A 72,089-nucleotide genomic window follows, 5' to 3' on the forward strand; every position below is an offset into this window, starting at 1 on the left:
AGTATGATATATCCTATCGACAGATTTTGATGAACTAAACCAAGCCACGAGATACGCTCAGCATGGCGTTGTGCATAGGTCAAAGAATTTCCATTTATATTATGACTCTTTGTTTGGTTTGGCATTGTATTGGGGTTCACTGTCAATTATGCAGTATAGAAATGATTAATTCTGTGTGTTTGGATCCAATTAACCCAACCATTTGCTTTTGCATTGAAAATTTCATGTGCATTAATTTGATGTAAATGCATGGGAGTGCAAATAGACAGTGTAATTCTAATTTACTTTTGCTATCAATTTGGTTTTTTATCTTATTTGTTTGTAAGAATTAAGATAGAAAGCAAGAAGAATACATGATCTCCACAAGGTAGTGCAGAATTTGCACTGCTAATGAGCATAAATGAAACAATAACTACAAATTATGTATCAGATAAGAGTACATATTATAATTATAACAAACAGAGCCTTGACGAATTTGGATGAGCTCGAGACAAAATCATACACACCTAGCTGAACTATCGATCACAATTGAACACACCAGTGCTTACTATAGGCCCCATGTGGGACTCAGTTGTACTGAACACTGGCGTGTTCAACCATGATAAGGAATTCAGCTGAGTGTGCATGTTTTTGTCTCCAGCTAATCCGCTCCCTTGTGTCCTCTCTCACATGAGAACTATGCGTGGATCCCTTACCAAGTAAGAAACGCGGGGCTAAATTTTGATTCAGACAACCGATTTGTCATGGAGACCGACGGGTGCATCACAGCTGACCCAGCAATTACGGTTCAATCAGAGTCCAAATTGACCATGACCCGAGTCTGGTCTAGCCCTACTTACACAGGCACGGAAAGCATTTGGACAAGTTTCTTCCTCGCAAGGTATATATTTTGGTTTATGCAATTGGATTGGGTCAAGGGCCTCCACCGTAATTAACACGCATTGATTTTATATGGATGATCATGATCAAAGGACTTTAACAAAACCCCAGTTGATTTTTTATCTGCAAGACAGGGAGATGTTCGGAAAACTATTACTTCTTACGTGCAAAGAATCCTCCTTCCACTGTTGGAGACCCAAACCCAAATTGATTGCATTATGGACGCGTTTTTGCCTTCCTGGGCAAGAAAAAAGGAAAAAAAAAAAACGTGTAGATGACTTTGTCTCCGGCAGCTTAATCAGGGCTCGGTCCATTGAACGTCGGACAAGGCCCCACCATACCACTTTAATGGCTGGCATCTCCATGAGTAAGAGCCAAGAAGCGCGCGTGTCTCAGAATAATCAGCCCATAGAAAAACTTCTTTATCTTGTGTCTCTGTTCCTGCAAGTTAAGTCCACATTTTACCCAGCAGTGTAGAATGTAGATGCATTCACCTTTGAGAAGTTGCTTCAAGCAACATTTAAAATTTTTCTTTAAACAACTCCGAATTTTGTTATGGAGAGATTATTGCTTGGAAGTGTAACTCACCCCAAATTATACACGAAAGCGGCAGAAACCCTTGCCTGCTTGCCACTTGGCAAATGCCTTCGGGGAGTAGCACGATATTTATGTGAAGCAATCGAAAACAAATTTACTTGGCTTTCTCCCTTCTACGCTTGATTTAATTTGGACTTTGCAGGCTATCACCATGCATGTAGATAGTTACAAAGAAGGCCTACAAAATCAAAGCAAGAGATCTCTCTTTCGATAGCTGTTGGTCAATTTTTTCATCATCGCGCGTCCATGCTTTATCCCAACCCAATTAATGATATGGATCGTCGGCTATAGAAATGATGAATCAGCTGCTCAATGTTTTATATTTTATATTTTTTTACAATTGTTTCTATTTTAAATATTTTATTATTTAACTATGATATATGGATTAATTCATTTAATCCAGATTGTTGAATTGACTACCTTCCATCTGGACAGAAGAGTGATTTTATTTTTGAGTTGGTTTTAATTTTTTAAAAATATAGGCTTTATATTCTTAAAACTTAAAAGTATTGGATATAATTATATATCTAATTAATAGAATTTATTGTTAAGAAGAAAAAAACTTTAGATATAGGATTTAACGAGAGAGGAAATGGGATTAATACCTTAAATATAAGTTTTATTGAGAAAAAAAATTAATTTATATAAAAAATAGTTTAAATTCTAATTACTTTAGTCAAAATAAATTTTCATCACATTTTTAATAGTAGTGGCAGAAATGCAAATTCTCTCATGAGTTAATAGAAATGAGAAAAAGTATATTGAGATGATTTGACCATGTGCATATATAAAAGTCACGATAACTCCTATTAGAGAGGGAGTGATCTGTTACAAATTGAAGGGGTTAGAACTTTAGAAGAGTTGAGGTATAAATTGAAAAGGACCTGAAAATAGAAATAAATGATTTAAACACTAATAATGGACAAAAGCAGAGTTCATGTAAGCAACCTAAGGCTTAATTGATGATGATAATGATGATACATAGTTGTATACCGGTTGAGTGTAATGAGTATTGTATGTGCGGAGGTGCAAATGGAAAGAGAGAGAGAAGATAAAAAAAAAAAAATATTGACAAAATTAAAATTCTGATATGGTAGTTAAATTGACGTGAAGCCAATGTAAGTATATAGGCATTGTATACCAAAGCCCTGGATGGCTTCTCATTTAAAGTTTAAAGTTTAAACATGTGAATAGGCCTCCTTACCAGAAGAAAACAAAGGGACGAAGTAATATAGGCCTAAGATATGGAGTAATGTGGGTCCCATATCGATCTAATAATATGTTTCCTTTTGTTCTTAGTTTAATTAGGAAATTAGCTCAGATCTTTTAATGGCAAGCCAAACGTAATTTAATTTTTCATGTCATGGTGAAAAGAAAAAAAAAAAAAAGAAGAAAATAAATAAATCAGCCCAAAGGCTTTCAAGACTTCAACAAGTAGATAGTAGGTCTAAATCACAAAAAACACTGGCAATAATGTGGGTCTTAGAGTTAAAGCATGTCATTTAATTATAAATATATATAGTGTAATACTAATAAAATACAAAATCAACTGAAATGCTTAACCTAATTTAATTTCCCAAATAAACTAAAAAAACCCAGCTCCTGAGAGCGGGTGTTTAGCTACTGATAATGTCAAGAGTCAAGAGAATGGTTCTTCTTCCTCCTCATCCATGCATGTGAAAGGCATCTTGTCAAATGATGAATTGAGAGCCTGTTTTGTTTTAACACCCATGAATTTTCTAATAAAACAAACGAAACCTAACCACATAGATAGATCCTGCGTGCCGTAACAGCAGAAGTATTCAGTTCAGCCACTAAAAGATAAAGCAATAAGTGATTAAATTAAGTTACATCTCTAGCTTCCAAAACCTCCAGAGTGAGAACTCATTGACACACAACACAAGAGAAGACAAAACATCAGGCATCAGCTACAAAAAAATAAATAAATAAATAAAAGAAAAGAAAATTGGACAGGGTTGCATTGCATTTGCATACATAGATTGAAAACACACGTCAGATAAAAAATGACCAACAACTCATCTGTCTCTGCCTCACTCTCTCTACAGGGAGAGGGAGTCCTGTCTTGCGTTGTAAGAAAGAAAGAAAAGGGGACCACAACTACTCACCACACAATACATAAATGAGGAAATACTGAAGTCTCCTTCTCATTATCTGACGGTCAGTCTTTATCCAGAACCGATGCTGCGTTTTCCATCAAAATTAAAAATTTACCAAACCGCGTAATCACACCGACCGCTGATTCCGCTACATATACAAATATTTATTTATTAGTACTAGTGGAATTGACAATTATATCTCGGGACATAGATAAAAAGTTCACATCCTGTTCAATTCTTGAGACAATTATATAATATATAAAAAAGACTTTTCACCAAATATTGTTAGATTGAAACATTAATGTATCAAATCAATGATAAAATTATATTCAATAACATTGTATAAGATACGGTCCATTCTAACAAAATTTATGGAGAATAGGAGATGCCACTCTTATCTGATTTTCTTAAAAACTATGAAAATAATTACTATTAATGGTTAGAAGTAAACAAAACTATTATGTTAATTTACACAAATAACCATTGAATAGCAGAAGTCATTATCTAAGATAACTATTAAATCACTTACATTTAAGCCTAAAAACATTTTCTTCTTACTTTTAAACTAAGAGGAGATAAAGAAATTAGTTGGAAGCAAAATTTATCAACCAACTACTAAAGTAACATGTATGCAAACACCTTTTAGGCATGTTGAGCACCTCTGCACATTTATCCAAGAATAAAACAATTGAGCAATTCATAATGTGTCACAGTGTTGCATACCACTAAGGACATGGGTTTTATGCCCTACTTAACAACCACACACATGATAACATATAGTCCTAGTAGCAAATATCCTTATAAGACCTAGGCCTAATTGACAAACATGTACAGGGCCCATGGAATGAAATTTCTATATTTTCATTTTTCAATAATTTATAGTTTGCTTTGTTTTTTGTTATTTTTCAACAATTTTTATGATTTTTTACATTTTTTTGTAAATTTTTCATGTATTTCTATGTTTTTTGTAATTTATATTATTTTCTTCATTTTTTGTGTTTTTTATAATTATTTTGTAATTTTTATTTTTTTCTTTAATTTTATTTTCTACATTTTATATCTTTATTTATATATCATGTATTTTTTATAGTTATATTTTTCTAGAATTTATGTATTATGTGAGAAATTAATGGGTTGGGCTGAACCCAAAATGGGTCACTAACGGGTTGATGGGTTAGGTGGGTTGGGTTAAAGCTCAAACCAAACCAAAGTAACTCACCTACCCAATTTCTTTTTAGAAAAGGCAATGGTTTTTTTTTTTTTGTCAACAACTATAATGCACCCTCATATAGACTTGTGTCAGAATAACCAAAAAACTAAGGGGTAAAATTAGTATGAAAAATCAGGGTCTTTTGACCACACTAACTGAATCATTTTGTAATTTATGTTTTTTCTTCAATTTTTATGATTTTCTATATTTTTGTAAATTTTCTATCTATTTCTTTGTTTTTTGTAATTTATATTATTTTCTTCATTTTATGTGTTTTTTCATAATGATTTTGCAATGACATATATACAATGGGAAAAAATAGAAAGTTAAGGGTAAAGTTGGAAGGTAAAATCAGGGTGTTTTGACCAAACCAATTGCAACATTCTCATTTTTTAGTATGATATATAGAAATTTTTATGATTATCTATATTTTTGTATATTTCTTTGTTTTTTTTAATTTATATTGTTTTCTCTATTTTGAGGAAAAAAGGTGCATAGGATGAGAGAGATGCCATTTTTGCTTCCTCCTTCCTATTATAAAGTAGGGGTTTTAGAATTTATGTCTTCCTTCATGTGTGAATGATGACATTTGGCCTTTTGCCTCCTGTAGTTCTACTTATCAATGGTGGGGCCGTTATTTTCATATCTAATGGCTAGCATCAGGATATAGGTTGATCCTGATTCGTTTATATTCAAATTTGAATCAAACATTCATCTGATTTAGATAGAAGAGTCTGGACTTTCCTGCCAATAAAAATGCATTCCAAACCCCTACGGCCCTGCCAAGTACAACCCCTACGATGTTACGTTGGTAGGGTGTTAGATTATTGGATCGGCCCAATGATTGTCAAGAAAAAACACTCTAAAATGAATCAATATAATGAACCTAAGAGCATTTCCTGATCCAATACAACTTATTATGTTAACGGAGATAATTGAAAAAAAAAACAAGGAGAAAAAAAAAGCTTCATTTAATCATCTAATTGATTGTTCAATAATGAAAAGAAAGAGGTTGAAAAAATCCATTCCTCCCTTCAATTCAAATTCGTGGTTTGGGTAAACCATCCGATACTTGACACATGTTGTCCCTAATCAATGAAGAGGTTCGTCAAATAGGTGCTTTGGGAGAAGATCGGATAAGGTGGGGAGTAGGTTCCACAGTAGTATTATTTTATTTGTTTTATCCAATTACAAGTGTTAACTGTTAATTAAATAAAATTGAAAAAATAAAAAAAATAATAAAGGGTAAAAATGAAAAGTGAAAATCAAGTTTCAAAATAAAAAATATGATAAAGGGCAAAAATGAAAAATAAAAATTATATTTTTTGACAAAATATTGCCACCATCCTTGTTTATAAATGAGATACAAAGATTATCCAATTACAATTACAAGTGTTAACCGTTAATTAAATAAAATTAGAAAAATAAAATAGATAATAAAAAGTAAAAATGAAAAATAAAAATCAAGCTTTAAAATAAAAAACATGATAAAGGATAAAAATGAAAAGTGAATGACGAAACACTATCACTATGATATAGTATAGATAATAAAAATATAAAATCACCTACTCCTACTCCTAAGTCTTCTCTTCAGAGTCCAGACTCCAGTTACAGCTTAGCTTGCAGCTTGGTTTTGTGTTTAGACTGCTATATATATAGTACAGATAATAAAAATATAAAATCAAATAAAACTGACGAAGACCAAACCCTTTCCTACTCCTGCTCCTACTCCTAAGTCTTCTCTTCAGAGTCCCGACTCCAGTTACAGCTTACCTTGCAGCTTGGTTTTGTGTTTGCTATGTTTGGTTTAAAGGAAAAAGTAGAAAAAGGAAGGGAAATGTAAGAAAATCATTACAAATTTTGTATAAATTTTTCTATATTTTTTTTTCTTTTCCTACCTTTTCCTTTGTGTCCGGTTTGTAGTTGTTCAAACTTCAAACTTCAAAGGCTTCAACGCCCGGTTACCAAAACCGTCATCCGGTCCCACACCTACTAATATGCATCCTAATCAATTGCCCCACCTAGACTGGACCCACCTCAATTATCCTCAACTCAATCATCCACTACACAATTACCGGGTTCTACTATTTCAATTATTGTCCCACTAATTGACGGTCCAGATTTGTGCGAAACCCTAATAGCATACAACAGGTCGGGTTAGGTATGCGTTCGCTTAACTCCAAGTTACTGACCCGACTAAACGGAGAGAAATTATTGAACCTGACAGTCCTGACCTGACCTGGCCCGGCCCGTCCCATTCCATTACACACGGCGCAGAAGCGAGCAGCAGATCCAGGCTCAATGCCATCAGGGTTGTGGGGTTATGGGAATGGGATGGGCGTTTATCATGGTTTCCCTCAACACGAACCCTACTCAAATATTGATTAAGGGCCTAAGGCAGTCGGGTAAGTGCGGGTTGTCACTTAACCCGACCCACTGACATCCCTGTACAATTAAAAGAGTGGATTTTTATTTAACTGTAAAAACTAAAAACGACCATCTCTCTCTCTCTGATGAACTAGTCTCTACTACCCTTTAGAAGAAAAAAAAAACTCTTCTTTTCTTTACAGCCTTGAGCGCTTTTAGCGCTGTCCTCCAATTCAGAATATTCTGAAGCCAACTGTATTCTCTTGTTTTTACATAATTTTTCGTCGTTCCGAGAATCTCGGTTTCCTCTCTCTCTCTCTCTCTCTCTCTCTCTCCTGTAATCTTATATCTTAATACACTGATGAATCCTTGCCCATTATGACAATCGACATTCTCCATATTCTTATGGTTGCTGTTATTTATAATTTCACGGGCTTATCACCATTACTTTCTCTGCCTGTATATACAAGCAACACACAGGGAAAGAGACAGAGGCACAAGTAGGAAGATTGTCGTCGATCTGGCCATGGCCGGGGTAGACGTCCCTCGCTTCGGTCAGGCTCTACTCGACCTCGTTCAGGACATTGGAAGGATCGGTGCCTTTGGAGATGTTTACAAGAAAGAATGCTCGGATCTTTGCCGGAGAATTGCACTCCTCTCCTACTTGTTTGAGGAGATCAGGGACTTCAAGGGAATTCATGGCCATTTCTCGGCTTCCACATCCACCTCATCCTCCTCTTGCTTCAACGATCTGCTCGTGGCCCTCAAGGCGGCTAAACTGCTGCTTTCGATTGCTGCTAATTATGATTCCGGGACCTCTCATGTAAGTCTGTTTTACCGGTTGTTTCATCGGTTGAATTTCAGTAAATTTGTTCGGAACCGTTGTGTACTCTTATCCAATTTTAGATTGTCTGCCGTATTAGTCCATATTTGGTTGATATTAAAGCGATACCTCTTTATATCCCTCTTGTTGTGCATTGGTTTCGTGAAGTAACTTGAATAAGTATCTGCAGAACGTAAGCTTCCTGATTTTCCTGAAATATCTAATTTCATCGGTGAATTTGCAAACCTAACTTGTGTTACTTAGTGAAATTTTCAGATGTGCTGCCCTCTCCTTTCCAATTTCCTTTCAAAAGATGTCCTATCTCCTTGTGCAGGAGACCTGTTAGACATATTGTTGTGCAGAACTCATTGTGAAGGCGGGATCAATCCCAAGTCTCCATTACAACCAGCTAGAGACCTCCCCAACTGAGCCAGTTGGTACCTTCACAATGGTTCAACTAATTTGAATTTCTTAATTATATTCTTATCTTTGAATATGCTCTTGTTTGCGCTATTCTCATTGTCAGGATTGAATTGTGAGGTAATGGATAATAGAACTTTTGGATGAGAAAGAACTCATGGTTTTCTCCTTTAGGGTTGTTCTGATGAAAAATTATAAATTGCCTGAAGTTTTCTTTGTAATTGCTGTTATTAGCAATGACACATGTAAATTTGAGGTCAATCCTCCATAATCATCTGGCCCTGGTTCTGTTGCCAATGAATAGTTCATTTTTGACTGGTGGTTACATCTCAGCAACTGTCTTTGCTATCAATTATGAAACTTGGAAAGATAGTCATTATGATCTTACTGATTTTGTGCTTATAACCTCAAAATCTTTTTGGTTGTCGTCTAAACCTTGTTATTGCTTTATTTAGGACTTATGTGCCAAGGAAATCTCCCTTAGATTCCAATGTATAACGTGGCAGTTGGACAAAGCATTAGGGAACATACCATATGATCATTTCAACGTATCAGAGGAGGTTTGGGAACAGGTAGAAGTTGAGAAATATATGGTTTTCTTGAAGCTTGACTTCTCTTATCTCTCCCCTAACTTATTTTTTTCTTGTTAGGTTGAATTGGTAAGATCACAATTGAGAAGAGCAACAGAAAGAAATGGGTCTCCAGATTCAAGAACATTGTGCTCTGTCTTATCTGAGCCAGTTGATCAAGAACCTGATATACTAGAAACAGGTGAAGGGGCATTTGAAAACATAGCTAATGTTGATCATGAATGTCAAGAAATGGGGGATATTGTTACAAAAGGTAATGGTAAGATTGGGCATAACATTGAACAGATGATACATGAATGTGAAAGACCCAAGAGGTTCTTGACATCATCACAGGTGTGCAAATTAAACGAAGATGACAATAAAAAGCCAGACAACTTAGACAGCAGTAATTCAATGGAAACTAAGAAGACAGAACCTGTCACAATTCCTGATGATTTCCGTTGCCCTATATCACTTGAGCTGATGAGAGATCCTGTCATTGTGGCCACGGGACAGGTATCTTTTAGTGTTTCAGATGTTATTAGTGTTTGTCTTTGACTTTATTTCTCAGTAACCTTAGAAACTCGGTTGAATTTATCCTGCATTCTTTCTAATTTCAAACCCCTCTTGATGCTGCAGACTTATGAAAGGTCTTATATACAAAGATGGATAGACAGCGGCCATAAAACATGTCCTAAAACTCAGCAGAACCTCCAAAATTTGACATTGACTCCAAATTATGTTTTGAGAAGTCTAATTGCACAATGGTGTAAAAAGAACAATATTGAGCATCCAATGGGATCCAGAAGTGGGAGAATTAGAAAAAGTGATGGATCATTTCAAGATGTTAATGAGGAAAAAGAAGTCATTGACACTCTGGTCCATAAGCTCTCAAGCCGGTCTGTTGAGGATCAGAGAAGTGCTGCCACTGAAATCCGTTCCCTTTCAAAGAGAAGCACTAACAATAGGATACTGATAGCAGAAGCTGGTGCTATTCCTCTTCTGGTTAACCTGTTAACCACGGAAGATGTGAGGACACAAGAGAATGTTGTCACTTGCATTCTCAACCTTTCTATATATGAAAACAACAAGGAACTCATAATGCTTGCTGGGGCTGTTCCTTCAATTGTCCAAGTCCTCAGGATGGGAAGCATGGAAGCTAGGGAGAATGCAGCAGCAACACTTTTTAGCTTATCACTTGCAGATGAGAACAAGATAATTATTGGGGCATCTGGGGCAATACCAGCCTTGATAGAGTTGCTTTCAAATGGAAGCTTGAGAGGGAAGAAAGACGCTGCAACAGCATTATTCAACTTGTGCATTTATCAAGGGAACAGAGGTCGTGCAGTGAGGGCAGGGATTCTCATACCACTGATGAAGATGCTCACAAATTCTAGCAGTTGCGTGGTTGATGAAGTTCTGGCTATCCTATCAGTTCTTGCTAGTCATCAAGAAGGTAAGATTGCCATAGCAAAGGCCAGCACCATTCCTGTTTTGATAGACTTGATAAGAACAGGTATGCCACGCAACAAGGAGAATGCAGCAGCCATTTTGCTTTCCTTGTGCAAGAAAAATGATGAGAATCTTGCCTGTATAGGAAGGCTTGGTGCTGTCATACCACTTACTGAGCTAGCTAAGAGTGGCACAGAGAGGGCTAAGCGCAAGGCTGGTTCATTATTGGAGCTTCTTTGTAAGTTGAAGCGGCTTTGAGAGTGTAGTATTGCCTTAAAGGATTTCATTCTTTTCCTTTCTTCCCATCCTGACAATGAATAATAACATTCTATTCTTTTTCAAGTGTGAAAAATGAAGATAAAAACATGAGAGGTGAAACCTTTCTCATGGTTTTCTGTGTAATTTTTTTTTTTTTTGCTGTGCAAGCATAAAAGAAATTCATTTATGTTTGTAGTTGTCCATTCCAATATATAGGCACCCTTTCTTTTTTTTTCCCAATCAGATCCATTGTGGAAGAAATTTTGGTACATATTGATATTGTTGAATATTAAATTCTGACACAGAAAGAAAGCTTCCTTGTTGTTAATTATTAACCCATTTTTGTATCAAGTATTTCTATTTGTTTTGGATACAGTCCAACTCTCCATGTTAATTGACTTGCCTTGAATCATGTTGCCACTGTCTTCTGCCAGTAGTCAAGTCAAACATAGTAAGTTGTAGCTCATAAACCACACCTTGGACATACTAATTAAAATTATTGTCTAAAATTCATAACCTACATGTTGAATTTGAATGCAGTGGAAGTATGTTATTTTCCAAAGCAATGACAAATTTTACGCTTAGGTCCAGAAAATCTACTCCACCACAAAAGTGAAGGACATTTTTGACAACCTGTCCATGCAATAAAAAACATGTAACCCTAGTTCTGGAAATGTGTCAGAGTTCATAAGGGGACCTTCTGTAAAAAGAAGTCTGCCTGCAAAGTTTGTTCCCAAATTATTAATTTCATTGCCGGCATTGACCCTAAGAATGATGTGTTTCTAACCCCTCGCATCCTCAAATGACTGCTATAGTATATAAAGCTCTGAGCATATCCAAATCTAAAACAAGAGTCCTGAGTCTGTAGTCATGGGTATGAGTCCCATCATAGGTGATTAATTTTTTTATTCTGATATACTCGACGTTATTTAACAAAAATAGAAAATCTGTGATCAGATTATTGACACACTACTTCAATATTAGTTTATGTTTCCTAGGTAGAAATGTTTTTTTTTCATTCAACAGGTATTTTTGACATTCACGAGTTAGTATATATTTTATGCGAATTCTGTTGCCACCAAGGGAATTTTAGTAGCTTATTTATTTATTTTTATCTTGCTTTAAGTTTGTCAGTTTGAATCAATTGATAATGAGAACAATAAGTTTAAAAGAATGTTCTCAGCTTAAATCAATTGCATTGGCATTTGTAATATGCTATTTAAATAGAAAATTAATGGGAGAAGAAGTAGGTTCAATAGTCACGATGTAAAATAGACAACCTTATATAGATGTGAGAAAAGAGATAGCCAACCTTATATGGTATCTCAATGCTTCAAAAACTCAAAAACATAGAAAGTCAACCTTGGTATATGGAAGTCCACTACTTGATGTAGGACTGGAGAGGGTGTCCTATAAAATTAGCAATGGTGAAATGAGAGAGGACTAATTTCGGATCTATACGATTCAATAAGAGGAGAAATAATGGAAAAAAAATCTTATATCCTTGAGTAAAACTAGAAAGAAAGAGATAGAGCAGAAGAGCTGATACATTTAGAAGAAGGGAAAAAGAGAAGAGAAAAGATATGGCTCCCAGTAGGACAAATTAAAATTTATATTCCATATCCAAATTAACTTAAAACAAACTTACAAAATCATGTACTTGTGGACTCTGGGAAGAAAGATTTGCCAACCCATTTTCCTACTTCAAATAACTTTATCAATTCAAATCAAATTCAAAACATCTTGGTCTCATTAGTACACTTAAATCAAGAAAAAACAGACAAATTTTGACCTATGACAAGTAAGTTTGAAGATAAATGATTTGGTTTTAATTTTACGTCTAAGAAAAACCTTTTAAATCCTAAAAGGCAGCCACTAGACAGTTCCTCAATTTTCTAGGCACCATAAATATCAGCACCTAATAAAAATTGAAATTCAAAATCTTTTCAAATCTGAAAATTATGAAAATACTCTTCTAGAAGCAAGGGGGGGTTAGAAGCAATGGCTGGGATGCAGAAACCTCCATTCTGCTGCTGGTGAGGTTTGAAGGGGAATCTAAAAAATTTCACTCGTTTTTGTAAAGGTTTGGGTTACAAGTTGGGAGATGGAAGGAGGCTGCGTTTCTGGCTTGATCCTTGGTGTGGTGACAGAAGTCTAAAAGACCTGTTTCCAGCCCTTTTTAGTTTGGCAGAAAAATAAAGAGGCCACAGTAGCCGAGTCTTTTGTGGTATGGCAATAGATATTTCTGGTATCCTTCTTTTAGAAGGAATTTTAATGACTGGGAGCTAGGAATGATTTCAGATCTGTTGGCCTTGCTCCAGAATCATCATCAAAATCTGGAGTCCCAGGATTCAAGAGTTTGAAGCTGGAACCTTTCAGGTGTTTTCACTGTTAAATCCTTCTATCTGGGCCTAGTGGGTGAACCCGGGGAGTCTTTTCCTAGCCAAGCAATCTGGAGGTCTGCAGCTCCATCAAAAGTAAAGTTTTTTGCTTGGGTTACTTCTTTATAGAAGTCTCACTAAAGATATGCTGTGGAAGAATAGTTTCAACATTACAGACCTGCTGTGGTCCCTTTGCAACCAAGAGGTCGAGTCCTGAAATCATCTTTTCTTGCACCGTAAATTCAGTGGAATCATGTGGAACCATTTTCTCAAGGCAGTAGATCTGAAGTGGTGTTTCCTGAATTCAGTGAAGGCATTGTTAAATGGCAGGTTGTCGGTATGACTAAAGAAGGGAAAGTTTGTTGGTTAGCCATTTCCTTGGCAATTTTATAGGCAATCTGGTTTGAGAGAAACTGCAAAATTTTGAGCAAAAAATCTCTTCATAAGCAGAAGTGGTCAACAGGGCTGTTGGACACTTTGGATGTTTCTTTTTTGAGGGTGAATTTCTTTTGAGGTCCTTTTTTTAACTTATATTTGCACTTTGTACAGTGGACCTTAAAAAAAATTCTTCTAGATCCCAAAACTCTGTAACTAAATAACTTTATACTACATATGATATTTTCCCAAAAACATTTGTATTCTTCAGAGTCTGCTTTTTCTTTAACTAAATAACTTTGCCTATGTTGGTGAGGCACTTAGAAACCTCATATACCAACATGTGAAAAACCAATTTTTTCCCAAGAAAGATCTAAACTCTGTGTCAGTCTTTTTTCTTCTCTTCCTTTTCTTGGTCTGCATCTTTCTCCCCTAGTTGTGAAAAATTGAATGTTGAGTCTTATAGTGTCAGAGAAGAAGTTGATGCCTCTTCAAGACATAATCAGGAAATCATCAAAAGGAAAGAATTCTAGCTAATGATATTTTTATTTTTCATTGCCAAAATAAATAGGAACTGTCAATTGACCATAATAAAATATTGTCATTTTTGGCAACTTGCATGTCCATCTTGATGTAAGAAATTTTCTCTAATTATGCAACAAATTACTGACTGGGCCATGAGATTGGCTTTGGCTTTTCATTACATTCCATACCTACTTTTATTATTGGCTCATACCCTAAAGCTTTCCTGGCTTACTCATGCATGCCATGTTCAGGAATAGGAGGATTTTATGCTTGATGGTGAGCAACTGCTTCTTGGCACACTGCTGTTATTTTTAAAAGCATAGCTTAGATATCAAAATTTGTACCTTGAATCTTGTCTATGTAATGTATTGAAAAGGAATAGATCATTGCCCATGACAATTGGATACCTCCAGACTTTAATCCAAGATGGATTTTAGATCTAGAAAAATGGGAGAAAATGGACTAATTGCATATCTAAATTTTACTTTAAACCCCCAATAAAAGGTGTAAGACAGAGTGAAGGAAATAAGTTTTACAATAAACCAAATGTAAGATTTTATTCTGTATTCTGGTTTGCTCACTATCCAATTTAAAAAATTGCACATCTATAGGCTTCAGGTAAAAGGATTGGATAGTTCACTTCCCTACTTCAAATAAGACTCAAAAAGAAAGTGTGTACTCTAAACTCAATCTTGTCAGCCACTGATACCTTGTCAATAAAATAAGTGCAACTTTTCTGAGTCACTTCTGATTCAAAAGATCTCAATCTCGATTGAACATAAAGTAAAATAGACAAGTTTTGATGAATTAAAATATCCCTAAATAAAAGTAACATGATTCCAATCTGTGCTCCAAGGAGATTCCACAAGACAACCAATGTATACTTCCTAAAACTTTAGACACCCAAAAAGACATCTTTCAACTGATTGACAGACACTAAAAGTAATAAAATAAAAGATATCTCCGAGTTTGAACTTTTTTTTGAAAAAAAAATAAAAAATTATAGAAATGCTTTCCAGATCTGATAACTATTTAATGAAATAACTTTAAACTGCTGACCTTATTTTCACCCAAAGACCACTAATTTTCTTCTTTAAGATCCCTCTAGAGATGTCCTGGGTTGGTGGAGCTTGTTGGAGCCTTGCCAACCCGATGTGAAAAGGTCTAATTTGCCCCCAAAAGCTCTAAGGTTGTGTTTTGTACCGTTGCTGTTTCTACCTGAAATGTTTTGAGTCAATCAAAACAAATTGGCATAGAACTGTCATTTGAGGCTATTTATAATTGAAACAGCATACCTTAAAAGTGCATTGAAGGAGCACCAAGATGTTGGGTTTGATACTAGAGTAACTGAAAGTGAAGGGAAGTCTGCTATGGTGGCAAGTAGGGATGGAGTGATACAAGGGGATAAAACCAAAGGCAAAATTCCATTGAATCCAAAAAGTTTAAAGGGACCGAGTCAATTGGTTCATGTAATGGAGGTTTTCTCTCGGTTGAAAGAAGGTCTCTTTGGAGCAGATCCTTGCAACAAGAGTATGTATAAAAGGAAGAGGATGAAAGTCAAAACTAGAAATAATGAAGGGGAGGATGAAGGTTTAACATCTAAGCAGGATCAATCATCAAACACTTTTGGAGATGGGGGCTTCTCCTAATGAAATACTACCTAAGGAAACGGAGCTAGATCATAATAAGACTGGTTCAGATCAGGGGGAGGAATGTTTGGAGTTGCAAGAGAGTGATGGCGAACAGATTGTGGATCAAGTAAGAGCAGTCAAGAAGAAGATTAGGATGGAAGAAGTGGTTGATGCATAAGTTCGAGCAAGTAATTATTGGTCTTTTCTTCTTTGGTGGGGAAGAGTTTGCAAGGAAAATATTCATGGAATTGAAGAAGTGATGATAAGGCCAGTGAACATAGAGGTTGAAGAGAAGGGGAGGGGAAATAGGGCTGTTTTTTTGTTAAATGAGATGGGGATTGATGTTTGGATAAGGTTTCAAGGAATTGGCAGATTGGGTTGATATGGTATTTAAATTTATTCTGGGGTTCAATTAGTGGGCAACTTTAAGGATATGATGGAGGATCCTGAGTTGTATTTGTTTAGTTTCATCTTTCCTTTTTAGTTTTGGGTGATCTCTCATCACCTTCTGATGTAATGTCTGTGAGGCTGTTTGTAGACCTGTCAAATTGACGTTTCAGGCAGAAACTACAATGGCACTAATTATTCTACCTGAAATGACTCATATGTTATGTGATAATACATATCTTTTACCAATTTGTATTGATCAATCCAAAATGTTTCAGGCAAGGATCAAAATTTCGCAACGTATCAGCCGATACGTATCATATCAGCAGGGTACTGACACCTTGCTTTTAAGGTTTTTATTTAAAAAACCTATTTTAAATGTTAATAAACATCATTTCCAATAGAGGTATCAATTGGACGGGATTTGGTCCAACTCGATCCAGTCCAATGTGAACCCACTTACAAGTGGACTGGACCCAATCCAGTCCAAATCCAATACAAAACCAAATCCAATCCAATTCAATCCATTAAAATGTAAATGGACTGGATTGAATCCGATCCAAACCCAGTGAAATATCAAAAATTATATAAAAAAAGAAAACATATAAAAAATTACAAAAATATATTAAAATTAAGAAAATCTGAAAATTACAAAAATATACCCTTTTGGCATTGAAAAAGCACTTTTGTAAAAGTACTTTCATAAAAGTTCTTTTGTAAAAGTGCTTTCATAAAAGTGATTTCATGTAAAAATACTTTTATAAAAATGCTTTTTGTAAAATACTTTTGTAAAAGTGATTTCGTAAAATTACTTTTGTAAAAGTGATTTCGTAAGAGCACTTTCATAAAGTGATTTTATGCTAGCTTCAGTTTTGATTGCTTTCAAATTGGGCAAGGGTTTGGCATCATGATTGGATTATTGGAAAGTTGGTTTAGATCCAATTCAGACCAATAAGAATATTGACCAATTTATTTTGGATTGGACCAATCCAATAATTGATAAGGTTTGGATCGGATTGGATCATCGATTGACACCCCTACAACCCCCCCCCCCCCCCCCCCCTCAATTTTGAAAAACAAAAAAGTAACAACAATGATACCAAACAAAACCTAAATATAAATATAAACAGTTTCCCTTTTTATTCATTTTCGTTCTCTGCATCATTACTGTTCCCATGAGCAAAGATAAAAACTCAGCCAATTGACCTTTCCAATATGAGTTCTCTTGCATCAACTCTAGATACCCTCTATAGGATGTCCATGGTATCAAGGCAGAGTACATCCCTTTACTTAAATACTGGTAAACCATTTGCTTTGTCCTGCTTCATGTGTGAGAAAAATAACTTCTTTTGTTGAAAAATAAGATTAAAGCTATTAAAAAGTTATAGATCTTCTCTGGATTGTTTTTGTGTAGACTAAAGAGAGATGGTGGTCAAGATTCATGTTGTTGATCCCAAATGGTTATTATAAAGCTTAGTTGAGTTCAGTAGTGTACATATACGGATATACCAGGAATACTGGTAAACATGAAAACAAGAGCCTTTTAGTTTTTCTATATTGTTAGTTAAATCCCTGGACTGCAAATGGCATGAAAAATGAGGATGGCAGAAAGGTGATCGTCTGATGTGTTTAAAAAGATTCCAGAACCTAATATTCCGAAAATGCACCTTCCTATACAAAAGAGGAGTAAAAATATAGTAGGTTTGATCAAAGTTGATTCAACCTTTCTTCCTTGGCTAATTTGGAGGTTGGAGTGGGGAGGGTGAAGACAGGAGATCCCAGGTTAGTAGGCTTATGTCCACCTACTTTACCACCTAAGCCCCAGGTACCTTCTAGTTTATTGCACTCCGATTCTCTATAGTCAAGGCTGTGGTTATTAAAACTTGGTGGCTTTTCTCTACTCATTGTGATTATGCCAATCCATGGTTGACTTACAAAAGATGCACGTCCTACCAACTATATGAAATTATTAGAATATATATATACAATAGGCATCAAAACTTCAGTTTGTGTGTGGAGAGAGAGAGAGATGGTCCACTATTGTCCACTGTGAGACTTCTATGCATTGGGAAACATCACCTTGAGTGCCCATGCAACTGACAAAACCTACTCGCGTGACCTTTGACTCCCTCCACAAATAGTGCTTGCCGATATGAGCTACCATATCTTCACTTAAATATGAATCCATTGATTTTCTATAGATAGCATCTTTACATTTATTAAGACAATTTGGTCAACCATGATCATGAAAATGACTTGTATTGGATGTTGGCTAAACCCATGAAGCACAATGATCCATCCTTCTTAGATGGATGATGTAGACATGATGCACTTTACAAGGTGTCTGAGCGCATTTATAGATCTATAATTAGATTTGGGTTTCATTTGAAAGTTGGTTGAATCTGATCTTTCTAGTATCATCATGGAATTCTGCACTTTGATTTCTCTTTCTACTGTTGGGAAAGTACTGGATTTTTACTGAAACAGAGCGCACTAAACATTGCTTGGAGGGCTGTACACACTTTTTCAGGGAAAAATGATTTTTCTTCGACAAAAGGTAAGGTAAAATTTTATTAAATAGGAATAATGATACAATTTACGTTGTCGTCAAAAAGACAGCATATTCATTTCAAACCTTAAGATCATGTTTTCAACTCTTTGCATGGCTTCTCATTGTATTAAACAACTTTTGAAACCTTTTTAGCTTCTCTCCGATTATGTTTTATCCTCTCATGCATCGACATTGGTATTTTAAGGGCAATTTTTTGTCCCTGATATCAATAAAAATAATGGCTTTTTTGAAAAAATATTAATTAAGGGTATTGGGTATTGTTGCTTGTCTTCCTCTTCCTCGGTATTCATGCGAACTGAACTTTCACCAGAAACCCAAAGAGTTTTAGCAAATGAACTCATGATCAAACTTTAAAAAGAATGAGAGGAGAGCCCCTTTGTCTGCCTTACTACTCACTTAACGCAAAGTTTGTATTGCAATAAGCTGCAAGTCATTCTACAATCCAACGAGCTGTCGGAAATACGATGCAGGAAAAAAGATTAGTTTCTGCAGCTCGATGCCGTTTGTATTACAAAGATTGTTGGAATCTTGCTATAGGTTATAGTGGTTTCGACTGGGTTTATGCTGAAATCTCTTTAAGTATTGCGATTAAATCCCTTTCTAAGTTTATTTTTTAAACAACCCTTATGGTTTAGTTAATTGACTAAGTGTACTCTTACTATTTGAAAATTAATTAACACTCCCCTACTGTTTTTTACAATTAACTAATACCCTTTTTGGTTTGGGAGAGACGATTCTGGTATCAGCTTGAGAGGGAGAGAAAGAGGGCTCGAAGTTGGTTATCTCTAGCACCGACACCTACATCTACATCAATGTATTGGCACGAGAAGGAACGAAATGAAAGAACATTTCTCTCTCTCTCTATCTTTGTATGTGTGTGTGTCTGTGCCTGTAAGTTGCCTTCCGTTCGTTCTCTTCTCTTGCAAAACCCAAATGATCGATTTATACAAAACCCAAAAATTTAAAGGGGAATGAAACAAAATCCAGGTCGTGAATGGTGAATTAAGGTCTGAAATTGACAAGAGTGGGGTGACTAGACTTACAAGGCTGGCAATAGCTTCACAATGCTGAGGTAGCATTGGCACTATTATAAGAATGGGCTCACCGATAATCAAGAGGTCCCAGAGCACCCAAAGCTGCAAAAGAATCCCCCTGAATATACCAAAAAGATCAGCATCATGGAAGAGACCCTGTGGGACTGACTGGTTTGTAGGAAGAGGAGCTATAGAGGAGAAAAACTCATCCGACACGACCCCCCACTCCAATGGCAAGCTAGGAGCAGGCGGTAGGTTTACTTTTAAGTGTAGCGTTCCCTTAGGGAAGTTCCATTAGTTTACCTGGTACAGGAGAAGGCCATGCTGAGACGCAAGAAGCAATCTGCTCGAGAGCTCTCTTACCAATGTCAAAAAATAGAGGACCCAATATTTGTAACAAAGGCCTGAACACACTCGAGAACGGAAAGTAAGACAATATGACCACAGACTTTTGCTTTCCTCCTCGCTTTAGCCTCTCATCCTGCCTTTGCCTATTCAATACATAACCATACATGTACCTTGGGCTATTAGCATTATTGCTACTGCTCGACCTTCTGAGTGCCCTATTATCTACAGACTTTGGAGATACCACTTTCTCTTCTACTTCAACTCTCTCCGAAGAAGATACATTTCCCAATTGAGTAGTCTCCTGCCTTTGGAACAGAAAAAAGAAGATACAGTCGTGGATGCTCGAGCGGTTTTTGGTGTTGGGACACAAAATCAGGAAAGGAACTGAAAGCAATTTCGAGCTCTCCATCTTGCATGAGAAAGTGGAGGAGAAGGCAGGTGGCAGTTTCTTCAACCGCCGCTGCAAGCTCTCTCTTCTCCCCGTTCTTCCCCTCCGTTCACCAACAGCTGCGGTTTCGGCAATGTACCCAAACTGGCGGTTTCGGCAACATGCTAAATAGAAACATCGGCAACAGCGGCAACCACCGGCGGATCTCCCCTTTTCCTTTTCTTTTTTTGCCTGTGTGTTTTCGCCGGACCAAGCGGCAAATCGAGCGGTGGCGGATCTCCCCTTCTCATTTTTATTACCTGCGTGTTTTCGCTGGACCAAGTGACGGAGAGCAACGGCGGATCTCCCCTGTTCGCCTTGCTGAATCTCTCCAAAAGCCGGCCGACCCGCAGCTACTCTCTGTTGCTTGGTCCAGCCAACAAAGTAGCGGCGGGTTTCCTATGTATTCTATTAATTACTCTATCCGTGAACCCAACAACGATGGGAAAAAGGAGAGAGAAAGAGGGAGAGGCTGGTGGGGAAAAGGAGAGAGAGAAACAGATGTAAAGGGTAAAATGGTTCTTTTATCATTCTGTTAATGGGAAATTAAGGGGTCTTAATAGTAAGGGTATACTTAGTTAATTCGCTAAATCATAAGGGTAGTTTAAAAAATTTACCCTTTAATCAACACATTTCAATATCAAATAATATATAATTTTTCAAAATAGGTAATTTCAAGCCAAAATTGGTAAATAGATTGAAAAATTTGAAGACTTAAAGATAGAAAAATACTATGTTGCGAGACGATGACATTGTTGGATGTTGGTAGAAAACTTAACTCTGCAGTTAATTTCACCGAGAAGAAACTTGTTTGATATTTTTTACAAAAAAGCTATCCCGACTTGATTATTATATGAAAACATTATTTTTTTATTGATATTAAAGACAAAAAATTGGACTTATCTGATAAAAACCCTATTTAAAGAATACCCATTACCTACCAAGCATAAAAGAAGATTGAATTATGAACACATATTTAAATGCAAGAGTTCGAGAGAGAGAGAATCACATCAATCCCATTGATTTGAGAAACCACGGGCATTTCCAGGCTCCGGCTAGTAATATCTGTACGTATAGTTAAGCTGGGATCGGGCCTAACCTCAGTTTTTTTGAACTACCTAAGCTTTACTTGAAATTGGGTTCCGAAAAGTGATTATGGATTGAAAAGGGTGGACAGAGACGAAAGGAAAAAAAAAAAAAAAGTAAAGCTACCTTTTCAAGTTGGACCCGTTCTTCTCTGATGTTGTTTTTGGTGTGGTAACAAGCCACTACATACATGCAAAGTGAGCGCCACCCAAATTTGAGTCAGGAATAAAAAGAAAGCAAGCGCCAATTAAGTTAGGTTGAGTTAATCCAAATGGCCTACATGCTTCGTCTACCCAGTTGAAAAAGAAGCGCTTTAACAGGTTAAATCAATCGTCTCCTACAATTTACAAGATCATGACTCTTTAAGTCAAGTTGATTTAGTATCCATTTGGGTAGTGATGAAGTCATTAAGACCTCTTCCCTCATAGATCATCATTTTACTGGTCAATAATTACGAGGTTGAACAGAGGATTATATTAGAGGTTCTGCGATCTCCCAGTCAAGGGGGTTATGGTCTCTTGCTCCCTTGGTTTTATTGATAAATGATGTGTTAATCAGCGCAGTTCCTACTTGATGTGGGGGATATCAAAGTAGACCCAGTCTTTCATTTAAAAAACCAAAAATCATTCACACACAAGCACAAGCTGAGGCCCACCCCCGTCAGGCTTTGTTTCCAGTCAAATAAGAAAAACCTATTTCCTCTAAAAAACAACTCCTTGATAAAATTTGAATACCCATCTCAGTCCACGACTAGCACCTAGCATGATAGATGGAATCTCTGAAAAATTTCTTGATTCCACACCTTCAATTACGGCTGAGCAATTCCGTAAATTAAGAAGAAATCGTATATCATTCTCTAATCATCTACTTCTAACCCCTTAATAGTTAGCCCACATCGCAGGACCGAAACAAAGAAAGAGAAGAGGGTTGTTAGAACGGAGATGTTTAATTAAACCGGCCAGTCTTAGATTGAAGAGGTTAAAGAGACCAACATGGTCAGTTATAGCTGGAAAGGAGGCTTCACGTGCTTTTCCTTTTGTCAAATTTATTCATCGAGATTCAAATTTTTGCCTTTTTTTTTATTGTATTTTTCCTCGAGACCCTTTTAAGGCAACACATCAACCAACCCAACTCTCGTATTTATCCTCTATATATACACACCAGCCCAACGTCTCAAGAGAAGAGCAGCTAGAGCCTATAGATAGACCCAAGGTAGAGTATCAACCAGAAATAGCTGATTAATTAGCGCTCGTACGTTTATCAATCAAAACAACAAGCTGAAATTGAATTGAGACAACTGCAACCAAATGGGTAACAGTTTTGTTGGAGGAAGAAAGACAGCCAAGGTGATGAAGGTAGATGGCGAAACATTCAAGTTGAAGACTCCGGTGCGAGTCGGGCAGGTAGTTAAGGACTACCCGGGTTTCGTTTTAATGGAGTCTGAGGCAGTTAAACATTTTGGCGTCAGGGCCAAGCCATTAGAACCGCAAATGGAGCTGAAGCCCAAGAAGCTCTATTTCTTAATAGAACTGCCAAAGCTTCCCGACCAAAAGTTGCCGAGGAGGGTGCGCTCCGGCATACAGATGAGCGCAAAGGACAGGCTGGAGAGTCTAATGTTGGCTCGAAGGTCTGTGTCGGACCTTTCCATCCTGAAGTCGTCTAGCGCCGTCTACGACGAACCCGGGCTCGAATCGACGGCCGGGGCCGTGCGGATAAAGCTGAGGCTACCCAAGTCACAGGTGGCCAAGTTGGTTCAAGACAGCAACGATGTTAGCGATGCAGCAGCAAAGATCATGGATCTCTGTATATCGAAGAACAACGGCAACGCCGATGGGTTTGGACCAAACAGCAATGAGGTTTCGTTGTTGAACCAAGAAACACATTGGAAGCCTGGTCTCGGTAGCATCACCGAGACTTGCAAGCCGCGTGTGGTACGTATCTTGATCTTACCACACTGAGTCACTGACCGAGTTTCCATGACTTGGTCTCAGTTGGTGAAATTTTTCTTGATATGTTTGCTTTCTTTTTTTTTTTTTTTATTAGATTTAGATGGAATGGGTGTGAACGGTGAACTGCCGCGACGTTTGAACGGAAAGTGAGAATTTTTCCTAGCAAAAAAGAAAGATAAGAATTATTAAAGTATTAAACAACAAAGTTGGTGGATGATTAGTCTGTTTTTTTTTTTTAATGGCGTTTACTCATTTTCCCAACTAAAGTAATAGAGGAACCAGATTGACGTTTTCATGGTCTATATTCTTAATTTTCTGAAGTTTTTCAGTGGCATTGTGCTTACGCAGGGGTGGGCTTAATATTCCAACTATTTGGTTGTGGTTTCCTGGTTGGTTAGCTTCTAAAAACCTGTTCTGTTGAATTATTTTCCATTTCTAATCGTCTTTAATTTTTTGGTGGAGGAATCTGAAATCTGGGCTGGGTCTCTGTGGGTTGTCGGGTACTAGTACCACATAGGACAGTCATCGTCCTTAATTGGCAGTTGGGCTTCACAATGTGGACCCAACACGCAGATGGCCGGGAGTGGAACCCCAAAAGTCCACCAACCTGGCTAGATAAAGCTATATAACCAATAGAGCAGAGAGCTTGAACTCATATCCTTAGCCCAAAGAGTGATGAAAACCCTAATTCATTGTCCATTGGCTGAAACTGAAAGAGAGAAGAAAAGGAATTAAGGGTTACAATTTTCTTCAATTTTGAAGTCAAAATAACTGATAGATCATGCTAGATAGATTTTCAGGAGGTCAATCAATGAGAGTGTCTGCCATGCCATGAAATCATCCTTCTTTTTCCCTTCATGTTGAAGTGACCTCCATCCATATATATATATATATATATATAAAATAGAATTGCAGTTAATCAAACTTATTGTTAAACTGTCAATAAGTTCATCATCAACTCGGATGAGATTGAGATGAATTTGAGTCAGCAGCAGGCAGACATGGCCATTTCTACACGAACCACATACATGATGGATGACATGTGGCATACATGGCAATAGGTCGTTAGTGACGTCAATCCAACGCAGGTAGGTAGATCACCTGCATAGTACATATAAAGCTAAATTGGAAAGTCAAATTCCTGAATGCTCGATCACAGCACCTACTACTACTTTTGTTTTCTGACTTTGGATTACTTACAAGTTACCATGCATGTGATGTGATGTGCCTTAGCCTTCTAACAAGTATAAACTGCATGTGGAATAATGATTCAACACATACATAGTCGTGGTGCACTCAAATTTATCGATCGATTTTGAGTTATTTTTGACTTTTCAGTTCCAGGCTTCCACCCCAACCATGTGAAAGTTTTAATTAGCAATTGTCAATTTGTCATTCCAATCTACTCGGGCCGGGCCCTCTGCTGCATGTGACCATGTCTGTGGAATCACGAATTCAAATTACTTTGCCTTATTTTGTCAACCTTTTTGACATGACTGACTGGAAATATGGAGAAGATGAGAAGGGAAGGCGCTAATTATTCTAGATCCGACCCCAAACCTTGTGACTTTTGGGGGGTTATGGAATAGATGCTTCTTCTATATATGGTCAATATCTAGTACGGGTTTGGGTTTTTGACCCGACCATTTATAAGATAATTAACCCATAAAAAGATATTCAAACTGTAGTCTCACTTTTTGTGGTATGATAATTATTTGATGCGTTTCTTAATGTGTGTTTTTTTTTTTTAATTTTCTTGTAATATTTCCACTTTTTTTATGGATATCTCTCCTAATTCTCTTGTTTGGAATGATTTAACTGCAGAAACGAGTGGGTTTCCGACCAATTATAGAAGGAGAGTATATTTAGCTTGGAAACTTTGAAGAACAATACTAATGAACCTGCAATTGCAATCTTCTCTCTCTCTCTCTGCCTCTGTAGCGGTTTATGTGTAAAGTTGACTGTAAAAGCGTGAAGAGCTTTTGGTTTCTTTTGCAAGAAAGCTCAAAGAATTGAAGAGTAGAATCTCAAATCTTATATTTGAAATTTATTAAATGTTTCCATGGATACAGAAAGGAAATGCTTCAAGGACTTCGAGTTCAAAACCACAAAAAAAAAAAAAAAGTCTCGTGTTTTCCATGATCGAAGTCAAAATTCCCCCAGTTCACGGAAATATGAGTAATAAACAAAATTCTCAGAAATTCAATGTCACTGAATAAATAGTAAGGCAACTTCCCTTAAGAAAGGAAAATAAATAATTTAATGAGATCAACATGTCTGAAAAAAAAAAAAAAAAAAAAACAATGTTAGCAAATTCTTTGGGCATACATCAAACAAATGAACCGGAAATCTTGCATTTAAATAATCATTCTGGAAATTTAAATCAAGCAAGCAAGCAAAACAAAGCACAAGATCATCTACAAATATATTCATGTTTCATTGGCTTACAAAAAAAAAACGATTACCTTAATATGTTTTAATGTCAATTTATGTTTAATATATCAAATATGTGCATATATAATCACAAATGCATAAGTTTAATATATTTTGTTTTATTAAAAAGAAAACAATTCCGACTTTTTGCCACTATATTTTTAAAAAACAAGTATTATTAACGAATCCTCATCATTTTTTTTTTTGTATGTACAGTTTTTATTAATTTCAAAATATGCACAAGGTAATTTGGAGTTCATCTAAAAAAATATATTAAAGGTGAGTATGATACGAGTTGCTTGGAAGCGCTACAAAGAATGAGAATGAGTTCATTTTAGCATTTCTTGGACTTTGAGGCCATGTGTCCAATTATCTATTTAATACATAAAATGGACGATTCTGATGGGGAATCTTTACGAAAAATGAAATGAGTTAATTTAGTGCTTCAAGAAACGAAGTCAATTCCATTTTTCAATTAACATATGGACGAGGGATATGTTTTAATTGACAACAAAATGATCTCAAATCCATTTTTCAATCGCATTGTTATAAAAAGCGCTTTTGTGATGCAAAGCACACTCCGTAAAAAGCAAAATCTATTTTACAAGCATTTTTCTTGGCCAAACCACTTTTGCTACCACTGTCATGATACCATGCTAAAACAATTAAATCAAAGTCTTTGATGTAATGGTATGGACGCCCCACCTTGACTTAGATGAATGATGTCTTGGTGGAACCACATTAATCCATCTAAAGCCATGATTCTTGGTCTAGCAAAAGTGAGAGCATATATTTTGCTCATTCCTTTGGTATTTTTATTTTCTTTTCCCAACAATTCTTCAAATTTTCAAATTCTCCTGGGCTACTGAATTAGATCAATTTAATAGAACAAAAACTTTTGAAGAGAATTAATTGCAAACCCCCGAGGGACAATCCCTCAATTAATCCTTGTTTTGGTTCGCAATTGGAATCGGAATCAGAAAGGAAATCCCCCTAGGTCTAGGGGTGTCAACGGTTTGAGTTTGCCTCAACCCTAACCTGACCCTACAATGTTTCAACCCGAACCTGACCCAACCCTATAGGGTCTAACTTGATACCGACCTGATCTGACCCGTAGCATTTCAATTGTATTTTTTAACACGTTAAAGATCTAAAATCTATTAAAAAAAAATCAAAATCAACATGTAAATAAATCTTAAACTTTAAAGCTATAGGGTTAGAAGTCAAAAAGCTATAAGAATATTTTGTATATATACATGGTATCATGACCCAATAGGGCGTGTTAGCCAAAACCCGAACCCCACTTAGGTTGAATAATCAAAACCCTAATCCGACCCTAAAGCCAAATATATTAATCCTAACCCAACCCTATAGGGTCAGGTCAAGCAAGGTTTACCATTTAACCCGACCCATTGGCATCCCTCATCCGATCAACATAATCCTAAATTTTGAGGTAAGATGTCAACATTCATGAATGCCCATTATTTTTTGACTTGTAGAGTTGTTGGCGAGAATATATTCCTATCTATATCTAAACTACCATTAAAAATATGAATTAGCTATCAAGGTTTTGGACTTCTTCTTGACAGAATTTGCCCATATTTTTTCAGTTTTCTCCATTTCTAGAGGTGATGAATTCCTCATTTTGGATCTCATTTTGAGTATGATCCATTATTGATAGATAGAAGTCAACACTGAATGCATGAAAGTAAAGATGTGGAGAAAATTTAAGCTCATAAGCGTTGCATATATTCCACGATAAATCCATAGAGGTGTAAAGTGGGTTTTGCTGGGTTGGCATGGCACGGGGCCGCCTACGGGTCGTGTCGTGCTGGCTCATGGGCCGTTATGGGCCGTGTTGTCCTCTCCATTGAAAATTTTGGGAGTCGGCCAGGCACAACCCACGACCTAAGCCCGTATGGGCCCGTGCCATGTTTTGTTGTGCTGCATTCTGGCCTGGCCCGTGGGCCGAGCCTTGGGATAGGTTGGACCGTGCATCAGGTCAAAGCTATTTATTTAAAAAAAAATTGACAAAAAACTTAAAATTTTAATTCTATATGGATTTTGTGTATACAATTGCTTATATATATAATAATTAAATAAATTAGTATAATAAAATTAAAAAATATATTTATTTTATTAATATATTATATGCTATATATTATTATATAATTATAATTTATATAAAGTTATATAAATATATATTAAATATATAATGCTGGCTTGTGGACCTAAAACCCCAGGCCCAGCACAGCCTGTATGATCGTGCTGAGCTTGGCATGGCCCGCAGACTGTCATGCCGGGCCAGTCCAAGTTTGTACTAGGTCGCAGACAGTACGACCTGATTTACACCTCTATAATCCATATAAATGACAAAAACAATAAAAGACCATAAAAAAAGCTTTTATAGCAAATTTATGGTAACACCTAAAATGGAAATAGTATAAATCTCTTACCCTTAGCAGAAAGTTCTACACAAGTTATTCAACCACACTGATCATACAAGATTAATTAAAGCTTAATTAGAAGCTTAAATTTTTTATCAAAAAAACCACAAAATGAAACCTCCAATCGCCCATACAAAGAAACTTGAGTTCTTTGGATAAAGCAAAGTTCTTTCACAAAAAACGCCTTCAAGTGAATTAATAATTAAAGAATCAAACTACAAAGAATTAACGAAAAAAAAAAGCAAAATGGAATCAATCTGTAGATGTATGGCATCTCTCACAATCAGATGGGCTCATACATTCTCTTTTGTTTTGGCCATGCATATGACATATGCATATGCAAGGATTCAAATGGTTCTTCCATAGCCTTGCATCTCTAAGGTTTCAAACTGTATGATTTTATTTTTTCAAACCAAAAACATCTAAAACTACCTCGAGGACATAATGAGTCATAATTCTTGCTTTCTTTGACTGCTAAATTATGGATAAAATACTACCTCCCTCCAGGAAAAAATTGGACACCAAAAAAGAATCATAAAGAGGTAATTGGTAAATACACACACCACTCTTTTGAAAATTGAAACACTATGTATGCAAGGTAATAGATGATATGAAAAAGCTAAAACTAATAGCAGGTTTTTTTTTTTTTTTTTTCTAAGGCAAAAGTATAATTAACTTCATGTGAGCCTTGCATTAAAAGCCAAGGTGTGAGCTAAAGCATTACTACCTCTACTTATGAATCGAAACTTTACAATATCAAAGAAATGTTCGCGTTAATTTGATCTATCTATGAGTAATCCTTGCTGGAGTCATTAAGCTTATTTATAAGCTCTTTGGCATTAGAACAAACTGATATTTGCTTAAACTGTAGATTGCTGGCTTGTTGCAGTCCTCAAATTACAGCTTGAACTTCTGCATCATAACTGTTTATTGCTTTAATTCGATAGCCTCCTGAAGCATTATAAACATTTGTTGAAGCATGCGGGAGAACATACACAATTCCGGCTGTACCTGTGTTAGGTTATATGACCCATCTGTAAATAAATAAAAGTAAGCATTTTTGCTTTTACGAGGAAGATTAGATGTTGTTGATGGACCATTGAGATGCAAAGTGTTCTTCTCATAAGCTCCCATAACCCTCTTGATTTGGTTGGCTGGTACTAGAGACAAAAAAAGATATCCCTAAATCATAAGACAAATGATTTTTTTTTTTTTTTGAAGGGGGGGTGTGTATGTCTGATACAGCTTTAGCTCCCAAAAGAGTGGAGTACTGCGTACATTAGGCTTAGCAGGGTTAACTGGACTGGACCGGATGGTTGGACCAAAAAACCTGGGAACCAGTCAGATAATTGGTTCCGTTTCACCCTAAAATTACTTTTTGGCCAAAAACTGTTGATTATAACAGTTTTTGACTGTCAGAATGGAACATTTGTTCAAACCAAACAGTTGAACCATTTACCCGGGAACTGATCCCTAGAATAGTTCCATCTCCAGTCCAATTTTAAAAACCTTGCCTAATGCCTCCCTAAACAGAGTGACCAACTGAGGTATTAAGTCATTTGGAGCTCAAGTATTGAAACTTGAAAGGAGTATTACCGATAAATTGGCAAGAATAACCATTGTGGCCTCAAAACAAAAGCACAGAAACAAAATAAATGTCGTCTAATAGACCATTAAAAGCCTAGGAGCATTGGTGGGGATGTCTCAACTATTTGGTCTCAGGGAAGGAAGATCTTTGCCTTGGTAGAAACTGTTTCAAATCCAGCAATCTTGTCCACCACCTTGTCAAAGTTGTGTTAACGCTACATTGTCACTTTGCCAGTTTTGAATTTGCAATCTGGTATCAGAATAATGGGTCGTTCTAGGGCACAGGGTATAGGGATCCACCCAATGAAACCGGCCGGATCGATGGGCTGGTCCGGCTGGAGACAAAAAACATAAACAGCGAGCTGAGCAACCTCTGATGAGTGAATCGTACACATGGGAATCGTATCTGATTATCGGTTCTGATTATATGATTTTGTCCCAATTAATAATTAGGGGTGATCATGATCCAGACTGGCCCCGGATTAGGTTGGGCCTGATTCCGGGCTTATAACTTTTATGTATAAAATGTCAAATATAAATATAATATTTCATATTATATGTCTATAAAACATGTTTTATACTGGTTCTTACTGTTTTCAAATCGATTATATAATTAATAATATATAAAGGTCTCTTGGTTTTCATGTGATTTTTGTTGTATTTATGTTTAAAGGGATAAATTTCATAAACAGTATACAAAATAATTAGTTTTGGTTAAAACTTAAAAGCATTTATTTTTTCATTATATAAACAGTTCACTATTTTATATGAGGTTATATTATCAAAAAGTAAGGTTTTAAGTTGTTTTTAGCGTAGGTAATTATAGATGTTAAAAGTATAATTAATCAGGTCTAATTGGGCGAGACTCACTTATCCCGATTAATAATTGGTTCTAGTCCTGGATTTATCTTATCAAACGGATTAATAATCAATTCGGGTGATTATTCCCGAATCAGACTCGGTCCATAACGACAGCTCTAATATATCTGGATTCAAGGGTGATGTTCAGAAGAACTTGGATCAAAATAGCAGTGGAAAACGTTTTTCATGTTTCGGCCCACTTATTCCCAAGTGTAACCCTTGAAGATAAACAAGCATTTGACTGCTAATTCTGTCTCAACTAAAGAAATTGAATTGGCCATAGGGAAATCATGCATGTTGATTTCTAATGAAAATAAAAGAAAAAAAAAAAAAAGAAATTGAATTGGCCTAAGTAATGAGTCTTCAACTACGTACTATTTTCTCTATATATACAAGAAATTGCATGCATGTACTGGTTTTTTTTGTGCCTACTTCTAAATCTTGAACCTCTTTTTATTTGGGTAAAGAAATGTAGAACCCTTAATTTGGAGTACTACTACTCGTCTCTGTGGAAGGAATTGAAAATTCCACTGTTTTCAAATCCAGACAGGATCGGAAAAATCGGGAATCGGACATTTGATTGGTTCTATTTTTCTTTAAAATCGTTTTTTCCTCTAAAATTGTTGATTTTGGTCAACAAACCGTTGAACCGATTGGGTAATAATTCGAACGGTTTTGACCATTTTTCAATTTTTTAATTTTTTTAATTTTTTCATCAGAACGGAACGACCATTCAGATTAAACGATCGGACGTTCGAACCTATAACCGGACCCTGATCGATTCGATCACCGATTCGTTTTTAAAAACCATGAAAAACTCGCTAAGAGCTGTGGAAATTAAACTATTATGTAATGGAGGTCCTATCATCACCTACCTGTAATATGTAATGGATAATAGATAAATTCATCTTCTCGTGGTTTTCCTGTATTGATATTGCTGAAAAAGCACCGGCTGGTAGGTGTTTGATGTGGATACGACCAGGACCAGATATTGACGCAAGAGGAGGAGTCCTGTGGTGACTAAAAAACGCAAGTATATGAAGTACTAGATGCAAGTCATGGTCTATTACTGAACGCCTGAACGGGACGCTTTGTTTCTGGATCATCAACTGCCACCTATTTTTGTGGTTCTGATTCAGAACATATGTTTAGAGGTTTTTATAAAATGATATAATGGGCGGGCGCAAAAGAAAATTATTGGGAGAAGTTAGGTAATAATCTGTCATATATCTTTTGTTTCATAATTGGATTATGTATATGTATATATAGAACAGACTTTGTGCCAAATCCTTCCAATGATGGAACTTTGAAACAATGTTGGAACTTGGAAGATCAGTCGTGTTCGTGGAGTGGATAGCATCAATGGTCGAGCAGAGAGACCTTGGGAATGCAGCAATCCACGTGGAAACTGGAGAGGCTACACATGGACATGGCTGTCCATTCAGAAAAAGGCAACTGGCTGGCTGACCTGCACATGACGGAATGCGTTAAATTACAAAAATACCTTTATAAACTTTTTCTATTTTTTTTTTCTTTTTTTGCCATTTTCTCTTAAAACCTATTGTTTTTCCTTTCTTCTCTTCTTTTCCCCTCCTTCACTGTCCTCTCACATTCTCTCTCTCTCCCACCACCATGGATTTCACTTCTTGAGAATGTTCTCCAGCAGCAGCAAGGCAAAGATCCTCTACCTTAGCCCAGAAGCTCTTCGCGAAATGCTTTCATATTGTCTTTAGATTTCTAGAAATTGACTTCCTCATAGAGAGAGAAACTTTGAAATAGTTTCATTACTTTATGGTTATGATTATGAGGTTTGCTAATTCTCTTTCGTACAGTTAATGTCTGGCAGGGACGTCAACATTAATTGGGGCTTTCAGATTGAGACCTTTTGCACCAAATCGTCCCTGACCACTTCTCCATTATCGGTCTCGCGGAGAGCTTCCGAATGGTGGAATTTCACAGAGGTCCTCCTCCAGCAGTAGGGCGTTCCTGAAACGCCCAAAACCTATCATGCTGCAATTTTACGGTGGCGGAAGTTGTTTATCCAGCTGCATTTGAAGACGGGTTGAAAGTTTGAACTGGTTAGGGAAGCAGAAAAATGGAGAGAGAGATTAGGATCTAAAGAAAGTATTATCGGAAAGTCGGGGAAGATGAACAGTATTTTTCTCGTCTAATTATTACAAGGGTAGTATGGGAATTAAAAAATATTGTAACAGCATTTTTTTTATGGAAAATTAAGAAAAAGGGGTATTTGTCTCATGATCATAGTAGGGGGGGTCTTTGTAATTTACCCCAAAAAAAAAGACCTGGTCCCAGTCCTTGTCTGACTGCAGTGCTGACGATAAAGGAAGAGCCCCATGTTTTTAAATTCTGATCTTCTAGGGTAGGGGGTAGGGAGTAGGGACCATTGGTTTTGGACGCAGACCTGCAAGTCCCAGCTTTGTTAGTTCCATTTCCATGGTTCTTAATAAAACATCTTCAAATTTAAACCTTTATCATACCCAATCCCACATCTCTATCACAGTGACAGCATGGAACGAACTCTCGTTTTGATCCTTCATTTAACTCCTTCCATCTCCCTGAACAAAATATAGGGTCTTACAAAGATGCTCAAGCCCAAGTAGCTCCTGTCACAGTTTGAACAGAGGCTTCTCTTTGTGCCTACCTTACCAAAGTGCTGTAGTTGAATACCTGAACCAGCTATAAGGGCCCGGACTCCGAAGGACTCAAGGGGATGTTCGATAGTGTGAATATTTCAAGGATCAATTGGTTTTGAAACATAATGGTATGGTTCAAACCCTTCCTCTACCATCTATCCAAGTCCAGAAAGATACTTTCGGGGTGGTTACTGGGCGAGGGTTAACAAGAGTTCAGATCTGCGCCCTACAAGGGGGCATCCCACAATGTCCCACAACATATCTCATCCCTGTATTGGAAACATCTCCAAATGATGATATCATCATTTCTGACATATCATCGGGAGATGTTCCCAATACATGTGTGGGGCGCCCCTTTATGAGGCGCAGATGTTAACTCGTGTCTGTATGGCAATTAATTAAGGGATGGGATATGTTTAGGAGACCAAGGGGTGCAGTGGGATAATTGAGATATTGTAGGGAACCCACAGGAATCTTACAAATGCAACAATTACACTTCGTCAGTGCAATTGGCAATTTAAAAACATATTACATTTAACAAACTCTGTGAAGTTATATATTGCAATCAATATGAACAAATTGTATTTTTTGCATGCTAAATATACATGAATTCACTTTTACAAATTAATATGTTTACAGCATCCAAAATCAAACAATATATTGTACAAGTAAATTGTAAATCTACTGTAAATTAATATACAAATATTTAAATATAATTACAAACTTATAATATATAATGAAAGCTGAAAGTTGACAAATCAATTCAACTTAATCTGTAAGATATCCATTTCTTACACATTTTTCTATAGCTACTAACATCTATCTTTGTATTATATATATTTTAATTAAATATAATCAAAAGTATGCAAATATAATATAAAATTGTAAGTCACATGTTGATCCATTTGGGCCAGTGGGCACATGTGCAGACTCTCAACAAAAAAGAGGATACATCATACATATAAACCTTTCTGCTTTTCCATATCCATGAACCCCATCTTTTTCCTTTTTCTACTTTCTCTGTAAGCATATTGATTCATTCACTTGGACTGGCTTTATATAAGCCCGTCTCCTTCCCGGAAGACATGTTTCTTAATCAACGCAAAGCAGAAAAACTTAATGACGTAACTAACTAAAATATGTTACCAGCCGGCCATCACATGGGGGGAACATGTCTTTAAAGGCTTTAAAGGCTTTACACAGGCTTTTACGCAGGCAAGCTTTGGAGACTTTTTTTTTCTGAGAAAGATGTGAAAATGGATGGGTGTACAACGAACGGGTGAAACTTCCCCGGGAGAAAGGCGTCGGTTGAGATATTGTGTGCCTTTTACCCAAGATAGAATTTTTGCCAACATGATGATGTGTACAATTTCCATCTGTATGAAAGGTTTGCCTTCAAAAATTCCGCAGTTCCTCCTCCCCCAACTAAAAGAGGCTTCCTTCTGTTTCCTCCACTACACAACATGAACAGATGAAAGAATTGCTTCATTAATTTGTTGGGAATCCTATTTCTCAGGCTTAATTTGCCCTTACAAAAAAAATTGAACATTGACAAAGAAGGTATGTCTCTTCCCCTCCTTTTATACAAGCCTCATGTTGTAGCTACTTTTTGCCCATGTACAAAAGATGGAACTGAGAATATGATAAACGAACCCCTCCCTCCCTCTTTATTTGTTCTGGCTTTTCGGTTTATCTATGAAGATACGGATTGCTATTGAGAAGAAATATTGAATTGAGGCAACTCATGAAGACCACTGATCAGGCACAGTAAGGAAATAGGTAGACATGGCTTTTCTGAATCTTTTCTTGTACTGCTTGGGTGAAATAACGGTTGGGGATGCATTTTTTGGGCCACCAAGGATACCTGATGCCTTAACCCATGTCTCCAAATGCTTGTCCCAGGTATATTGCCTCATGAAGTCAATGATACCTAAAACCAGCTCCTTACGATCATCATCCACACCAACCAGCAATGAATAATCCATTACATCAACCGACTGAAAGTAACAAAACCAAAAATAAGAACGAAGGGAAACACACATAATATCCCATAGTATATGTGTATGCACATAAGAAGAATAGAATTGAAGAAGTTTACCGCTAAAAACGATGTGTCATTCCAGACTGCTCTCTCGAGACTTCGCTTTGCCTTGCTCCCAAGAAATATAGGTTTTGTACGTAGAGTTTCTAAAAGATTCAAATCTAATAATACATTGTTCTTCCCTGTTGTATCTGGATTGTAGCGAGATCGTGCAGAGCCCTTAAGATCATACACCCTTGAAATACTTCTCCTAAAAAAGAGATTCTCCATCACCATTAAATCCATTTTGGTTTCTCTTCCACCTTTCAAATGCTTGATAGAAACCTGATAAACCCATCATCTACGAGTGAGATGACCATTAGTAATATACAAAAACTAAAGATGAACAAAAAAGAAAGACCTAACCTGATAAATACCAACAACTTTTGCAAGGCAAGTTGGACTTCCTGAAGTAAGAGAATCTGTCAAATACTTGAAGTATTCAGGAGAAAATTCCTCAAAAGAGTCCAACTCCGTCTTTGTGACTTGTTTAATAATGAATCTCTCATCTAAAGACTTGGCAAAATACACATTGCTTTTCCCACCCTGTGCACTCCACCTCTTGCAGCGGCTAAGAGAACGTATGAAATTCACTTCACTAGGGCAGCATTTCTTTCTAAGAGCATCAAACTGCTTTGCAAAATAACAGGTCACGGAGAATTTCATTTTGCCAGCAGGAGATGATGAATCATCTTCAAAAGAAACCTTGAAATGAGGAGATCTCTTGGAATCTGAGAAAAGGCTCCCAATTGTTGATGATGAGTCATCAGATCCATAACTTCTGTAGTAGAGATCATCTGAGTCCAGAGAACCCAAGGATTGCCAGACTGAAAAGGCTGAACCTGCTAAATTAGGATATCCTGATAAATTGCTGAATTCATCCTCTTTATTGATGAAGTCATTTGCACCACAGCCTCCTCCATGCTCATCCAATTTGTCAGCAACCCAATCTTCATGGTCTTTGGAACTAAGCACATAGGATATTAAACTGGTGGGTTCATTGTCATAAACAGCAACAACAATGTTATTGTGACCTGTTTGTGGAAGTAGCAATCGAACCCCTTCACCTGCCATGTTAGATGCTGATGTAATGAATGAGGGAGGGGAGCTGAAAATAGAGTTCAATTTCTTCACTTCCCTAGGTGAGACCTGAGAATAGGTTCTCAACATATTTGGAATTGGATCTCTAATCATATTCCTGTAATCTCCAGAGGCATGGAATGATCTAAATGAGGTCAAGCTCAATGAAGTAGGGGACAGTCCTTTGTGAATCTTGTCTTGGACTCGTAATGCAGAATTGAAAGAATATACTCGAACAGGGGACATGAGCCTTGTGCAAGATGGATTGCCCATCTGATTTAACCCAGCTGAACCCATTTGCTGCCCATCTGGTTGGGAAGCTTGAAACTGATTTTTTATTAGTTGATGACCTGTACCAGTCCATGCTAAATCAATCGTATCAGAAAGATTGGATGTAGATGGTAGAACACACTCCACAGGTGTCTTCTGGGATGTAACTTCACCATCTATAAACATCTCATGCTTGTTGCCATGGCCCAAGGCCAGCTCAAGATCTTCAAAACCATCATAATTGACAGCCTTGAAGGAATCAACAAGATGATCTTGGGCAGGCTCGAAATGTTGAGGACTATGCTCTTCTGTCTGTTCTGATTTCAAGGCAGGTCTTTCCCCCAATGGCTTTGAACTATTGTCTTCACGGTTAAGCTTTCCATCCTTGCAAAAGGATTCACTTATCAATTCCACCCGCTTGGCACAAGCTGTAGCATCATGCATATAAGAATCAACTTTGGAAATAGAACTCTTTGCTCTAAGGAGAGAGTCCAAAGAACAAAGGCGCCGGTCCCAAATGTAACAACCAATTAGGAGGTAGCGTCTCAAGCGATTGAGTTCTAAAATGTCCACTGCTGTCTGATCTGGATGCATATTGTCTAGACCATCTGGTTGAAGCAAGCCCTGTTAAAATGCACACAAAACAGATCAAACATTGCAGAACACATGAATATTTGGTTGCAGAATACATAAACATATAACAATCAATTAAGGGTTTAAACTGACGCATGGAAAACAATAGGCTATCTTCAAGATACGAGGAGAGGTAAAAGAATTAACCCCTATAGAGTACTTACATCATATTCATTTCTCTCCTTTTTCAGCAACTCTTTCAGCTCTATAATATGACTATGAAACTCGCTCATGTTTGTCAGTTCATATCCAAAAGATATACCTTTCTGTTCAATGCTGTGTAATACATCAAATATCTCTGCATATAGAAATTCCATTTTGTTCAAGAGCTGCAAAAAGAAGTAAAATAGGTTCAGTATAGAACTTCACAAGAATTTTCCAAAGAATTAATATAGTCATCTGCAGTAGGCCCTGCAAGTATCTAAAATGGCTGAAAACTACAGAAATGACCATGAAATCAAATTTTGAATTCCAATTCAGAAAAAAAAATTGAGAAAACGAGGAAAGAAAAAAAAAGGATAGAAGGAAAAAAAGTAAAGAACAGATGTTCTGTATTTAGAGGCATTCAAAACAACTATGGGAGGAGACGTGTCAATAGCACACCTCTATAGCCTCTTGTCTAACCCACTCTTGTTGAATGTGAGCATTAAATTCCAACACTGAAGGAGGTAAACGAACAGAAAGAATATCAATTGGGGAATATCGGAAAAATGCGACCATGCTCCCAAATCTGCTCAATGAAATAGAATCAATAATCTCAGTCAACAACAAGAAAATGGATGATGAAATACAAAAATACATACCCATAATAACGCAAGCAGTCCCTTTGCAAAGAATGACCACAGCTTGCAACACGATTAGCAGTAGCATGATTTGAAAAGCTAAGCTCTAAAAACTTTCCAAAAGAAAGTCCCCATGCAGCATCTGACATAACCACTCTCCGTGTTGCAGGTGGAACTCCATCTTTATATGCACACTTGAGGCAACGATGCCACATCCAGATCTTCCCATCACACTCTCCAGGTAGCTTCATTGAGGGAAGGCGTCTGACATTTATTGTAAGGCTACCCTGCTGGTGGGTATAGCATAGGACATGAGCTTCTGCAGGTTCCTTACAAGACCGGCAGAGAGACATCTGGCAATATTGAGTGCAACACATTTGAATGTACCAATTTCAAAATTAGAACATCAAAACTAAAATTAAAAAGTTAAATGAACAAAAGATATACCTGATCAAACAAGTCATCACGAAGAAACCTCCCAAGTGGCTTATCAAAGTTGCCATAGAATTTTATGCGCAATAGTTGAGAGCGTTCACAAACAGTTCCTTTCAGAACACATCGGCTTGAAAAGGAAACCAATATACTCTGATGATTTTCAGCAGCTGAGAAAATTTCACCTGTGACTTCAATCCGATCAGCCCCATCATTCTTTGCCAGTTCATGGATTTCCTCAGGTTGCCCATAAGTTCTTAATGTAATCTCACCATCTTGAACTAATGATTCCAGCAATTCATGTTGGGAATGATTTTTAATATCAGAAGGAACCACAGAAGAGTGAACCAGCCCCTCAGGTCGTGACTGAACACATGATTGCATAACCACATGATTACCGCATAGATCACAGTGAGCCTTTCCAACAGTAGAGCCCAGGAAGCAAAGAGATGAGGTAGAAATATCACTAGGATTAAAATGCTCACAAAATGGCTCCTGTTCTGCAAGTTTCAAAGAAAGGCTCACCAGACCATTTTGGCCTGATACATCTGATCTTACATGAGGGGATAATGTCTCTAGCATGCTGCCTGCAGCTCCACATTGATGTTCATCTGTAGGAGTCACAGCTGAAGTAGAGATTACTGAAATAGCATTATCAACACCAATCATCTTTTCTGGTATGGAAATTGCAGATTTCAATGGTATCTTAGGAAGACTTGCACCCTCATCAGCAAGGAAGGATGTCTCTAGGGATAAATGATATGCTGCAAATACTGCATATTGAACAACATGTTTAACCTTCTTTAGTTCGTCATGACATGTACCCTTGAGAAGGACCTACATAGAAAAGTACACCAATTTAATTAAAGAAAACATTAATTCCAGAAAGAATATACTTCATAGCCAGTAGACAAGCAAAGACATCAAGTACAACACCATCACCATCTAAGCTTTGTCCAAACTATGTGAGATTGGCTAAGAAAAAAACACAAACACATCAACAGAAATTACAAATAAAACTTAAATTATTGGCAAACCCCTATCCAGTTCAAGCAGGGGAAAGCGAAACACATCAATAGGATTTATTGGCTTCTGCAATCTCATGGCCTTGGTAAAGATTTTTCATATACACATGCAAAAGTATTGCGCTGCAACAAGGGCTGAGGTTAGCTAAGCAGCTGGGGTTTCAGCAGTTGGAAGTGGAGGAAGACTCAAAAACTTGCTATCTCTTGTCTAAGCAATGATGCTCTGGGAGATTGGAGTTATAGGCAGACACTAAAGGAGACTGATACAATTGCAAAAGAAGAGAGAGATACTTTTAGATGGGTTAGAAGAGAACAGAAAATGGAATGGCAGATTGTTTGGCAAAGAAAGGAGTTAACAAGGAACAACTTTTCTAGGCTGAATTGTAATTAGAATAAAATTGTAAAACCAAAATGGGTGGCTGGAGAATTCCCTAAATCTTTTGTACTCTTTTGCATTTTAATTAATCAATGGAATTTTCTGTTGCTGATAAAAAAAACATGTGCAGAGGTACATAGAAACATACATGTATGCTAGTCTACAGATAGCCTGCAAGTCAAGTAATGGTATTTAGCTTTTGATAAACAAATCCAAGTAACGACAATTATGCATGTGGAAAAAACCTGGCTGGGATTGTTGAACTAGAATTGTATCTCTTACTGAATTTTAACTGGACTTGTATTAAGATAACCAGTTTATCTAAGGTTGAAGACCCCCCCCCAAATAATTTGAGACATGTGGCACTTGAGGATATCAGGTTGGTCTTCCAATGGGATCAGAGTTAAAAAAAAACAAATAGAAGTAGCTTTTGCTTTTATAAAGTGCTGACTGCAAAAGAGGTTTCCAACTCATTAACTAGCAATAGAGGCACGATGGTCAAAATATAAAGGTAGTGTTGCATGTACTCTCCTAAATGGATGTGGCTGTGTCAGATATGCATCAGAGTCCAACACAATGTCATTTTTCAGGTAAAATGTTACTTAGTAACAGAGTAACAGAATAGCTTTTGCTTTTATACAGTGCTAACTGCAAAAGAAATTTCCAACTCATTAACTACCAATGGAGGTATGACAGTCAAGATCTAAAGCCAATGTTGCATGGACTCTCCTAAATGAACATGTCTGTGTCAGACATGCATCAGAGTCCAGCACTCAATGGATTCTTGAGGACACTTCTATTTATCATTTCCTTTTTTATTTCTTAGCTTATTGGCATAAATAAACAGCTAATGTACAAATGAAGCAACATTTTTGCAGGTCTATAATGTTGGCATAGTTTTCAAGGCGCCAAGGCGAGGCTAGGCGACTGGGGGCACCTTGTCGCCTAGTCACCTAGGCGATGGATTTTTTATGTTAAAAACATAGATCCTAGGTACCATAACCATATTTCTTTAATAATTATTCATGATTTTCATAAGAAAGGTATAAATTTCATATTAAAGTATAGAAAATCAACATATTCATGAGAAGAAAAGGAAGAAGGAATATAAAATTCAAAAAATATAGGGGCTGATACCTTATTTTTGTTATAGGAAAAGAAGAAAATAAAAAGTATTGGTAGTAGTAGTAGTAGTAGAAAAAGAAGAAGTAGAGGAAGAAGAATATATGGAAGAGGAAAATGTGCTGATTAGATAAAATTTTTAGTTCTTCCATACTTATTGGTTCAGGTTTTTAAGTTTTTGAGGGTTCAATACAGCATTTAGCAATGTTTGTGTTGATTAAACCCTAATAAATAAGAAAATAATAAAAAGAAATTAGTATATAAACACATAAAATGATTATTTTAGTTTAATAATGTCTATTTTATAATTATAATCTCAAAAAAAGAATAAATAAAAAAGTATTTTATAATAGGAAGTAGAAAACTGCTAGGCGATTAGGCAAGGCAAGAAAGGGTGCCTTGTCGCCTAGGCGTCGCCTTGACAACTATGAATGTTGGGGAGTCCATGCTTAGCTTATTGGCATACATACATATTATTTTAATAGTATAGACTCTTCCATAGATATATTGGTGAGTCCATGCTTTCTCATATTTCCAAGTCAGTCTTGGACGTGCATTGGATTCCAACTCCCATGTCCATATCCATGTAAAACTGTCTACAGGATGTTCTTTTCTAGCTTCTCTACTTCAACTCTTTTTTATGAAAATCATCTGTTACTCAAAAAAGAGATAATTAGAGAAATAGGACAGAAATTGGACAATAAGGATAGTCAAGCTGTAAAGCATTTAGGTCAAGGCCAGGGCAAATGCTTTCAGTAATAGGTGACAGGTCACATCCTTTCTAGGTGAACATAAATAAGTAGCATGTTAATACTAGTGCCCTTTTTATAAATGGTAAATGTTTCATTAAAAAGGAGGGTGAGGTTCCATCAAACACTTAAAAGGAGGTCACCACATTATGACATTCCTAGAGAACTAATCAACTACAAGCATCACTACACTGAGAAATGAGAATTAAATCAAATGCCTTCCCAATCGTGCATATGTTATGTATCTAATAGCAATAACAGCACAAGATCTATTTAAATTCTTCAAAGCATGTCCATGTTTTATACTATCATACACCTCCGCATATAATTCTCAGTAACTAGATTCCCATTAGGAGTGCCATATCTAACAGAAAGCTACCATGACTTGCACCAACCACAGGCTTATGCAAAAAAGGTTGCATTTGTTTATGACATTTTGCACTGCGAAATACGTATTAGAACAAGTCTGGTATTCATGTACAAATCAGCAACATCTCTCATTGAAGAAAATAAAGTGGGCTGCAGTTAGTAGGTTTATGGTATATCATTTTTTAAGAGGTAAAGTAAAATTGATTATGGTAAATCTTGTTATTATTTAAAACTCTATTCGGTATAGATGCAGAAATGTTTAAAATTGTTCAGTTCAATAGGATGTATGAGCACCAGATGTGTTAAACGTTAACAAACAAAAAAGGTAAAAGCGGAAATATGACTGGAAGGGATAGATCAACCCCACATCTTCAAGAATGCACTTTGAGTTCAAAAGGTCAATCAACCTCAAGCGAGGGATAAAGCTGTTCAAAAGAAGTAAAAAAATACTGGGACTCACAGAATAATAATAAGAATAAGAATAAGAAAATACTTGCTATTCCTTAAAACATAGAAAATGACTGCTGCAATAATTTTGCAGATCCTAACTAGAGCTATTACCATAAACTGTTGGCAGAAGCAAAAATGTGCACTTCCATTTATAAATTCTACCCATACTACATCATAACATAGATTAATCACAAATATAAGCTTCCTTTGTAAGATTTGAAAACAAAAAGGAAAAAAAAAAGATTATTGACAGCATGAAGCTAAATTTTATTAGATCCCAGTGACAATGCACTCATGGTCATTAACTGAAGTAGCATAACATTTTCCAAACAAACCAGTCAACTTACATAAAAACAGGTATTATTCAGAAAGATCCATAGATATACATAGCTGACATATGCAATGCAACCTCACAATGAACCTCATATCTTCCAAATGCCATAACAGGAAATGATACATTGGAAGTAAAGTTCAAATTACCGTGCAACCTAAACGCCTTGGACAACCCTCAAAAAACATCAGGGTTTTACTCGATTTCTTGTTGGGATGACTAGAAATATTACATTCTTCAGAAACTCTCTCTAGTCGAAAGATTTCACAGTGTCCCAATCGTGCAGTAGAAAGATTATCAATTGATGGAACAATAGAAGCACCAGTACACCGGGCTATGCGCTCCAATAAGGGCCCCTTTACATTCAACACTAGAGAGATTTCTTTCGCCAACAGATATTCCTGAGCATATGAAGATACAGATTTCTCCACCAGTAAAACATTTGGGCGGTGGGCCTCTATCTTTGAAACAATCATCTTGAGATGATCCATTTCCTATTAAAAACAATAGATCAGCACTTCAGTCATGTAAACCAAGCTTTATTTGTGAAAAATAACAGCAGTCAAAAAGGAAAAAAGAAGAACCTGTTCAAGTAAAGTATTAAAAGATGCCAATTGATTCGGAACTCTTTGGTACTCAAGCGCACCTCCCAAGAGAAGTAATCTAGGATTCTTGTATTGTGATGTCATGCGCTTGTGTTTTATATTTTTTGTACAAACTACTCCCTTAATAAGGGTGCTGCAAAAATTAAAAAAGAAAAGCAATCAAATCCTACCATTTCCATAAGAAAAGGGCCCATAATAAGAATAAGATGAATTCTAGATAAAATTTAGCATATTCCAAGTAATACCTTTCTCTTGGACTTCCTGAGACTATACACTTAACTTTTACATAGTCACCAGGATCCATACTGCCTCCTCTGCTTGTATCCGGTTTCACAAAGGATGCTGCTTGCCATGCAACCGATGTAACTATATCCAACCAGTCATCCACACTACTCTCATTCCCTGCACTGACGCCCTCACCATGAAGAAGCTGTGACACAAGAGCTCTAAAGTGTCCATGTATTACAGCTCTAAGAGGTTCCTTGTATTCCTCTTTTGGTTTCTCCCTGACTGGGAATGTATCACTACTAAAGTTACTAGATGAGAAAAGAATGCCCGACTCTCCAACATCATCTTCCTCATCATCATAGTCAAAGAAATTGCTTTCAGATTCATCCTCGCCATCTTCAGCGGGAGGAGGAAACCATATGAGACCATTGTTTTCAAAATCCAATGTCTGTTGCACTTTCTCACATTGTTCCCGGAATATTGACAAATCTGAGCAATCATCAGTGTTCTCTACATCCTCAGCCTCTGTTCCAGGCCTTCTTACAACAGCCCTAGTTTCTTGGCCGAGGTCAGCCTCATTCTGAGACCTTGGAGTTCCTCCTTGTTCCTGCTGTACAGAGTACCCAGCTCTATTAAGAGTATTTGCAATCCTATAAGGGCTGTCCAAGGGACTAGAACCTACTGACTTCAAACCATAAAATTCATGTCTACCACTAACACTACTAGAATCTATTTCAGAAATATATTGACAGTATTCACTTGATGGACTCAGAAATTGCTTCCTAGAATCCTCGGCATCTTCCTCATCACTCCTACATCCATGATGAAATTATGAATTAAAACTTTCATTAAGGAGCAAGTTATAATTTACAAGGTTAAGAGGATGCAATAAAATAAAAGCTTTTGCAGAAAGAATTGCTTCTCTCTGCATGCAACCAACGTGTGTATTTAATCCAGAAGAGAAGAAACAAGTACCTGCTGGGAGAGCGGCAAAAAGAAACTGGAGATGGCTGGCCCATGATTGAGGCCAAGCTACCACTATCTGCTGTATGGGGAGAAGAACCATGTTCTTGTGCTTCAAGAAAGCGTGTAAGGTGATCATTGAGTAGTTGCTTACTACTGTTAATATTATCAAAATTTCCATTGCTGAAGCAGGAAACCGCACTTCTGCTACTTGGCAGAGGAAATGTAGAAGAAACATCTTTCTCTTCATACTCTCTGCCGACTTCATGCCCAGAATTGGCATGAAAGCAGAACTTGCAGCATTTGACATGCCCACCATCCTCAGTGACACTTCTCCAACCATCTGATACAGAAATAGAAATGCTCATACCATGCATGCATTTCCTACACAATACTCGGCCACAGCTTTGGCAATGGTATTGAAAACTGAACTGTGTGAAGCGTGTTCCACAGCCGCAACACATCCTGCAACTGTTATCAGTCATCCAGAATTCCCTGGAGAAACCAGATAGATCGCTTCTTCCCCACGGGATCCAAGATCTGACCTTCCCTATTAGATCTAGAAGTGAACTATCAGGTATTCCCATAGAGAGAATCCCCTCCCAAATAAAACAATCAGGCTCCCCACAAAACAAAACCCGTTACAGATTCTTCTTCTTCTTCTTCTTCTTCTTTCAAGATGTATAGTTACTTTCTTTTAAAGAAAAAAAAAATTCAATCGAAAGATAAAATTATACAATTTCCAGAAAATCTAGCAATTTCCTCGAAAAATAAAAGAAAGAAAATCCGAAAGTGGGCAAAATCTGTAGAACCCACAATAAAAATGGTGGGTATTTTTAAGGAAATCAGAGACAGACTACACTGAAAAGAGTGTAATGACTGTATGGTATCCAAACAAGTAACATTCGATCGAACCCGCTTCCTTAACCGGAAAAGAGTCCAAACCGATCAGAGGTATTTCACAAAAACTAGTAATAACAAAGACCAATCCCTCCAGCGAATCACAAAAAAGTCTCAAGGGAGGAAAATCCAACACCGAACGGTAAAACACACAAAAACTGATTTTCTATTTACAACAAATTGTAGAAAACGCCACAAGACCTCCTACAGCAACAACACAGTTCCCCAATTAACCCTACCACAAGCTCCCAATAACAACGACGACAACAACAACAACAACAACAGAAACAGCAACGAACACAAATCCTAGACAAAACCCATTAACCAATCCCTGAATCGTCAAGAATGCATCCGAATAACGACTCAAGCATTAGTAGAGTAGAACCTAGTTCTCAAAACTTAAAAAAAAAAAACCTAGATCCCTAAATCAAAAATAATCTCAAATCTACGACAACAGAGTTTCATTTCAGTTTGTCAACAAAAAAATCCAAACTTGAATCCATCAAACCTCAGGAGCCCAGTAGTCAGAAATGCCTGTCTCCTCAGATTCCTCAGAAAAAAAAAAAAAGACCAAGAAAATTATAATATCAAAAACAGTCGAACACATAGAAAAAGAAAGAACTTATCTGAGGTGGGTATCCGCTAAATAACGTGAAGTAAGAGAAGCAACAGAAGAAGTAGAAGAAGAAGAACGGAGAAGGTTCCCTTTCTCTCGGTATCGGCTAGCATCGCAAACTGCACCACCACACTTTGCTTTCCCATTTTTCCCGGCAAAGCTTTCATTTTCCCTTCAATGATTAAAATATTAATATTTGAACAAAAAAAATCCGCCTTCACCCTTTCCCTTCTTTTATATCGATCCTCTCTCTCTATTTCTCTTTCACAAAGAAGGCTACAGTCTGATGTTCAACGTCCCTCTCAGCAATCAGAGTCATCAGCAGTCTTTGAAGTGTTTTGGAGGAATAATAAGGAATAGAGATAGCTAGAGAGAGAAAAAAAGGAAAGAGAGGAAGGTTGGGCTTGGATTTGGTTGGTTTGGTGAGGGGGCAACATCTCACATCTGCTTGCTGCAAAGGGTGGGTGCCGAAAGGGTGGGCCTTTTGTTGATTTTACTTATTTTTTAGGGTAAAATACAAAAACCTCCCATGCGTCAACGATCATCACGGAAAACGTTAAACCGGTAATCAAATCTTTCCAAATACCTATTTTACTCTTTTGCATATTTTTATTAAAATACGCCTTGTCGATATATCGTCGTCTTTCCCCTCCCATCGACCTCTTTACCGTCATCTTGTAACAAAAACCCATGCCATGCACGGGTCCCCACTGGTTATAAATATACAAATTTGCCCCCCTTTTACATCTGATTTCTCTCTTTCTCTCTCTTCTTCTTCTTCTTCTACGTCTCTTACGGTACTCGCCCACAGTCATGTATAAAGTGGCAAGCCCATCGGAGTAGTTAGTGATCATCGGCATCGGGATACGAGACATCAAGCTTGCCAAGAAAGCATAGGTCCTTCCGGGGCAATTTTACACTGTCTTCGACATCTCTCCGGTAAACTACACGTTCGACGTAGAGGCTATGAGCGCAGAAAAGATCCCCTTCGTTCTCCCGGCGGTGTTCACAATCATGGAGAATATATACTTTTTGACATATCTTTCAAGGTCTCATATGCAGCAAGGTCTGTTCCTGCATAAGGAAGGCTTGAGGCCTCTCTTGAATCCATATGTGTTATGTTAAAGCTCTGAGTTTAGGAACTTTTTCACCTTCACAAGCATAAGTCCGCAATCGAGTTTTTACAAGATCCATTGGACAAATAGCTGCTATGCAATTGCACCTGCAATACCACTGGCAACAAGGCGCTCGGAAGTACCAATATAATCCTTTTCTTCCCCTTTAGAATTGACAATCAAACTCTTCAGCATTTCATAAGTATAAAACCTTAAAGCACTTTCAGATGCTACCTTTAGAACTTTTAATCCATTCCCTTGGAAAAATCCCAAAAAACCACATTTCCGCCATATATCCTTTTATGGCAGGCATAATGCAAGATCAAGAGGAATTGTCGCAGTACGGGATGTTGCTCCTGTAACACCTCCTGCTATTAAATATCTGCTTGCATGGGCATGCTTGCTGATGCCTTCTGGAATAACAGCCTGCTCCCCAATATCTACAAGGCATGCATATACGTATACCCTCTCTCCAGGTAATGATAAATATTCTCAATAGTAGCCTCATGGGGATAGAGTAGAAGAAAATCTCTCCATTCTTCAAATGTTATAATTCCATTGTTATCCTTGTCCACATGTTCCACAAAACGGGCTTGTTCTTCATCATCAATTTCAATCCCTGTAGAAAAGAAATTGTCATGGCTTATAGGAAGAAAACAAACTGACTGAAAAAGGAAATACTACACATATAACTGGCAAGTCATAAATGGCTAAAACCAAATTTTCAATCCCATCTCTCTAGCCACATTAAGGAGATTGTTCAACGGATCATCAAGGGTGAGACTCAAGTTCTAGCACTGTCGATGACCATGGAGGAAATCTTCAGAGGAACCAAGGAGTTCAAGCAAAAAGTGTTCGAGAAAGTTCAACTGAAACTCAACCAGTTTGTCCTTCTCATCTACAACGCCAACGTTAAGTAGTTGGTTGACATGCCTGGTCATGAGTACTTCTCGTACCTTGGCCAGAAGGCCCAGATGAAGGCTGCCAACTAGGCTCAAATCGATGTGGCTGAGGCCAAGATGAAAGGTGAGATCGGAGCAAAGCTTCGTGAAGGGCAGACAAGGATCATATCAACCCAAAGGCAAGGAGAAGGGAAGAAGGAAGAGATTAAGGTGAAGACAGATGTGAGGATATATGAGAACCAGAAGGAGGCTGATGTTGCAGAGGCCAACGCGGAGTTGGCGGCAAAGAAAGCGGAGTGGACTCGGCAGGCTCAGATGGCGGAAGTGGAGTCAGCAAAGGTGGTGACCATACGAGAGGCTGAGTTGCAGAGAGAAGTTGAGAGGATGAACGCATTGACCCGCACAGAGAAGTCGAGCTACTGAGTAAGGCCAGTGGTGGAGTATGAAACCCGGGTATGGAGCATTGCCGATCAATCCAATCGTGTCCTTTATGTTTTTTTTTTTTATCTAAATAAATCCAACTGTTCTTGATGAAATTTCTATGATTTCTGAGGAATTAAGTCCAAATATATATCTGTTTGTACTTTTGCAGTATTGTATGAGAAGTAGAAAGAGGCCGAGGTACAGAAAGCAATTGCAGAGGCATTTTTTTTAACGCTCGCCAACAAGTTGCAGACGCAGAACTATATGCGAAGAAGAAAGAGGCTGAGGGAATAATGGTGCTTGCACTGGCGCAAGGCGTTTATTTGCGGACTCTGCTGGAAGCATTTGGAGGCAATTATAGTGCACTGAGAGAGTATATGATGATCAATGGTGGAATGTTCCAACAGATGGAAATCGTCAAAGCGTATTTGGAAAGGGTAAAATAGGTACTTGCAAAGATTTAATCATCGGTTTAACATTTTCCGTTACGATTATTGATGGAAGGGAGGCTTTTGTCAATTTTGTTAAAAAATACCAGAGAGGTTTTTGTTAAAGTGAAACTATAAGAAAGATTTTTATGATTGTAAGAAAGCTCAGGGATGCTTTTATATTTTACCCTATTTTTTATTTCTTTTTCATCAAAACACTCTTGTTGAGGAATTTACTGGCTGGCTGGCGTTTCTGTAGCTTGGATGAATCGGATTACTATGTCTATCACCAAAAACTGTGTCCTCTAACTTTGACCCATCTGCTGTGAGAGGGATGGAGTGGTGGAATGAGAGCCGCCCTCCCACCCTCGACATTGCATCATCACCCTTCCTTGACCCATGACTCATCTCCACGCAAGGACATTTTGTTTTATTTATTTATTTATTTTATTTTTTGTTCGTTCTGAATGTTGATTTGTAATGTTTAATACTATTTATTTAAGGTTTTGATAATTAATTTACTTGTCACTCCCATAAACCATATTCTATAATCCTCTATGCTTCAACCCAAAAAAAAAATCCTGTATGCGTAATTTATTGTCTTTAATGTCTACTTGTTTACAACTTAAGGTCCGTGTGGGAGGGGTGGACATTTGGTTTATTTAGTTAAAAATTGAACCAAAAGCTGAAATATCTTAAAATTGAAAAAATCAACTCAAATTTTTTGGTCTGATTTTCAATTAATACAGAATTTCATTATAATGTTATATATATATAATAATAATAATAATAATAAGATTTGGTTATTTTAGATTTTTTCGGTTAACGGAATTTTCAATTCTAAAAATCAAAAACCAAAAAATTTGAAAACCAAATTAATTGAACCTTCTTTTTTTAACCAAAACCGAAAATCAACATGTTTTACTTGACTTTTCGATTTTAACTGAACTAGCATAGGGGCATATGCTTATGCACGTGTGCAAGTAAAGATAAATGTATTAATTAATAATATATTATCAAATTTAATTTTTGTGATCTACACCAAAATCATGGTATCGACTTTTGTAATAGTATAGATAATGTTCAGCCCTATCTAATCAAACTGAACACTAATTCAATTGCTTGGAAGGGCTTCAGTGAAGCAGATAGTCCATCAATCAGCTTAATTTTGGGATCTTTAGATTTTTCACCAAACATAATTTATAGGTCATCCAAGTCAGGCCCATCTTGAAAAGCCAGCTGATGCGCTTCAGCCCTCCCAAATGGGCACTTAGGGATGGCTGAATTGAATGATTTATTGATAGGGATGGCAATTTCCCCCATAAAGAACGGGTTGGGTTTTCCCTGATCCTAAACAAGGATGGGAAAAAAATATTTTCCTTGAACCGGGGACGAGTTTTATATATAATTCTCTGAACTCGCCCCGAATCTGAAGGTAAATTAGTAAAATATCTTTATGTTTAATATTGATATTTAAAATATCACTAAGTTTTCCCTAAATTCTTAAAATCCTAGGATCCCATCATTTTATTTTTGAATTACCTCTAAAGTATTATAATTCAATTCCTAAAATACCCCCAAATTCATATATCTTATGTATAAATTGTTCATAAAATAGATAATTTTTAAAAAATTACCTTGAAACGGGGAAAATTCGGGGATGCCCCGTCCCCAATGGAAAATGGATGCCCCAAACCCGCCCCATTGCCATTCCTATTTATTGACATATATATTTTAGCTATTAAGTCATTAAATAGGTTGTGACTATTGCATGCTTCATCTGATAAGGCATTCAATTCATCAACTTCAACAGTCATCAAATGGCCCTATCAAAAATACTTAAAATAAAATAGAAATTAATGACTTATGGATAATGATATTTCCAAGGCATGTTTTGTTAATGCCATGGAATTTGCATAATGGAACAATTTCTTTGAAAAGTTTTAAGGAGGGAATATTTTTTGTTAAAGAGACAGAAAAAAAAAAAAAAAAACATGGTTTGACAATAACAATTTTTTTAGCAGAAGGCATTTTGTTTGTGACTGAGTCAGATACAAGAATTGCTAGTACTTAGTAAACGACGACTTTGTGCAACTTTTGGATTCCTTTGCCCTAAAGACAAGGTGGGAACCATAAGAAGACATGTATAATGTGTGATCAATGAAAAAGGCAATTCATTGTTTATATCGATCATTATATAAATGTGTATATATAATATATTGTAGATATTTGATATAATGCTTATAGATGCATATAAAACTTTAGATTAAGTATATAGGAGTTGGGCTGTAATGAACCAAATATTGAATATTGATTTAATCTGACCTGGTTCAATATGAGTCAATTACAGATGGATTAGGTTCAATCTAATTCGATGAATACTTTAATCATTCTGGACTGATCCAATATAATTTAACTTTCTGAACCAGCCAATCTGTTCAAAATAGCTTTAATTTAGATTAGGTCCAATACAAACTTGGTCTATTGACACGGTCTTATCTTTTATCAATAAATTAGATATTGGTTCAATCCGACACGGTCTAAAATAAATCCAACAAATACTCTGAACCATTAGGTGAAATCTCATAATTTTTAGACTTTGTAGATGATTGTAGGGTTATTGATTTCGTTGGGCTTACACCTGGACTAATAAAAGGCATTCTCACTTGTTGATTTGGAAGAAGCTTGATAGAGTTCCCATTACTCCACCTCTTTATTAATACTTTCTTAATGCTGCAGTTAGATATCTACCAACCATTATTGTGATTTGTGAGAGACCACAATCCTATTCTTTTAGTGATCATTGATGGGGTTTATTCAAATTTTAGCAAATTCTCAACCTGAGACCGTGCAAGTTGTATCCTAATGAATAACCCTGACCAAACCCAATCTTCAAACAATCTCTTGGGAAGAAGAAGGCCAAAGGGAACAAATCAAACAATGGGCCCGTGGGCTGCTCCACCTCTGGTTTATTCTTTCAGGTGACATAATTCTGTTGTCAGTCATTCAATTTTGCAGCAAATTATCTCCTATAATTAAGCAAAGGATATTTCTAAATCGTTTCAATTCTTCTTCCATGATTTTCTTGAGCCTATGCTTGCTAGTGTGTAATTTTGATCGAACAGAGAAATTATTAAATTTTTAATGGATCTAAACCTTAACCTGAACTTGATATAGTTGAAATTCTTAGAATCGACCCGATTTACAGCCTTAAGCTAATAGAATTATAAGAGATAGATAGATAGAGAGAGAGAGATTTTGTTGACACTAATCATTCTTCTTCCTACACAGTCGGTGACATTGCTCTTTGACATTTCTATGAGTTAGTAGTCATGTATTTCGTTGCGATTTTTCTCTGCCATCCATCGTTGATGGAGACGTGATACATGTATCACGTATTGTTATCTAGAGCCTAATAAGTGGAGGGGCATTTAGGCATGTAGTTGGATGTAATGATGTTAAGATGCTTATCCTGATTACTCTATCCAACTTTTAATAAAGATGGGCTTTGAACCATTTTAACTACCAGTCATGGAGAATTGCAAATTCTCTACCAGGAACTACTAGTCATGGTGCAGAAAATGCCAATTCAAATGAGTTAAGAAGAGATCAATGAGGAAAACTGAATCTAAATTATATATAAGATGTTTATCAAACTGAATCAGATCATATCTAATTTTGATTCAATTATGTTCAATCTCGAATTCAAATTTGGATTTTTATATATAAGCATTCCATCATTGAGCAAACTAGTAATAAACATAGTTAGACAAATCATATATTATAAGTGTACTTAATATCTTATATACATTTTGTATTATAAAATATGACAGATTTTTTACTTCCGACTTGTTGAACAACAACGTATTAAACATGAATGTGTACTTGGTTGATCTTTTATTATATTGTATTTATTCGATCGACTTTTTGCCATATTTATTATTGGTTTCTTATTATATATAAGCCAAGAATTCTTTTAATTATATGATTAGAGAATGACCCCCACACTAAGTATGGGGTAACTAAATGTGTGTATAATTTAGTTTGAAGTTTACTATTTAGTTATCAAAAATTAAATTAAAAAAAAAACTAATATGGGTTTTTCATCTTTATAATTGACAATCTATTCTGACCTGTTTTATTTGATACCCATTATTAATTTATGTTCTTTAAATTTGATTTAAGATATTAAATGAGATGTTATTAGTAAACAATAACCACTTTATTTGGTATTTACTATTTATCTAATAAATCTATTTTGAGTTATTTATTTTTAAAAGTTAAATTAGGATGTTTCCTAAAAGTTAAAATCAAGTTTATAATTAATAAAATATTTTCTTTTTGAAAAAAAAATCATTTGAAAACAAACATGGGTTTATGGTAATCTTTTAATGAATCTCATCATTTGTATTTAATAGCCTATGGATAAATATGTGTTAAGTTAATGAATAATTGACTATTGAGAATGTTTAGGAGTGAAATTACCCACTTTTTGAATCCTATTTCTTGAATTAATAGGATGCCACGTCTCTAAATGGTGGTAGTGGGCTATGGGCTTTAGGAACAACTTCATAGAAAATGCAATGTGTCTAGCTTTCTAGAAAAACAAAAAAGCCACGTCTGAATGGTGGGGGGTTGTAGTGGGTTTTAGCAGGAATTTTTCAAAAATTACCATGTATCTAACTTTCCAGAAAATGAAAAAGCAACTTGTTTGAATGGTGGTAGTGGGTTGTGGGCTTTAACAACAACTTCTCAAAATACACACACACACATACACACACACACACACACATATATATATATATATATATATATATATATATATATATATATATATATATATATTATATATATATGTATATATAAACCCTAACCCAAAAAAGTTGCACCCTTATGATATATAATGCTAGTTAATGATTATTTGGAAATATTGGATATCATTCTTCACTTGTCTCAACTTAGCTACCCTCGTGCCATTCATCTTCTATACCCACCCGGTGGAATAAACCTTAGCTAACTTCAAATCTCTTCCTTACCACTTACCTCTCCTCACCTATCGGTAGACCTATTCATAGGTTGGGCCGAGCTTTTACTCTGCATTAACAGATATTTTTTAGGCTCGACTATCGGGTCTATAACTTGGGCCTGAGTTCGGTCCTCATAAAAAGCCCGAAGCCTGGGCCTGAGCCCGAAGTATATAGCTCATGTTGCTGCTGAAGCAACTGAATAGAGAGAGAAATTATAAAGAAAAATATTAAAAAAATGTATATATTAAATTATTAAAATATATATATATTATAATTAATATTATATATTATATATTATATATTATATAAATGAGTCGGGCTGGACTGGGCTTTTTTGACAAATACCGAGCCCGGCTCAATACACAATCGGGCTTGGTGTTTTGGGCTCAAAGTCAGGCTCACGGGTTTAATTACATGTTCAAGCCTAACCAGGTGCAGGTCGATGGACTACCCGACCCATGAACAGGTCTAACTATTAATAACTACAAATCGGGCTACCTGTGTGATTTGAAGAATTCTGGCCCATGTTGCATCCCTGGCCCTCACCTGGGTGTAGATGGTGAATAAAATTAACATTGAAGGGGGTGTTGGTACTAGGAAGGCCACGTGAATGGAAATTATTTGATTTTAGTTGTAGAATTTAACAACTGAAAAATGATTCATTATACAATGAACTTGTGCTCATAAAAGAAGCAAACCACTTGCATTTGAATTAGCAATTAATGAGTTTTGGGGTCAAACATTTGAACACAACAATCTGTCGTTAGTATTTCACAGATAGTAAACTTCAACTTGGAGAAATACTCTTGTGTTCATCACTTGGAATTGGAAGACGGAAGATGGCTACTCTTGCACCCTTGTGTATCCTATCCATTCACACGTCAATATGGCAGGATTCCCTGTTCCTCTCTGTGGTCTCACGTGCCAACAAGTATCCCACATGGTATGGTACTGTTAATTTGTCATTTTAACACCCAAACTCGAGTTGGGATTTCCTGCGAACAAAATCCATTCCAACACTCTACCAACGCAATCTAACACCAAATATCTCACTATAAAATTAGGACCCACCATAAAAGTGGAACTTATTATACATGAGATGTGTGATCCATATGAGATAATGTTGGTAGGGCATTGGAATTTCTTTTGTTGGCAGGTGATCAGGATTCCCCAAACCCAAATTATCAAAACAAGTATATTAGGAAGGAAGCAAATATGCTTCTTCTTTGGTGGGAATTGGGATATCAACATGATAGAAGATAATATGCAGTTTTTTTTCTGCCCCCACAGAATGCAACACAAAAATGCCCCACATGCACACCTCAGCGTGCATTAAGAACATTTCCAATACTTGTCATTGGGAAATGCTCCCAATAATACATGATTGGGATGTGTTGTGGGATGTTTTTGGGGAGCATTCTGTAGGGGGGGGGGGAGATGTGACTTCGAAAAGGTGGTCACTCTAAAATTAAAAGACTTATAGGGGAGGACGTAGCATGCCTTGCCCTAGATACATGCAAAATTCACTTCTTCACACACTCCAACCCCCAAAGAAAAAAGAAAAACAATCATTAAGGTTGTGTTTGGTTGCAATGCAAATAAATTTGCACTAATGCAAAGCTATGGCAATAAAAATGATTTGAATGTAAATTCTGACCTATTTTTGTTTCAAATTTTAGCTTATCTTGTTTGATTGTAGTACAAATGAAGTAAATTAAGACATGAAGCAGAATAAAGTAAAACACAACAAAATTAAATGAGAATTTGCATTCCCATGCATTTATACTAGTGCAAATAAAATTGCACTGCAATCAAACACAACCTAACAGAAAAAAAGAACAAACAAAAAAGATTGAGAGACTCGTACAGTCTTCTTTGAGAAGATTAGAGAGCTCCCTAGGGAGGATAACCTCTCTTTCATATAGGCAAAAAGACCTTTCGCTACAAGGCTAGCACATCTATTATCTTCCCATAGAGAGTGAAAGAAATTTTTCAGACCCCTAACTTTACTCTAGGTGGAGTGGTAACCTTAAGGCTATGTTTGGTTTAAAGGAAAATGTAGGGAAAAGAAGGAAAAAAAAGAAGAACTTATACAAGATTTGTAAAGATTTCTCTACCTTTCTTTTTTTTTCCTGCATTTTCCTTCAAACCAAAGATAACCTAAAATTTTATCAGCTATTATTAAAGGGGAGGGTAGTTAATATGGAGGAGAATATAACCCACGTTGGCCCAAACAGTAAATCCAAGTTGACTTAATTAGTTCAAGGTCACGCTTATTCAGGTGTGGGGTCAGGTTAGGGCTTTCTTCAACTCAAGTTGGATTTGGGTTTGGCTGACCCATTCCATTAGGCAGGGGTAGAGCTACATTTTATATTGAGGAGGGCCAAAAGCTAGCAAGCATGGATACCGGGCCAAAAGCTAGGAAGCATGGTAGGGAGGCCAAAATCTAAGCGGGATTTAAATAGGTAATAAGGAGACTTTCAAGGCATAGGGGAGGGGGCACATGGCTCACCTCCGCCACCCCCGACTCCGTCCCTGCCATCGGGTTGAAGCCTATAAGTTTGGGTCGGGTTGTATCCGGGTGGGAACATTGGAGGGTTAAGTTAGAGTAGAGGCAAACATGTACTAAACCCAAACCGTTTGACATCCCTAATGGTTATAGTGTCATCAATTCTATGCATGGGATGCAGCCCTGACTACTGTATTGAGGAATTTTCATTTCATCAGAGATGCAGCCCTGACTACTATTTTCTATGCGTTGGAATTTCAAGATAATTTGTTTAAAACTAACAAAAAAAATTCCTTGTTCTTTCCCACTGTTTGCCTTTCTTCTTCCCCCAATCACCCTTGACTTGATCCACTCTACAAGATTTGAAACTAAGAAAAAAAAAAAGAGTATCAAATAACATGACGAACCTCTTAAAGAACCATTTAATCTAAAAGCTTAAGTTATAGGTTTTTATTCTTTAACAGACCTCCTATGTGAAAGCCCAATATAATTAAATGGGGGTAATAAGGATCGAATACTAGGCAATTTGGTCAAAGTGACTCTATTACCATCTTAAAAAATCATTCAACCTAAAAGCTTAAGCTATTACATTACATTGCCATTATTCCTCCTAGCCTTCTATATACATCTCTATCAAACTTAGCCACCAATATGTGACCATTTGATCCAAGAAAGTTACACTCGACTCCATGCCATCTCCAAATATCTCTATCATCTGATTGTTGTAGAAGTTACCATCACTATCACTTGGCTACTCACTTCAAATGCTAAAAGAATCGGAAAACAGTCATTAAAAATATCATTGACCTCAAAGATATTTTTCTTTTATCTTTTTTTTACCCCTAAGTTTATTCTAGGTGGAGAGGTGGCCATAAAGGCAGGCTGTGCCACCCAAGGCCCAGCACGACAGTCTACGGGCTGTGCCAGGCCCGACACGACCATGCTTTACACCTCTAGGTGGCCACCTAAAAATTTTATTAACCATTATCAAATGGGAGGTAAATCAAAACAAGGAAGGACGTAGCCTGCCTTGCCCCAAAACCCAACAACAAAAACACACAACCTTACCCCCCTCATCCCAACCCAATATAAGTTTCAAGAAACAAAAAATTACAAGCCAATAAAAAATAAACAAGATCATTAACCTATACGAAGCAAAGGAATCCCAAAATAGTCTTCTTTAACAAGTAATCTTGCCTCTCTTGGAACCTCATTCATGGAATTGTAAGCATAGTAGTTTCCTTCATTAATACCCTCATTAGCAAAGAAGTCGACACATTTGTTCCCTTCTTTTAATGTATGAGAGAAAGAAAGGTGCATAACAACACATGTTTTCTCCATTTTCCGAAGGATATAAGTTAGATGCCAAGGGTCGGGAATTTTTCCAAGGAGAATATCAATTTAAGCATTGATTATCACTTTCAATCTCTACCTCCAAAATGTTGTGAGATAGGCAACTTTGGTAAATCCAACAAACTTCCAAAATAATTCCAAACTTTATTGGCCATAACACCATGAGAAAACAAATGATTGAAACTTTCAACCTTTTTATGAGCACAACAACAACATTTTGAAGTAAGATAGATTCATCTTCTTTTTAATTAGCTCATCAAAAGGAATAGCTCCGTGTATAAATTTCCACATGAAAATAGAAATTTTAGTAGGAAGACCTGATTTCCACACAATTTTGTACCAATTAACCATAGGAGACTAAGCTCTAATGATATTCCAAGCTAATGACAGAGAGCAATCCATCAGAATTTGCATTCCAGATAATTTTATCATTCTCTTCACATAAAGAGATATCTAAGTTTTTAGCCATGTCAATGATGTGAGGGGGGACAGAGTTGTAAGAATCAAAATGCCAATCCCCATTATAAAGTAAGACTTGATTGAGAGAAAAGGCTTGAACAATCGTCCAATTGAAAGATAAGAGGTCCAGAACCTGTCCAGTTATCATGCGAGAAAGAAATATCACCTTTACCAACCAACCATTGACAATGAGAGAAGGCTATCAGTTTTAAATCAATCATTTCTTTAGAAGGCATAAAGAAGAATAATTAGGTATAAAACTATTAAATTGTGTGGTTATGGAATTTAACATAACATCTGTTTTGGGGGTGGGGAGTGGAGGAGAGTCAAATACAAATATAAAACTATTAAATGGGTGCGCAAAACAGTCATAAGAAATCAGGATGCAACTAATTGTATCATCCCACTTTTTTTTTTTTTTTCATTAAAGTATTTTATATATACAAAGCACTCGTAACTGACTACATTCCCTTAATGAGACTCATCACCACATGACCATTTTATATATTATTATCGTAGAGTTAGAATATAATTTTATGACCAGGGTAGTGAGACATTTGCTTGATAGTTTTGGGAATTCTAAGTAGCAATTAATCCTTTTATATGGCTTGTGATGACGTTGAAATCTGCAACAAAGATAGAAATGGAAAGTTGTTATAGACCTCAGTTGGTAGGGTGTCACTTCAGCTCGGCATATCAATTGTTAAGGGGCACATGTGATTAGAAGAGATGTCAAAGGCCTCGAAGTGATATCCAAGGGGCGTGATCTTAGACAATTAAGTTAGTAACATCAAAAGAAGGAAGACGAGCTAGAGAGCTTAGTGAGATGTATGCCAAGGTGTCCATTGTGTGTCCTATGGGTATTAGTGTTATGTAATGTTATTAAACAAATGAGGAGCTCACCTATTTATAGGAGAGAAACTTCATTCAATAATCAATACGCCACTCACATGTGGTTAGAGCTCGGTCCACTTGTTATGCTCTTGGTTGATACATTATGTGTATGTAATAGAAAATGGGCTTGCATGTGCATTAGTACTGATGTTCTGATAAGCACGACCACATATAACACTTATGTCCATATGGTCCTTGTGCATGTTATGATCTGGTATTAGGTCGACTTGGTGGGACTAGGTTGGCTCGGCCAAGTTAGGTCAGTTCGACCAAGTCAGTCTGCCTTAAGTAAGTTTGATCAATTAACAACTTTGCCCTCAGCTTGCTACCAGTTGATGATTTTTGATTGGTGGTCGGTTTTGGCTGTATCAATTTGAAGATAAACTTCAATTTGTTATCAAACTACCTCATACTAAAATGTAAAATCAGAAAAAAAAAAAAAAAAAAAATGGATGGGCCTAAAGAATTATATTACATTAATTGGCAGCAAATTAGAAAGACCAAAGCATCTATCTAAGAAAAACGAAAAACCAAATCAAGTAATTATATATCCCTTCAAGACTTTGGATGGGTTCTAGCACTTTCATAAATTGCTTAAGAATTGATGCATGACAGATGAATATAGTAAACGACCCATCAACCCATATGGTTGGCTATAAAGGGTCTTTAACCTACATGGAAAGATGTAAAGATGATGACTGTTGTGGGTGAGTTTCACCCAATCAAGTGATTGTGGAAGACTTGACTTTGTGAAATAACTTTCTCTAACAATCGCATAGGATCCACAATGGCCGAGCTAGACGCCAATAAGGAGAAGTTGTATTACATCCAAACGTAACAGTTGAAAGATATCCAATGTGGCCAAGCATTATAATCGAGCAAGAAAGGTTTCCTCAGTTAGGCACTGTGAGATAGGTACGTTGCAGCTAGACAACACGAGTGAGAAAGGTTCATGAATGATGACAAGGTAGACAAGCTAGCTTATTATGAAAAGTTGATAACAGGAGCAACAGTTACTTAAATCTCATTTTAGAAACTTTTCTTTTGGGTCAGAATGAAATTCATAAAACTGGACCCACCAGGACACGCCAGACTGCCAATGAAAAGATAATAAATTAAAATTGAAAGAAAAGACTGGATAAAGTACTCATTCTATTTATTATTATTATCTGTTGAGAATGAAGTTCTTGAATTGGCTCCTGGGAGTTCAGATTAAGCAAGAAAATTAATCCAAAAGAAAAGGAAAAAGAACAAGGTGAAGAAGGACCACATATGACATGATGTGTAAAGCAGAACAGGTAGGTACCATCCATTTATAACTGTTCATGCCTCAATGTGCAGTAGGGGTCCATTCCCAGAGCTCAACTACTCGTATGGGGACACTGATCACACCCTAAAAGTTACCCATGGGTCTTAAATATAGAGTACTCTTCGGTTAGGAGTTGGTACATCTGAGAACTGAAGCAAAGGGGGGGCCATTGGCATCTTTAGTACCTTACAAACCTAAAAACAACAATAAATCAAGGATATCTATATATAGACAGTAAGAGACCAAGTTTAGTGTATCCTATCACAATTGAATGATATATCCTGTTTAGAATTCAAGTAGGTTAGTTTTCATGTATGGTGTAAGATACTATATATATATATATATATATCATTGTTGTTAGTTTCCACTTAGAATAGCTAGGGTTCTGGTTTGAATTTCAGGGGCTACTAGGTAACAGCTGAAGTGGGTGAATTAAAGGAATTATGGCTTTTGTCTTTCAGTGAATAAGCTTGCATTTGGATAAATTTCAGGATTAATTTGTGTTTTTAAAGCCCTAAAGCACAAAGCCCCAATTTTAGGCTTTGTGTTTTGGAGCTTAAAAAGTGTTTTGATTTTATATTATGTTTTTAATTAAAATAAACATTTTTTTGGTTTACCAGTTACCACAGCCCAAAGCTCAAAAGAAGAAGCTTATCCAAATCTAGGCTAAGTTATCATGGCGGTTTGTTTGGACATTAATTTATTATTCAATTATATTTAAATAAATCCATTAGAAGACAAAGCAATAAGTCAAGCCATTCAGTTGAATCATTAATAAAAAATTTGAGCCCACTCAGGTTTAGAAAAACCTTCAGGATCGATCCAATTAAACAGAAGATCAAAATACCTCTTCATAAAACCCTAGATCAAAACCAACCAAGTTAATGTGACATTCACATCATGCATAAAAGCATTCCCTTGAATGATTCATCTCTTGTGAGGATGGTTATCTGCACAAATTCCTTGTCGCCTGTGAACAACTTGAAAACAAGTAACTTTTGCTAGGTTTTGGCTTAATTAATTTGGACAAAAATCCTTTACTTCTTGTCCGATGCCAACAGTAAAACCCTAATTAATTGGGCTGTTGAAGATAACGGCCTAAAACATCTCTCTCATGGTTCATTCTCCTAGTGCTAGATGTAAATTAAAGGATGGCCCTCTCTTGGGACATCAAATGTGATTGATTGGTCATGAAGAAAAGGTGTTTTATTTGTTTCTCTTGAAAGAGTTTCTTATGGGGAGTTTGTTATTTTATTGAAGAGAGGAAAAGTAGAGCGAGTGCGTGGAAGAATTTTCTTCTGGATGGATGTGGATGTAGATGTGTTTTGATGTCACTAGACCTGACCTGATAGAGATAATGCTCCGCACTCTATCAGGATTGTGTTAATTATGCTTTCCCATTATTGAGTTTGATAGCTGGTCGTAAAATTCGGTTCCATTCCTAATCAAAGAAGTTTCAGGACCACTTCAATTTCAAGGCTCAACCCAACTTTTACAGGAATCCCTTTTATCTTTTATGAAGCTACTAAACTTGCCATCTGTCTCATTTTTCTGTTTTCATGGTCTAACCACTGAATGAATCCACCTTGTAGTTGTAGATCAGCAAGCCAAGAGACTAGCTACTACTGCCTTTTAAGTTTTAGCCTCCAATCAGATGATGATCAACAATCATCTGATTATTTTATTTTGAGTTTTGGCAATGCATAAAGAGTGCTTAGTTGGGTGGGACCCAGGCCCGTCAATGGTGGGTCCCGATTAATTATGTTTGTGGATGGATACATTTAGAGCCACAGGGCAATAAAAAACGGCAGGGGCACTCATGGAATCTCATCACTCAGGCTCATATTGAATGAGGGGGCTGTCCACTTTAATTAGCTTTGGATCATCATCTCTGGATACCGTATCGTGGTTCATCATTCATGGTTGTATCTACGTGGCCCACTTCATCTCTTTGTTTTCAGAAATCAAATCACTGAATAGTACGTACTGTTCATGTTTTCATTGTGAAATCATAAAAATAAAACCAGATACCCCTACCACCAGCATTCCTTCTTTCTCAAACCAACAGTAATTTCAAAACAGAAAAAACCCATTTTCTCTTTGTGGAGTTCACTTTTGATCAGTCCGATATACTGATATGTCTAGAATCCGCCAGTTGAGAAAATCTAAAAAGAAACCCCCAGTCCACCACACTAACCAAGAATGGCTTGATAAAAGAATTCAATTTTGAAAACAAACTCAGAGGCATACACGTATTCACAAACATGCATGAAATACCTGCTGTGCTAAATGGTTCATATTAGTCCATGAATACATGTGGGCTACAAGACAATCTACGTGGCAAAAATACCCATCAGTACTAGGGGGATAGGGTTTAGCTTCAGAGCCATTGACGATGATAGGTCAGAAGTATTTTCCATGAACAGTGTTTTCAGAAATCAATTCTGATCAGATTCAGATGTAGTTGATGTTGATCGCAAACGCATTATTCTGCTACCTAGCCTTCAAAACAAGTTAATTCTAAAAATCCGGTGAAAAAAAATCAAAGGGCCGGAGTAGTTGAACGAGTCAGTACTACTCACTATACCGATAGAACACGGAAGTCGGAACACCCCACAACTTCTTTTGTTCATTCGGATTCTGGATTACAGTGGATAAACGGGCTAGGCTGGTTTTAGCTTTCTAGGCTTGGGCCCAGAAAATCACTTTTTACCTCATACATAATACAATGAGTTGAGATTTTCTGCCAAATTAAGAAACATGTATGTTCCAACCCTCTCCAATAAAATAAATATTTGAAGCAATGGTAAACGTTGTTTGTCAAACTCATAGCCAATACAAGCGCATTATACAGCACATATCAAGAATATTTTGTTGGGCAGATTAGATGTAGAGCAATGTTGGAATATGTCTCACTCTCAATGGGTCCCAGACTCCCAGCAAAGTAGATATCGTTGATTAAAGGGTTGTTTTGTACTGTAGTTCAATTTGCTGGGCCTCACTGTGGAGAGCTTGAATTCACACCATACTCATACTCTGTGAAGACGTTCGTTCTGTATCATTCATTATATGTACAGTGTGAACACTTTTATCTATATATATATATATATATATTTTTTTTTTCCTTTTATGAAGTACACTGATTCATGAGATATAAACATAATATATGGTAAATTGCGAGATGGCCCGCAGAAACAGGTTAGTTCTAACTTCCAAATTTTAATTTTAATTTTAATAGTGGACCTCAGAAACAGTCTAAGCATGGACCGTGGGGCCCTAAGGCCAAGGATACGGATGAATACCTGACCAATGTGAGTTGGGCTGAAAGTCCACGGTGCTGTCCAAGTCCAACTGATGTTGGGAAACAACTTTATAAGGTTGTACCTGCATAAACCAGTGTCAGTGGAATGTGGAATCACCACAAAACTGCAGCAGCCCGTTACGCTCTCAAGTTCATCCACCCTGCCACCCTGGCACCAAGCCACCGACCACACACACTGCCTCAACTACAAACCCTCGCCTCTCTCTCACCCAAAGGCCAAAGCCACTCGGGCTTGACCCACCTCCATCTCACCACTTGCACTTGGTAATTATTGCAACTTACGTTCTCACCGACCCATCACCCAACCCCCTTATGCATCAATCCTACCAGCTACCACTTGCTTAACTATCTTTCATCCTTCACCTCCCCATCCCCTTTCTTTCTCTTCTGTTGGAGGTAGGGCTGTCGCTGTCAAAGGGACTCCAAAAATCTGATACGTAATTTGGCATCTGATTTGATTTTGGATTTAGATCCCATTTCTTTTTTGGTAAATTATTTATCCGGGTAAGTGTCTTTCCGGGAAAGATTTATCTGGGTAAGTGCATTTACCCATATTGTTTTATTTTCTATGTAAATAAGGTAATAACTATTTTAGTCATAAAAATTCATTATTAAAAGAGATATTTTTATCCCATTGAAGTATTGGCAATTCCCCCCAAGTGATTAGTCCCCACATAAATTTGAAAAAAGAGTATGGGTTTCTTGATCAACAAAATCCAGAGAATAAATGCCCCCTTAGATGTTAAAACCTGTATTCAACCGGATTTGATTTGGATAAAATATATATATATATATATATTAACTTTTTATATTTATACAAATTTTCATTCTATACTAATTATTACCGCTACACCTCTAAGGGTCCATTTGATTCGCAGGAATCAGAATTAGAACCAAAATCAGAATGGTCTATTCCTAAGTGTATTCGGTTTAGATAAAAATGGGAATGAATTGGAATTAACAGAAATAGGATTTTATTCCCAAGAGAGGGAAAGGGAAATGCCATTCTCTCAAATGGGGAAATGTCGTATGCCATTTGGAATCTGAATAACTCATTCTGATTCTAATTCCGTGAACCAAACAGGGCCTAATTTTCTCTTTAGATGAACATTGATCTACCCGTTTCTATCACTTCACTTTGCAATCAGCCACTAATAAAATAACCTCTTGGGAATAATCAATTAATCTCAACCACCAAAATGATGTACTAATGTTTCAGCCAGCAACCAGCATCACTTTCTTTCCATCCAGATACAGCGCACTATGTAAAATTGGTAGTTACATTCTTTGGAGTTTCTAACAGTTGCAGCTGAACTTCCCCTGCTTCTTTGCTAATAGTAGTAAGCTCCCCTGAAGTTTCTGACATCACCCCCCCCCCCCCTATGACTCTGTTTGAAAATTGATATTAAATTGGTGATGTAATCAACTAAACATTTTTAAATGTCAATATTGCCCTTACATGAGAAACTGCTGGCCAGTTCGAGTTCAAGCTTTTGACGAGTAAATATGTGCAAATTAAGTGTCGATTCAAAGGAAGGGCAATTTTAGGAAACAGAACTGTCAATCAAAAGTCAGGGAATGGGTATTTTGGTCATTTCACTCCTATCATTAACGGATTCTTAAATAACGAAAGTGAGGTCAAGCACAAGTTTTTAGACCCAAGCCAAGCCAAGGCCCAAAGCCTAAAATCCAAACCCAACTCATGCAAAAGCTTGAATTGGGTTGGGTTAGATGAGTTTGGACCATTCAAGTTGTATCTCTAGCCTCTAGGTATGGGTTGATACGTTTTGAGTCTAGAGTCACAGTACACTCATTAATGACGGATGCAGAGTTGCATACAAATACTGCCGATACATATCTAAATACAACACAATCTTATATTAAAAACTTTTACCATTCACATGCATAATATGTTATTTAATTTTGTGCACATTAATTTATAACAACAGTATGTTGATGCGTATTCAAGGGTTTCTTTGTGTTCTATGCACTTTGTGTTCTAAGTATTTATCAGTATCTCTACTTTATTTATAGTCAACAAAACTGTATAATTCATATTATTAGTATATTTGTAGGATTTATCTTGATATATTTCTTAATTTGCCTTTTCAACAACCAGGGGGTGGGGGGAGTCCGACCCCAAATCCATAATCCCCAACCATGGTTGTGTAGTAGAGATCATTTGATTCAGGTCTCTAGTACAAACAGCCAAAGAACCAACCAACTGATCCAACATCAGGTGGTCCAATATTTCAGAACTTGCCTTAAAGTAAAATTGTTTAAAATGAAAAACAGTTGGTGTATGTATATATATAGAATGAACAGCCAAAGTTTGGAGTTTATTCCTCACTAATGGAATACTTATATCTAACACTGAAAACGCATTTGATTCTTTTATTTTTAAAATTTTCCTGTAGTTGGAGATTGAACGCTCTCATTCACCTAAGTTGGAATATAATTAAAAATAGATACTCTCATTGCCCATTTGGGTAACACATCAACAAATTAGTTTTATTTATTTCTAGTGCAATTTGTTCACTATCATGGATCGTTGTGCAAAGAATGTATTTAAAATGGGTGGCAAGGAATCTGCCTTGGAGATAAACCAATCCAAAACAAAACCATTATATTATTATTTTAATAAAAAATTAAATTTATATTCTAATTTTTTGTCTATCCAATTAGAAAGACTATTTTCCATTTTATACGATCCACTTGCACATTCAACTCCCTTGAAATTCTGCAATTTGGAGATTTCACTTCAAATGAAGTAATTGGAGGGCTCAAGTGGAATCTCAGTTTATTGAAATTAATTAGAGAAATGGATAAGACTTGCGATCGATAATATTTTTATCAATACATAACCTTATTACAGTGTGAGCTCTGTTGTCTGTCGCTTACAATATTATATCTGCTAAAACTATTTCAAGTCCAACACAAGCAAAAAGATGCATAAAAAAGCTAATCACTTTGGATGATTTTATGTTTTATATGCATTCATCGACGACGATCCTGTGACGTCTGAAGATATTTCTATTCACCTTCAGGGCTCCAGGTATCCTGTATTTAACGCATTAGAATGGGGTTGCCCGATTTGAAGAATTTCAACTACATCGGTCATCAGGTTTGGGTTAGGGTTCGGGCTCATTGAAAATTTGACAAATTTTCAATCCAGCCTGACCAAGTTGTACCCTATTACTTATATATTAAGGTATATATTAATCAATGAAAATTCATCAAAATTTGAAGGAAAAGGGGGATGGGTTGGAGGTAGTTTTGATCAGGGGTGCAATTTTAGGTTCGGATAATAGGATTGGTACATTCAGATTTTCAGATTTTGATAAAAACCCAACCCAACCCTGCTCAAGTCGTACCCTTAGTTTTGATTGATCAAACTCTGAAACATAAGTTCATATTTGGAAGTTTGATTAATCAAAACCATCCCCTTGAATTTTGATGAATTTTTATGTATACATGGAGGATCCGGATTCCTCCCAGGCCGGCACGCACACATACATATAAGTGTAGAGGATGCAGTCACGAGACTTAGCATACACAACTTGGAGGGCCATATAGATACGAGGCATGGATCATCCAACTATCACTTTTACAGAAGGCATTGAGAAGGAGAAAGAAACTAATAGTAGTAGTAAGAGAGAGAGAGAGAGAGAGCATGTTGCCTTTCCAGAGATCCATCAAGTGTTTAAGAGGCATTCTCGTTCTGTTGATTCTACTTGCATCATGGTTTCCACAGGGCTGTGCACAAGAGTCATTAGGGGTGCAAATGAATTGGATTATAATCCGATTCATCCAAGATTCAATCCTATTTGGTTGAATTTGGATCATCTCTTCGGATTGGATTGGATTGGTTTTGGATCACCCCTATCCGATCTGAGAAAATCTGATCTGATGTATTATATATTTATAAATATAAATATATAATACATGTTATTCATTTATAAATATACTATTTATATTGTATTTTTATAAAATTGTTATATTATTTATTTTTTATAAAAAACATATATATATATATATATACATATATGATGAAAATAATTAAAAAATACTTATATTTTTATTTTTTCTTTATTTAAATTAGTATATTTTAATTTTTTTTTAATAAAAATACATGTATATATTTTTCTTTGTAATTTACATAAAAAATAAGAAAATATATAGTGGAACGGTAGAATTCTTACACATCTTATTTCTTTATCTCCAGGCTCCAGATTTTGTCCGTGTGGAGAGTATATGACACAGGTAATTCAATCCCTTTGTCTCGGTAACCGGAGGTAGGCACTAGGCAGGTCAGATTATCTTGGAGATCATCGGAATTTTTTGGACTAATTAACTTGGATTTGGGTGGCCTTTGGCTGCGATTTGCAAACCTTACTTGGAAAATCCACGACGTGGGTAGAAACTTGGGTACATTTGATTTTACACTACACTGGGCCAGTCCCATTATGCAAAGTAATCTGATGCGTTGGGGTGCCCTAGCACTAGTGCTAGTGCTAGTGCTAGTGCTAGGGCTCCTCTCCTACACATTCTACTTCTACCTTTTGAGTTGTAATTTGTACCATTTCTTTGGGCAGGGATAATTTTGGGCTGTTGAACAGAATAGACTGTTGAGAGCGTTTTTAGGGTGCGCTGGGCACGTTCACCTATTCACACACACACACACACCCGGCCATGTCTTATTGTCTTTGTTTTTGGTTGGGGCAATTACTAATTTACCCCTCTCATGGTAACGTGGCATTCCCAACATCCAAAGTTTTTCCATGCGGGCCTGTTTTCTGATGACATGTCAAATGATGTGGAACTGTAGGGCTGAAAATTTTCATCAACCAAGTTTCTTTTTTTTTTTTTATCCACGACCACAAGTGAGGTGGCATATCACATTAGTCAACAAAAGTTAATCACTTGTATCAACATTGATGGCCCAATCAAGCTTCTCAGTCTGAGATGTGGTAACTTCTGGGCTTTGAACTATAGGCTTAAACTTTTAGTCAGTGAATGACTTCATTCAATTTGGCTCAGCTGCAATTCCATTTCATCAGTACGAGCCAGTAGCCACCTAAAGCTGTGCGTGACAGCGTGAGCTTTGTTTTTTGTTCTAGTGGTATCTCTAGAATAAGGCGCAGGCACCATACGATAGACTGTAACTTCAAAGAAACGACGACAGCTAATCCTCCTCTTTTCTTATTTGTTGCCTTGCCACTTGCCAATATGTGAACTAGAGGATTTGAGATGGGCTCATCTCACAACATGGCCCAATATGGGCTTAAAATTTAAATATTAAAGGGGCTTCCTACCAAACATGGTCTAATATGGGCTCTAGCAACTCTCTTTTTGTTTATTCATTTTCTTTTCCACCTGGTCGGTATACTAGACATTAAACATTTAAACAAAGAATCACTGGGCTGGGTGAATACATGGCTGAAAAGATTGAAACGCCTGTGCATAACCATAACTGGTCTAAGTAACTGAAGCGCTGACAGACTACATACAATGTAGAACCTATTTAGGATTGAACTACTTAACAAGTTAAAAAGAGTGTAACAACATTGAGTGAGAACTTGGCTGCTTTGATCACATTATGAAAAGATGATAATGGCATATGAGTAATAAAAAAGGTTTTAGAAAGATAAAATACCGAGAGCTGGGCCTAAACTACAAACGAAGTTTGAGGTGAAAGCCCATTAAGGAAGTATTTGGGATGTTGGTGGGTTTTGTTTCAGAACGATTTTTGAAAATTAAATGAAAACCAGTGTCTTGCATATTTGGGTAAGTTGTTTGATGTTTTAGGATCCAAAAATTGCCCTCTCTTTTGAACACTAAAAAATATAGTGTTTTGAAAATTGAAAGTGAAATCTCTTTGGTTAGAGGGGGAAAAAGAGAGTAGATTCATTTTTGTTGACGTTTTATAAAAATCTAAAGAATGAAGGTTTGCATTCATATTCAAATGGAAATACAAGAGAAAAGATATAAACAGAGATTACAGATAAGGATAACCTTCATTTATCTTGATATCCTAATTCCAAACCACTAAACTAATCCTTTGTATGTTTTTGTCATGAACCTTTGGGGGCTGTATAGAGTGGGTAGGGGAGTGTGATTTGTATCTTGGTTTTTAGGCAAGTCTGGCTTCATCCTCCTATCCTCCTCCTATGTACTAATGGTTAATAAAGTTTGAAGGTGGCCAACCCTCCACTTAAAGTAAAGTTTTGAGATAAAAAGATAAAATAAAATAAACAAGTATATATGAACAAGGTTTTAATTTTTAATTTTTAATTTCTTATAATCCAATTGCAAATTAAATGTTAAACCAAAAATAATATATGTATGTATGAATATATGTTTTTCAAAGTCACATGTACTGGACTAAAAGCACATCAACAGTTAACCCAAAAAAAGCAGCCAATGCCGAAATAACAATGGCAACTGTGTGACCGTTTGTTTTACATGGGTGTGTCATGTCTGAGAGATCTAGAAAGGGGTTAAGCATCTCACATGATCTGGTTAGGGTAGGTGGTGGCCATTTACTATAGAAGCTGCAGTGGTGCTCTCTGATCGTTTTTTGACGACATACTGTAGGTTGTGGGGTTCATGCATTCGACATATATAAAAAGATCAGATATGTAGGACCAAAACATTGATGTCTGTCCAACTCCATTCTATATTCCATTCAGTCAGATAATCCGAAACCATGGCTCTATCAAAAAAAAAAAACAAAAAACAAAATGGCTTAAAACGGTCATCTTCCTTTCTTTGTTGCTTTTGGGTTTTAGAGTCCATGTGGATCTCCCGCCCCACTAATAAATTAGAAAGAAGCATGTAAGTTCAATCATGCAATCTATGCTTTTACAAAAATAAATTAATAAATATGTAATACACCCTGCTCTTTAGTTTTGGATAATTATATATGCCAGTTGATAAATTACAATTTCTGATCTTAGCTGCAATCTACTTAATTTGAGTTAAGTTTTAAGTCCCTGAGTTTCTCCAAATTCATGGAAAAAATTTTAACCTAGAGATAGAAATTTAACTATGAAAGAATACTTTTTGATGTAGGCGCTTTAGGCAAGACGTTGGTACGTTGACATGTGGCCAAGGACGAAGCCAATCAACATGTCTAGTAGGGCAGAGGAGTTATCCTTGAGTAGATACTCCGACGCTCAAGTTAGTAGAAAGTAATGGGTAGTCAGGCCGTCATTAGAAAACGATGCTGGTCTGAGCAAAGTAACAATATGGGAGTCAAAAGTTTGATCATTTACCTTGAGCGGGAGGTACATTTTTATAGTCGATGACCCGTGTCCTGATCGGATGATGCTTTCGGAGTTGTTGGGATGAGGTTACCCGTCAAGGTCTTCGAGATAAGACCTAATCCCCAACAAAGTTATCCCCATCCGCATGAGGATCTCCTGTCTTGGTCTTGCTTATCCACATGGCGTGGCGTCGACGTGGCTGAAGAGATAGGGTAGGGCCACAGAGGTGACACGGTGCTAACGTGGCTGAGGAGATACGGTAAGGCCGAGAAAGTGATGTGACGTTAACGTGCCCGAAGAGATAAGGTGACCATATAGGCGACACGTGGTGTTTGGAGCCAGTTCAACCATAACCCGAACAGTTTTCATATATCTCAAGGAGATTTTGGAGATTGAATTGAAGGCAATATTGATATCCTTGAAATTTGCCATCTCAAAGCAGTTGAAATCCCTTCTTATGGAATCTGATTCTAATTAGTTGGTTAATTTTGCTTTAAATGGAAACTTTTCTTTAAGTTCCTTTATCGGCGTACTAGAGCAACCCACCATTTAATTACTCATAATACAAGAAATTTTGATTTGAAGGTTGTTTGGCTATATGAACCTCATGATTGTCTCATGGAAATTGTATGGATAGTAAGCTATGTAGGAGAATATTTCATGCTTCTATTCACTAAAAA

The 72,089-nt window shown here is 36.6% G+C and overlaps 3 protein-coding genes and 2 pseudogenes across 4 annotated transcripts; 3 read left to right on the top strand and 2 right to left on the bottom strand.

Annotated features, from left to right (window-relative positions):
* The first annotated feature begins 7,395 nt into the window (after positions 1–7,395).
* LOC104598880 (U-box domain-containing protein 11-like) lies at positions 7,396–11,017 on the top strand. Its single transcript, XM_010261195.3, has 4 exons — positions 7,396–7,993; positions 8,869–8,985; positions 9,064–9,498; positions 9,622–11,017. Exons 1-4 carry the CDS (start codon positions 7,697–7,699, stop codon positions 10,690–10,692), a joined length of 1,920 nt encoding a protein of 639 aa, XP_010259497.1. The 5' UTR covers positions 7,396–7,696; the 3' UTR covers positions 10,693–11,017.
* Positions 11,018–22,453: 11,436 nt separating this feature from the next.
* On the top strand, positions 22,454–25,487 carry LOC104598955 (uncharacterized protein At1g66480-like). Of its 2 annotated transcripts, XM_088901122.1 has the most exons (3): positions 22,454–23,389; positions 23,502–23,553; positions 25,232–25,487. In XM_088901122.1, the coding sequence occupies exons 1-2, from the start codon at positions 22,766–22,768 to the stop codon at positions 23,505–23,507; spliced, it is 630 nt and encodes a 209-aa protein (XP_088757248.1). In that variant the 5' UTR covers positions 22,454–22,765; the 3' UTR covers positions 23,508–23,553; positions 25,232–25,487. The 2 variants fall into 2 exon arrangements, with proteins under 2 accessions (XP_088757248.1, XP_010259616.1); XM_010261314.3 differs by lacking the exon at positions 23,502–23,553 and having other exon boundaries at positions 22,488–23,389.
* Positions 25,488–34,731: 9,244 nt separating this feature from the next.
* Positions 34,732–46,855, bottom strand: LOC104599027 (putative 1-phosphatidylinositol-3-phosphate 5-kinase FAB1C). The gene is made up of 11 exons (XM_010261421.3): positions 44,897–46,855; positions 43,939–44,733; positions 43,673–43,826; positions 43,238–43,582; positions 38,682–39,503; positions 38,256–38,587; positions 38,056–38,182; positions 37,617–37,781; positions 35,836–37,443; positions 35,488–35,754; positions 34,732–35,386 (listed from the first exon to the last, which is right to left on the bottom strand). Exons 1-11 carry the CDS (start codon positions 45,469–45,471, stop codon positions 35,132–35,134), a joined length of 5,445 nt encoding a protein of 1,814 aa, XP_010259723.1. The 5' UTR covers positions 45,472–46,855; the 3' UTR covers positions 34,732–35,131.
* Positions 46,856–47,332: 477 nt separating this feature from the next.
* LOC148801056 (calcium-dependent mitochondrial ATP-magnesium/phosphate carrier protein 3 pseudogene) lies at positions 47,333–48,162 on the bottom strand (annotated as a pseudogene).
* Positions 48,163–48,207: 45 nt separating this feature from the next.
* Positions 48,208–49,286, top strand: LOC104594494 (flotillin-like protein 1 pseudogene; annotated as a pseudogene).
* Positions 49,287–72,089: the final 22,803 nt, after the last annotated feature.

This window comes from Nelumbo nucifera, chromosome 3 (genome assembly GCF_055504915.1).
Source record: "Nelumbo nucifera cultivar China Antique chromosome 3, China Antique-T2T, whole genome shotgun sequence".
Taxonomy (NCBI): Eukaryota; Viridiplantae; Streptophyta; class Magnoliopsida; order Proteales; family Nelumbonaceae; genus Nelumbo; species Nelumbo nucifera.

Excerpts from the sequence above, each read along its gene's own strand:
- LOC104598880 (XM_010261195.3), top strand. The coding sequence starts at position 7,697 with ATGGCCGGGGTAGACGTCCCTCGCTTCGGTCAGGCTCTACTCGACCTC. Across the intron at positions 8,986-9,063 it reads CAGAGGAGGTTTGGGAACAG|GTTGAATTGGTAAGATCACA; the intron begins GTAGAAGTTGAG and ends TTTTCTTGTTAG. Across the intron at positions 9,499-9,621 it reads TCATTGTGGCCACGGGACAG|ACTTATGAAAGGTCTTATAT; the intron begins GTATCTTTTAGT and ends TTGATGCTGCAG.
- LOC104598955 (XM_010261314.3), top strand. The coding sequence starts at position 22,766 with ATGGGTAACAGTTTTGTTGGAGGAAGAAAGACAGCCAAGGTGATGAAG. Across the intron at positions 23,390-25,231 it reads AGACTTGCAAGCCGCGTGTG|AAACGAGTGGGTTTCCGACC; the intron begins GTACGTATCTTG and ends ATTTAACTGCAG.
- LOC104599027 (XM_010261421.3), bottom strand. The coding sequence starts at position 45,471 with ATGGGAATACCTGATAGTTCACTTCTAGATCTAATAGGGAAGGTCAGA. Across the intron at positions 44,734-44,896 it reads TTTTGCCGCTCTCCCAGCAG|GAGTGATGAGGAAGATGCCG; the intron begins GTACTTGTTTCT and ends TCATGGATGTAG. Across the intron at positions 38,183-38,255 it reads GACTGCTTGCGTTATTATGG|ATTTGGGAGCATGGTCGCAT; the intron begins GTATGTATTTTT and ends TTCATTGAGCAG.